This window comes from Scyliorhinus torazame, chromosome 17 (assembly GCF_047496885.1).
Source record: "Scyliorhinus torazame isolate Kashiwa2021f chromosome 17, sScyTor2.1, whole genome shotgun sequence".
Classification (NCBI taxonomy): Eukaryota; Metazoa; Chordata; class Chondrichthyes; order Carcharhiniformes; family Scyliorhinidae; genus Scyliorhinus; species Scyliorhinus torazame.
Window position 1 is genome coordinate 104,421,653 of NC_092723.1, and position 72,089 is coordinate 104,493,741.

Below are 72,089 nucleotides of genomic sequence, written 5' to 3' on the forward strand. Positions count from 1 at the left end.
GTGCGACATCCATTCGCTGTCGCAAATGGCGTCACGCCGCTACTAGCCCATTCGGGCCCGGAGAACTCGCAACGTTTCGGTGGGCCCGACGCTGGAGTGATTCGCGCTGTTTTCGGCCCCGGTTTCGGGTCATCGCGCCGGATCACGGAGAATCCCGCCCAAGCTTTTTTATCGCAGTCTTTTGTTGCCAATATTATAGCATTCCTGGGGAAACCTGGGTGAGTTCATGATGCACTGCCACCTGGGGAGGTTCACATGCCAAAACAAGTGGGTTTGACCTATCCAAGTACAAAGGGAAAATACAGATGGCAGAAACTTAAAATAAGAGCAGAAAGTGTTGAAAATGCTCAGCCAGTCTGGTAGAATCTGTTGAGACAAAAACAGAGGTAACGCCTCAAATCGATGACCTTTTGGATGGAATCTTACAGGCCGTGGCAAGGCAGCTTGTCGATGGGACCGGGAGGAATGTAGGGTGTTGGCTCAATGAATTCCTTTCGTTGACCAATCTTGCCAGGAGGCTGGGTGGAAGCATCAAGGGATCCCACGCCCAAAAGTGACTGGTAGCCAACGTGAATATGTAAATGCCCTTATGTGGGCTTATTGAGGATACCTAAATGGATTGCCTCCTGAGGCGAAAGCCTGGAGATGGCTTGCTGATGGGTAGTCAGAGGACCCGCCAGGTTTCTTTCAGTTCAACCCCCCTTATCAAAAGTGCAGGGGCGGGATTCTGTGATCCTGAGGCTAAGTGTCAACACCGTCGTAACATGCCCTCAGGAGCAGAAATTCTGACCCCTACAGGGGGCCAGCACGGCACTGGAGCGACCCACGCCGCTCCAGCTGCCGATCCCCGGCGTCAGATGTGCGCCGCAGGTCTGCGCATGCACAGTGGCACCGACGCCAACGCTCATGCGCAGTGGCTTCCTTCGGTAGCCCCGATCGCGGGCCAGGCCACAGCGCAGCTCCCCCCCCCCCCCCCCCCTCCCCCCACCCTGGGGTCGGCCACCCCTCCCCCCCCACCAGGCTGCCCCTGGATGCATCCATGCCGAGGTCCCGTCGGGTAAGAGCAGATGTGAACAGCGCCGGCGGGACGCGGCTTTTTTTGCATGGCTGCTCAGCCCATCCCGGGCCGAGAATTGCCGCGGGGGCTGCGTAGAGCGGCCCCCCACCAACGCCGCGCCGGCCATGCCGGCGCCAATGGTGTCAATTCTCCGCTCTCCGGCCCGGCCCCGGGGTGAGAGAATCCCGCCCCAGAGATCAGGAGGCCACAGCTGCATTAGGCCCTCCTGGGGTTTCCCCTTCCACAAACGTGACCTGACTGCTGTGGCCACGGAATATTTGTTAAAAATGTAATGCTCTGCAGGAGGCACATCAAGATGGAATACCCTAATATTGCCCCTCCTACAGTGTCCACCCCTGCCAATGAGGCTGCTGTCCTTCCATGGCTCCAAGCCCTCTGATTGGGCCTGAAGCCTCAGGGACACACCTTCCATCCTCAATTGGATGGCAGAGGTTTAATTCTGATAATTTTATCAACTCTCTGAGAGGTTAAGAATTTGTAATATAATACCATGTCTGTGTTCCCAAGAAGATTGGATAAGTCGGGGTTGTTTCCTTTGAAACAAAGAAGGTTGAGGGGTAACGTAATTGAGGTGTACAAAATTGAGAGGGGAAGAGACAGGGTGGAAAGGATAAAATTGTTTCCTTTGGCAGAGAATTCTAGAACGAGGGGACATAGATTTCATATAAGTGGCAGAAGGTATTGAGGGGACATGATGAAGAACTTTTTATGGGAGTCTGGAATTCGCTGTCCAAGTTGGTGGCAGAGCCAGAGACCCGAAACCTTTTTGAAAAGTACTTGGATCTGCACCTTAAGTTCTCTAAGCTACGGGGCTATGGGCCGGATACTGGTGGGATTAGAAAAGGCACCTTGGTGTCCTTGGGTTGGCATGGACAAGATGGGCTGAATAGCCTCCTTCTGTGCTGTAACTTTTCTATGGTTCTAAGACGATATGAAGGACACGATCCTCCGGCCACACTGCACCCGAAAAGCAGCTCGCCGTGGCGCAGCATGGCCGATAGAAGCTGGGAGACCCCAGGATCTACCCGGCTCGAGAGATCTATCGTGATCTCGCAGCTAGTCAGGCTCGCAGCGAGACAGCTAGTCACACTTTAATATGCAGATTCCCGAGGGATCCAAGGCATTTGGATCCACCCCGTTCACTTCAGAGATCTTGGTCGAGCGCTGTTCAGCACTGGTCCGCACAAATGGGGACCATGCGGAACAGCACTCCTGAGGGTCTAGCAGGGGATCGGAGGTCCCCAGGTGCATGCCCTTTGGGCAGGGTGGTACAATGGCACTGCTGGTGCCACCTGGGCACCTTGGCACTGCCAGCCTGGCATACCGGCAGTACCACCTGGGTGCTAGCCTGGCAGTGCCAAGGTGCCCAGGTGGCATTGTCAGCTGGCATCAGCATTGTCAGGATGCCAGGTTGGCACTGACAAGGTGCCAAGCTGGCATTTTTTGCACAGGTGCAGTCGGGCTAGGGGTGCCTGCACAGGTGTTGGTGGGTTCATGATGGCTGGGGACCCTCCCATAGTACTTTGGAGCTTGTGGGGCATCGGGGGCCACATTCTGCACCCTCTGCACTGTAAATTCTATGGAATTCTATGAAATCGTGGAGATTGGGGCACCATTTCGCGACACCGAGGAGTCCCGGCGAGCGGAGCTCCGCGGTGTAGAAAACGGGCTCTGTGCACCCACGACTATGCATTCCCCGCTAAGGCCCCTTATTTAATGCATGTGTCGTTGTATAGCCATGCGTTTCTTGGCACTGTGAACGTCAGGAAACACGCAGCTAAACGCGCTCGCTATGGGGCTTTGTTCCCATTTTGTTGAATCGCCCCCAATTTGATTGTAGAATCCAGTCAAGGTTTGACTGTCATGTTCTCAGTAATCCACAACAATGATAATTGAAGGAATGTCAACATTTAAATGTGAGCATCAAGAATCAACATTTTATTAGCTAGATTCAAAAGCAATTATTGCTGCCAAGCGACCTAAGATGCCTGTGACTACAAGATTGTTTTTAAAAGGAAGCTGCAATGGACTCCAACAAGACATTTCCATATAGGATTTCAGATCACTTTATAGCGTGGTTTTGCTGGAGTGTTGTGGAAACAAAACAAACATACCAAGTTGAATGGTCAGAAATATATCAAGCATAATCCTTCCTGTGGAGCAGCGTGGATAGATTCACTCATAAATACATTTTGTTGAAAATCGAGGAGGCTCATGAATCTATTTAATTCAGAGGGTTTCGTCATAATTGGGAACGCTTTGCAGTTGTAGTCTTCCACAGGATGGAGAACACGCTGTGCAAGTAGCGATGAACATAGAAATCTAAGTTACACCTTTCCGGTCTATAAATCTTTCTGAGTAGGTATCCCTCTGTGGAGATGCAACTTAATCAGTGATGCTTCATATTAAGTGCCTGTGATTTAGCCTGTTCCATATCCTCATTCCCCAATGCATGATACAAATGTTCGCAGTCACAGCCAGATGTACACTGATTGACTTGAAACCTTTCTGTTAATGCAGCCAATGGCATCACATATATAACCCCAGGTGGTCATCCTGTATGCCAACCATCACTCCACCAGTACAATAGAAAAGTCAGCAGTCCAGTGAATTTGGCAACTCTTTGCTATTGTTGGAGTTGGTCACTGAAAAAGGAGATAAAGTCTTAATGAAAAAGTCAATAATTTCTTTGGTAATTTTCTGTTCAGTCAGCTTTTTTTACAGTGAAACCTGAGAGATGTCAGAAACATAAAATTTGAGAGCTTTGTTGGTCACAGACAGTAAAAGCTGCTATGGAACCACAAATTGTTTTGGTAGAACATTTTCTCCTCATCATCGAAATTGAATCCAGAGGTAACTTCTCTCATTAGTTATTCCTTGATCGGCTGCCGCATGTTGGCAGAAACACTATAAATGAAAGGTATCCAATGTTACGACTGATCTTCCATTGAACCTCACAGCAACCAATCAATATCAGAAAATAAACATGAAAACCAAAGTTACAACAAATGTCTTAATGTGCGTAAATCTACAAAATCTTCACAATCGCAAATCTTCACAATCGCCAATCTTCACAATCTCCAATTGCCAGTCTTCAACTCGCCAATCTTTACTATTGCCACTCTTCACAACACTAGTCTTCACAATTGCCAATCTTCACAATCACAGTCTTTACAATCACAGTCTTTACAATGGCCAACACTTCCAGAAACAACAGCTCAATGCAGCATATGCCGGAAATCTGAAATAAAAGCAAAAAATGCTGAACGTACTCAACAGATTAGCAAGCATCTGTGAAATGAAAAATGAAATGAAAATCGCTTATTGCCACGAGTAGGCTTCAATGAAGTTACTGTGAAAAGCCCCTAGTCGCCACATTCCGGCGCCTGTTCGGGGAGGCTGGTACGGAAATTGAACCGTGCTGCTGGCCTGCCTTGGTCTGCTTTAAAAGCCAGCGATTTAGCCCAGTGAGCTAAACCAGCCACAGAGCTAATGTCCCAGATTTTCCAGCCCTGCCTATGATAGGAACCATCGCAAGTGGGACGGAAAATTTGACAAACCAACCAAAGGTTGGTTCAGGCAGGAATTTCCAGTCCTGCGACGAGCAAGTCTGGAAAGTCCTGGCCACTGTTCAATAAAAATTCATCAGGGCTTGCAGGACACATGGGTTTGCATGGGTTTCGCCCCCACAACCCAAAGATGTGCAGGCTAGGTGGATTGACCAGGCTAAATTGCCCCTTAATTGGAAAAAATTAATTGGGTACTTTAAATTTTTAAAAAATAAAATAAATCCAGTTAAAATGAGGGGACAAAGGGTGCAATCTAGTGGCTGTTCACGCCAGCGGGATATTCCAGTCCCATGACGGCACATAGGTTTTCTGGCAACAAGAGATGCAGTCACCGGGAAATCCCATTGACAATGCCGGGGTCGGTAAATCCCGCTGGCCGGCCACCACTGCCGCTGAAAAACACGCGGTAAGTTGGTCGGTAAATCCTGCCCAAAGTATTTTCCAAATCCATTGTCTGTTTAATGGTATCGATTTGCTGTTTGCACAGGATTTAAACAAAGCTGAAATGGTCCAGAAATTGTCTGTTTCCCGAAAAGTCTGAAAACTTTATTAGAATAAAATAAGAAGCATATGGAAGAGATCGCAAAGATGACCTCAGCAGGCTTTCACCGTTCTTTTCCAAAGCTTAGCTTTAAGCAGGCTCTATGGTCTGAATTATATTAATGTGATGAATTTAAACAGGAGATGAAGCATGCAGCCTTATCAGATATATTCAACATTGTAAACATGATTTAACCACTGCATTGAACCCGGCGCCTATCTAGGCCTGCCTGTTAAATAGCAGGAGAGGCCAAAATTGAGAATCAGTTCGCAATCTAACCGGCACACTCCTGGTGGCAGGTTCTGGGTCCTATCCAAATGTGACGGGAAGATCATTGACTCTATTTAGCACCAATCGCGATCTCATTAGCAAGATGGAAGTTCAATGTAATGGCCTCCCTGGAACTAATCGGCTCCCCAGCATGAGATCACGCGGGCATCATTTAGTACTCCTTTACAAAAACGTGAAGCTGGCGCAATGGCTGCTGAGGGGAGGTGAGTAGCCATTTCCATTTTCAAGCATGCAGCTCAAGGGCACTGGAGCTGTTGCCCCAGTGCTCGGGGTGGGAAGAGTCCACGGGGTTGGGCCTGGCCAGGCTGGGCTTCATAGGTCGGGAGTCGCACCTGCGCTTGGAGGGTGAGGGGCTTAGAGACTGCGGAACCTACAAGCCATCCTCCAATATTGTGTATACCCATAACAGGGGCAATTACAGCTGCTGCCTGTCTGTCCTACCAGTACTTCCAGGATGGAGCCTGTTTTTGGTTATGTGCTGACGGTCACTTTAATTCCTTTTGACTGTGAGCAGCCTTTTGCTTCACAGCTGAAGGCTATTGTGAATAAGGAATTAACAGTGTTAGTTATACTTCACAGCTCCTAAGTGCATTCTTGTCTCTCAGACAAGTGTTATTGCCTAGCATTCCAATCAAACTGTGAGGCTTGGACTCTCTGCCTGGACCCTGGAGGCATCAGCCAACAATCAGACACTCAGGAGCTGGACTTCAGCTATGGAGATATCCCCGTGACCAAGAGGTGAATATGTGCATCATAGGAGACCACCTGAACATGGTCTCCCTCATGTTTCCGGATGGGTCTGGGATCCAGGGGCTACTGTTGTGGCCAGGGGTGAGTGTGCAGTGCAAGGTTCTCCAGCACAACTGACTTGGTGGTTGGCATTCTGATGGAAGGCAGGACACATAAGGATGAGAGAGGTTTGGACGATTTGAGGATCCCAGAGTAGAAGCCCTAACTGATTGTCGGTCTCTCTCCTTCTCCAATACCTTGTAGATATAACAATATGGCCGGTGCGGTCCATCCCGCAGACGCTGCCCTCACAGTGCTGGTGGCAGCCGAGGCAGGCAGACACCGGAGAAGGTGGCAGCTGCGTCGATAGAGGCTGGAGGTGGCACCCTATGTGCAGGGGGGGGGGGGGGGGACCCTGCAGATCCTGCCGGCGATCAGGCCGAGGAGGAACTAAGAGGGGGACGCCGGCAACAGCACAAGGTGTAGAGGCATCATTGGTCTTTCGAGGAGATGACGGACAGCATGTGTCGCAGGAGACTTTGTGGAGGAGGAGGACACCCACTCCTAGTGGTCGTGAAGGTCACTGCAGCCCTGAACCTCTGTGCAACTGGTTTATTCCAGAGCTCGAGCAGGGACTTACGCGGCATTTCCTGAGCCACAGCCCACAAGTGCATCCATGAGGTCACGGGTGTCCTGTATGCATCCTGTCGTGTTATTCACCCTGGGGTAACACGGACTGCAACAGGATGCAGATGAATGGTAAAGCATACAGCAAACGCAGCCGTTGGTTCAATGCGATTTATTGAGCTGTAACAATGCACACAGCTGGCTGTGGGTTGACACTCTACCACTCTAAGTGTACTAACTCTAACTTACTAGACCAGACTAGCTCTGATCCACATGTAGAAGGTGCTGACTGATATATACACCCTGACCGTCACTACAGTTGTCACCAGTGGAAAGAGGCGGAGTGCTGATGCCTCGTGTGTTTTATAGTTGGAAGCCCCCCTCTGGTGTTCTGTCTGGTGATTGGTTGTGTTCTGTCCTGTGTGTTTATTGGCTCACCTGGGTGCCTGTCACTGCCTGTTTTTACCTCATGATGTGCATGGGTGCATATTATGACATCCCTCGTTTTTTTTTTTAAATTGTCAGTTGCTTAGAGCATATACGACACATTTACAGATATAACATCCTATAACACTCTGAGATCCCTGGGGTCTTTAAAGATCACCTGTTGAGCTGCTCGCTGAAAAATACTTTTCACTGTACCTCGGTACACATGACAATAAACAAATCCAATCCAAGACCATCCCAGGGTGACGGGTTGGCTCTTGCGGGATAAGGGGTACCCGTTGAGGTCCTGGCTGATGACACCAGTGCATAGACCGAAGACCAAGGTGGAGGCCCGATATAACTAGGCCCATGTTGCCATTTGTGCTGTCATTGAGCGGTTCATCGGACTGCTGAAAATGAGGGTCTGATGCTTGGACTACTCAGCTGGTGCACTGCAGAACACCTCCCAGACCCCTTTCCACAACCTGGTACAGCAGCGGGCAGATATGCAGGAAAAATAGGATGGACATGCGGCCTCGCCTGAGGAGGAGGGGGGGGACGATCAGGAAGGAATGGAGGATGAGCCCAGGGAGGGACACAGGAGGAGCTGGGTGATGGAGGACAGGTGGCTACAAGGGTTCAGCAGGCCTGGAGGACAAGGGAGGCCTTCATCTTCACCCGATTCTCACAGGACGAGTCTTTGTCCGTCAGCTCAGCCCCTCCCCCTCACAAATCCCTCATCCCTGCAATTCCCCCCTCCCCTGCATTCCTTTTCTTCCCACCCAATTCCCCACACTCCTTCCTTCCCCCAATCACTCCTTCCCTGATTCTGCTCCTTCCCACCAAATCCCGCTCGCCCCATCCCTCGTTCCCACCAAATCCATCCATCTCTCTACTCCCTCCATCCTCCCTTCCCCCAATCTCTCCCTCCCACCCAATCCACCCCAACCCCCATTCCCCTTCTGCCCACTCATTTCCCTCCTTGCTCCCCCCTAATTCCCATCCCACACCACCTCCCTCCCCGAATACTCTGTTTCTCCCTCCAATGCTCTGCGCAACATCACCCCGGGGTGATGGGCCTGTGTCGGCACAGTCAGTGGGTCAATATACAAGGCAGGAGAGTGATGACCACTTGCTGTGAGGTAAGCTCTGGTACTCCTCAATTCATGTCAAAGCCTGACTCCTGTCGTTCTGCTGGCAGCGCGTTCACACCCATCTTCTGAACGGGATCTGCCTCGGGGGTGTTTCACCTTGGACCACTCTGTCCTCGGGGGTGGGGGTAGCAGGAGGCAGCAGGGGGTAGGGATGTGGACAGGCCCGCTTTGAAGATTAACGTGAAAGAAATTTCACATGTATCAGGTGTAACATTCCCTCTAGATCACTCTAAATCACTCCCTATCATAATTCAGAATACATTATTTCTCCTGAAGAAATCTCTGTTTACAATTCTTTTTACTTATTAGCAGGAACCATTTTCTGTTAAGGTCCAATGATATGCCTATAATAAGCAAGTCTTGACTGCTTCAACTCCAATTTTATTGTGTTCCACAATCTCTTCCACTCTAACTCAACAGTGACACCATAGATATATAGGGGAAACTTCCTCCACCCCACAAGCGCCAGGGCAACCCACCTGTGAATAAGGGGAATATCCCATGAACACAGATCAAGGGAACCTCCCCCAATTGAGCTCCCCAGAGGGCACGCCCCCTGGCAATGTCAGGGTGCATCATAGCCAGGTTGGGAGTGTCAGGGTGCAGGGCCAGGACATTGCATGAGCATGTCCCACTCCCGCCCAGGGACCATACATTCCTTTGCTCCACCAGCAGGTCCCCCTCGACTGCTTCACGTTTTCAAAAGGAATTGTAAACCTCACCGATGTAACATCCCGCCGTTGAGGGGGCGAATTCCTCATGTGGGAGGAGCAAATGGCGGGAAAGCCTTTTAAGAATATTTAAATTTGTTGAAGGGCAAGAACCTCATTGCATCACGGACGAGGGGCAGGGAAAATCAGAGAACGAGGTCTCGCCGCCGGGATTCCCATTTCAGCGGTCACGGAGGGGAAAATGGCAACACCAGCAGGAAATTCCAGCTGTTTACTCTGTTTCTCTCGCCATTTATGCGGACAGATCTTCCAGCATTTTCAGTTTTTATCCTCCTCATTACTAGCATATACAATATTTTGGTTTTAGATTAATTTATTTTGTTTCGCCAACCATTTTTTCCCTTCCCCAAAATAGAGGATTCAAGCCTTTTCTGTTGTATTATCCCACAGTGCCTCACCCAAGTAGCCATCAATCCTCTCTGTGAGCAGAACCTTGATCCTGTCTTCATGTGCCATCGATGCTCACACACTTATACAGGGGTCACTTGTTAGTAATCAAGAGTGGAAACCCCGGCCCTCTTTCCCTTTTTCCCAACCCAGGAATGTTGAAACCAGCAGTAGGAATCATGGCTGAGAGCTTCTTGGCCTGTATAAGCTCATAATTCTTGGCTTCATCAGCGAAGTGGTGTGTTACAGCTCACACAGGAAGTTTGAGTTGCCACGGCAACATACACTTTTACCTAAATATTGTAGTCTGGAGTATGGATGGTGATGGTGGGGACTCCAACATTCCTTCCATCATATGACTGAACAGGGGCAGATTCTCTGGCCTCCATGTTTCTTGGCAGCAGGAGGAGACCCAAGGGGTTTCCCACTGAATCCAGCCCACGCTGGCAGGAAACACATGGCACTGGTGTGCAGTTGGCGGGACCGGAAGATCCCGTCGGCGTGAACATCCAGAAGATCTCACCTCAGGCATCTCTCCCACACTTACCGCCTGCCATTGCCTTGTTGGAATAATTTTGCAGGTTGATACTCAACCTGTTTGACTGTGTTATGAATGCACCTGCCTTGGCCTTCAAGTCAGTACAGCCATACTTTAAGACCCTGAGGGGTGTTGACAGGGTGGATGTGGAGAGGATGTTTCCTCTTATCGGAGAATCTAGAACGAACTGTTATGGACCAGGGCTTAGAAACTCCAAAGTGTATTAAGAAGTTCACCTTCCCTATAACTTTTATTTATTTATTTTTTAAAAATATTTTTTTATTAAAGTTTTGCAAAGTTTTTCAAAATAAATAGTAATAATCCTAACACAGCAAAATAGAGTGAACATTAACATAGTGCAAAAAGAGAATATACAATAGCAATTGACTAGACGTGACCCCACGCGCCTCAGTCTTCCCACACCCTCCCAACGGAGCACTCACCCCCACTCCCCTACGGGTCGCTGGTGCTGCCGACGTTTTCATTTTCCCTGCGAGGCCATCGGACGGTATTATGCCCCCGCTCAACAGCAGCAGCTCTGTACACTTGGCAAAATTATTTACACACATAAGTAGACATCTGTTCCTAGTGCTGTCGTTCCTTGCTTCTCCCAGACTGAGTTCGCTGCCGTTGTCGTCTCGTTCCGCTTCTGCGGCCCTCCCGTCTTCCCCGTTTTCTCTGTTAAGTTTGCTAACGTTTCCCTGCCTCCCCCCTCCCTTGGCTAGGATGGACACAAGAGCCTTCCCTTCAGGTGTGATTCATCAAACTTTCTAGGTGCTTTTATCAAAACAAGGTTTATTCTAAGAATGTAGTTAACATATATAAAACACAGCAAGAATTTGTCATCAATTACAAACATCAAGAAGACACAACAGCTACAGTAATCTATGTATATATCTCTGAATGAATCCCCTTAGTAATAGCTGTTCCAATTCAATTCAATGCAAAGTCCAATAAACCAAAACCCCTTTCAAGGGCATGGCCCAGCACACTATAATCTCACTTGAATGGGACTGGTCCTTTCACTGAGATTCTGAACCACTTCCAACTAGCAGGTGCAAAACTCCTTCCGGAAAGCAACTCTGGACGAAATTCTCCCCCCCCCCCCCCCACCCCCCACGCCGGGTGGGAGAATCGCCAGGGCGCCGCGCGAGTCCCGCCACGCCGCCCCAGCACCCGCACGCGATTCTCCCACCCCCCCCAAACCGGCGCGGCGAGAATCACGGCTGGCCGCTCGGAGAATCGCCGCTCGCTGTTTGTAACGGGCGAACGGCGATTCTCCGGCCCGAATGGGCCGAACGGCCTGTCCAACACGACAGGTTCCCACCGCCGCCGTCCACATCTGGTCGCTGCCGGCGGGAACAGCGCGGGAATGCTGGGGGCGGCAGCCTGTGGGGGGGAGGGGGTTCCTGCATCGGAGGGGGGGGGCTCAAAAGGGGTCTGGCCTGCGATCGGTGCCGATTGGCGGGCGGGCCTCTCTGAAGGAGGACCTCCTTTCCTCCGCTGCCCCGCAAGATCCATCCGACATCTTCTTGCGGGGCGGCCGCGGGGAGGACTGCAACCGTGCATGCGCGGGTAGGCGCCGGTCAACCTGCGCATGCGCGGATGACGTCATTTACGCAGCACTGGCCATGTCATTTACACGGGGCCGGCCGTGTAATTTACGCGATGCCGCTTTTATGCGGCGCCAAGGTCCGGCGCGCGTAAATGACGCGGCGCTGCTCCTAGCCCCCCGGACGCGGAAGAATAGGGGGCTGGGAACGGCTCCGACGCCGGAGTGAAACACTCCGGTATTCACTCCGGCGTCGGCACTTAGTCTCCCGATGGGAGAGTTGCGCCCCCTATCTTTAAAGTTACCAAGGTAGTTTGCCACACCCAATGTGCTTTCAGTTCTGTAGAAGGGACTTTAGTTGGCAGCTTAGTTGCCTTAATACCCTGTATTCATTTTAACCAGCTGTTTCCTATATTTCATGGAAATAGGCACTTGGGAAAGCATGATGGATATTTAGCCTTATTTCAGCCAAGAGTTCTGTATGAAATAGTCAGAATGTCATACAATGTAAACAAGCATACAGCTGTACATTGTTTTGCTGACAGCTTACAATTATTATTTTTCTTAGGCAAGGAACCCAAGGCCTGTTATTAAAATCTAACTCCGGCCTGCTCAGTTTTCTGTCTCTTGCTAATCTAAAGAATGCGTTCTGTCCTAGATATTACTTACTGTATCATATAAATTGCCTGCCTTTACCTCTGTAAAGCGGGGACAATTGGAATGACTGTGGTCTCTCCAAACCCCACCACAAACTTTGTGTTTAATTAAAGGACCTTTGGCGAAAACTCGAAGTGCTGACTTACAATTTCTTCGACAAGTTCACTGGAACTGCTTTAAAATGAAGACAGGGAAACACTGATTTTTTTTCTTCTGCAGTCCAAAGCACCAAACCGAAACTGAAACCCAAACATTAAACCCCCTCTCACCTGACAGCCACAGCACAGCCCCACCCACAAATTACAGGTCACGTGGTAAGACTAAACCTTTCTTAAAGGGACACTCACATGACACTAGGGCTCACTATTTAAAAATTAAGAGATAGCGATAAAGAGAAATATTTTCATTCAGGAGGCGTGAGAATCTGCAACTCTCTTTGCTAAAGATGCAGTGGAAGCAGAGGTGGAATTATCCCGGCGTTCACTGGTGGCCGGATACTCTGGTACCGCTGGCAGCGCATCCTCGCTTGTCGGTTTCCCAGTGGCGTGGGATGGCTTCAATGGGAAATCCCATTGACAAGCGGAGTGAGTAGAGAATCCCGCCATCAGTGAAAGGTGTGTTGCTAACTTTTGGTTGGTTCAATTGGCTCTGTTTTATGACCTTTGCTCTCGAGTCGCCAGGTATCTTTATGATACCGCCACGAGGTTCATGTTCAAGTAATGATCAAAAACTCAATACACCAATGAGTAAGATTCAAATCAAAGCACATTTATTATGCACAGTAATCGCTACTCATGCATAAATTTGACTTCTAAGCTACTTCTACAACTAACAGGCCTATACTTAGCTTTGGACTGGCCCACCAGGTCAGGGGAACAAATGGCCTTTTGTTCGGGTTCTGAGTCTGCGGGATTCAAAAGCTGGTATGGACTGGTAGCTAGGAGTGCCTATCTCATAGCGAGCGTTGACTTAAGACTTACTTCGTTGGAGCGGGAGCTGAACCGGTCACTGTCAAGGGTTGGTTCGTGTTGCTGAGTGACCCGGTCAAGAAGGACGATTTGAACTTGGGGGCTTAACTTTACAGTCCCCAGGGGCTTCCCGCCTTTCGTGGCGGACCCTGGGCGGGATTCTCCACTCCCGCGCCGAAATGCCCACGCCGTCGTGAACGCCGTCGAGGTTCACGACGGCGCGGAACGGCCCTAATCCCGACCGATTCAGGCCCCGACAATGGGCTAGGATCGGGGCCGCGTCACCTACACGCGCCAGGCCTTGTCGCCGCGTAAAGGCGGCGCTGCACAGATGACGTGGCTGGCGCCGCATAACTGGCATCACCGCGCATGCGCGGGTTGGCCAGCGCCAACCCGCGCATGCGTGGTTGCCGTCCTCTCTGAGTCCACCCCGCAAGAAGATGGCGGTCGGATCTTGCGGAGCCGTGGAAGGAACGAGGTCCTCCTTCAGAGAGGACGGCCCGACGATCGGTGGGCACAGATCGCGGGCCATGCCACATTAGAGGTACAGGATCCTCCCTCCCCCCCCCACCCCCCCCGGCAGGCCGCCCCCCAGCGTTCCCGCGCTGTTCCCGACGGCAGCGACCAGGTGTGGATGGCGCCGGGGGGAACACGCTGTTTTGGCCTGGCCACTCGGCCCATCCGGGCCTGAGAATAGCGGGGGTGCCGGAGAATCGCCATTTTGGGTGCCTCCGGCGATTCTCCAGCCTGCGGCCCGCAGAATTCGGTGGGGCCGTTCCCGCCGCTTGGGAGAATCGCGGGAGGGTGTCGGACCGGCGTCCCGGGAAATTTTGGCGGCCCAGGCGATTCTCCCAACCGGCGCGGGAGTGGAGAATCTCGCCCCCTGTACCTGGTTCCAAGTGATTGGACTTCGTTCCAATTGCTTGGTTCGATTTCTCCAATACTGGAGCGGTTCCCTGATCGATGGGCGGTCTTGAGGTGTCCGTTAACCTCCTGTTGGCTCCTGCTGGCGCCGAGGAATCTGGCTTTGCCTTGTTTATCCCAAATGTTTCGATTGTTCCCGGGGATCGCTCATTAGTCTGTAGATGGCTGCTACATTATTATGTAGATGGCTGCTTGTATCGATGCTGTCTGGGCTTTTGCAGAGTTTAATACACAGTAAACTTGCACCTGCTAGTTTCTGCCTCTGTTGGCTGAATTTCCCTTCAGCCTTTGCTGTTCTCCATTTTACGTTGGGAGTTGGCCAACCCAGGTGGCTACAGGTGCCAAATCCTCTGTCCTCGCTAGCAGTGGTAGCGAGGCAGAATCGCAACGGAGAATCCCTGGCAGAGTCTTTGAAGATTTTTAAGGCAGAGTAAATGGATTCTTGATTAACAAGGGGTTGAAAGATTATGGGAGTCAGATCAGCCATGATCTTATTGAATGATGGAGTAGGCTCGAAGGGCTGATGGCCTATTCCTGCTCCTAATTCATCAGTTTGTATGAATTGTCAGCTACTTGACCATCAAATCTCAATTTTAAGTATTGAATTATATGGAAGATCCCTGTCTGAAAACCCGGCTATGCATCTGGAGAGATTCACGCCAGGTTTCAGTCAGAGCCTGACACTGACTAATTATGGGAAAATTCCAGCCACAGGCTACACAACATGAGTAAAATTTCAATCAGTCACTTATGATCTATGAAGTGTTTGGAGTATATGGGATTAAAATCTTTTAACAAAATGTCATTCAAAAGAATTTTGCAGCCTCCCCCCGCCACACCCCCCCCCCCCCCCCCACCCCTCACCCCACTGATGGAAACCAGTGGTGGGACTTGCGAGCCACTGAAATCTCCATTCACATCAACGGGACCGGAAGATCCCACCGGCATGGGGGCTGGAGAATCCAACAGAAATACTCTGTTCATTGGAAATAAAAGACTGATGAATTCTTTTAAAATTAATTGCATTCTGGCAGCATTTGCCAAAAAACCTCATTGGAAATTAAATCCAGGCTCGAGCCCTTGTTGTAGGACAGCCTTCGATGTAAGTGAAAACATTCAAGTGAACCCAACAATGTTCAGAAACACCACGGGAATTTTTGATTTCTAACTAAGAAACCGGAAAAAAACATCCATTAAATCAACAGGTGGCAAATTCAAATTGTTAAATTTATCTTTTCTAGTATTTATTTTTAACCAACCACAAGGCTTTTCTCCTCATGTTATAATTATTCCTTGAACAGAATTTCCCCCTGTTTAGGCCAATGGGAAAGATTGAAGGTCTGGAGAAGGTAGAATTTCCTGGGCGGGATTCTCTGTCGGCCGACGCCGGAATCGTGAAACGCAATTGGGCTGATAATTGGTTCTGATGCCGAAATCGCAGCGGGCGCTGATTTCATGCCAAATTTCAAATCGCCATCGCCTTGACAGCAGCGTCAATGCATTCCAGAATGCACCTACAGTAAACACCGTTTGCTTATCATTAGCAGGCCCAACCCGTTATTTTCTGGGGCCTCCGCGATTCTCCACTGGGGCCGCAATCCCGAAGGCGAGTTTCACTTGTGCTTTTAAAAATCATGAAACCGGCGTCATGGCTGCTGAGGGAGAGAGAGGGGGTACGGAAAGGTTCTAACATCGCCATAGTTTGCTGGCAGTTGTCCCAATGGCTGGGGGACTTCTGCCAGGGCCGGGGGGGAGTAACTGGGTGTGGCCAGGAAGTGGGTTATGGGTCGGGGTGGACAGGCACAGAGACCATTGCCATGGCCTGCTAGGCAGCCATGCAGCTGCACACGCCACTGACTGCCCACTGTGAAGCTAGGGCTACAGATCGTATAGTGGTCCCCCCCCCAGGGTACTCCGCTAGGTACTCACTTGGCCCCAACTCACCCATCAGCAGGATGGGCACGCTCCAGCGCAACCAGTGCCACCTTGTTGGCTGGGATGAGTGTGTGTGGGGATTGTAATGAGGCGCAGCGAGGCCGGTGAAAGCTGGAGATCTGCTCCGGGGATCTACCCGGCTCGCCACGCCACGCGAGATTCAATGCAATCTCACGAGACGTTGCAAGAGGAATCCTGCCCACAATGGGCGGGATCAGTTTTTGGCAAATCTGCATATTAGAGTGAGGCAGTAAGCCTTACTCTAATATGAAGAATTCCCAAGGTACCTGAGGCTTTGGGATTCAATCCCTTCGCCTTGGGGTCCTCAGGCGAGTGCCATTTGGTGCTGGTCCCCACAAACGGAGTGGCACTCATGGAGCTCTCCAACGGGATTGGAGGCCCTCAGCTGCATGCTCTTTGGGAAGGGTGGTACCCTGCCACTGCTGGTGCCATCTGGGTACACTGGCACTACCAGCCTGGCATCCTGCCACTGCCACCTAGGTGCCAGCATTGCACTGCTTGGGTGGCACTGGCAGGGGCGCAACCACAGTGCCAGATTGGCACTGCCAAAGTGCCAAGCTGGCATTTTTTGTGGGCGTGTAAACGGGCCGGGGCAACTCAGTGTGGGTGTTGGGGGTCTGGGGACCCTCCCATGTTGCGTTTGGACTGGGATTTTTTTTTTGTGGGCCTCAGAGATCGGGACACTATTTAAAAATGACCTCCTGATCTCTTGCTACAATGGGGAGTTCCAGCGAGCGGAGCTACCCGTTGTACAAAACGGGGCAATGTGCGGCCTTGGTGCGTTCCCCATTTAGGCCCCTTATTCAAAGCGAGTCGCGTTGAGTAGCCATGTAATTCTCCGCACTGTGAATAACGGATACACAAGGCTAAATGCGCTCGCCTGGGAATTTTGGTCACTTTTGAGAAGATCGCGCCCTTAGTCTCAGGAATAGAGAATCCAGCCCCCTAGCTCTTCTCATTTGCATATCTATTGAAGCTGTGATTTGTGACAGACCCGTGTAAAATGGGAATGATATGCTGGCATGCATGAAAATTGGCATGCATGCTTTTAAAAGACGGTTCTGGTTGAAACTTGCTGCAGCAGCCTGTGGAACTGTAGGTCAGGAGAATTCAGAGCATCACGCACTGTCTCCAGTCTCAGCTAACTTGATTACATGGCTGTGGCATCTTTTTCTGTCACTGTTCAATCAATATTAACTACAGCAGGGGCCCAAGCAGCCAAACAAGACACAATGGAATGGTGGAACGGAAGAGACAAAAAGGCTAGAATGTAATGGAGTCTGACCTGAAACCCTTCCCCCACCGCCCCAATCACATTCTAACTTAGAGGGCAGGCCGCTGGGTGTCTGTGGTAGAAAATCTGCCAGAGATACAGCTCAGGCCACATGAAGGGACACAGTCCTGGCCTTAAGTGCCAACTCTCCATCCTCAAGAAGGTAGATCAGTACAGCAAGAGGATCAATGATTTCAATGAAAGGAATATGGGGCGGAGTGTAAAACCGTCCTGCTCCAGCTAGGACCGGGGCTGGTTTAGCTCAGCTGGCTGGACAGCTGGTTCATGATGCAGAGCATGGTCAACAGCGTGGGTTCAATTCCCGTAGTGAGGTTAGTAATGAAGGCTCCACCTTCTCAACTTTGCCCCTCGCCTGAGGTGTGGTGATCTTCAGGTTAAATCAGCACTATTCTGCTCTCCCCCGCAAAGGGGAAAGCAGCCTATGGTCATCTGGGACTATGGCACTTTCATTTTACTTACCTTGGGGATGTCGAGGAATTGGAAATCAATCTATTGGACAGTGTGGTGATCAACCCAGAAGAGGTTCAATTATGAGGTTTATTTAAAAGTGTTGAACACATTCACTTTTAGTTTGAAAAGAGAAGGACGTTTGACTGGCTGGGCCAGGTGGGGGCAATGGCTAGTCAGGGATACGTTCAGTGAGAGCAGGTTAACCGAGTCGCTGCCAAGCCAAGTGGCAAAGAAATGTTTCCAAAAGGTGATCCCCAGAAATTGTTTGTGAAATTCTTCACTTGCTTCAGCTTAACAGATCTCTCCGCTTTGGACCTTTCAGCGAACTGACATTGGCGACAATGCAAAAATAAACGTTGTGGTTTTAAAGGGACAGGCCGCACTTTAGCCAGCAGGATAACGCATTGCATGTTCATTCCTGTGATTAAAAAACAGTGTCTCATCTGAACTAGCATGAGTAGTATTGCAGGCATCTGTCATGCTGGAAGGAATACATTTTGAAGATTACAGATTGCTATCACAGCTGCTGAATATCATCAATTTTTCGCTGCCGTATTTAACGATCAGAATTTCAAACAGTCCTTTGATTCTTTAACATCAGTGCCCATTTCAGAGCATTGCAAATCAATGGCATAGTTAATCTGTCAGATGGGAATTATTCTTTGTTCGGGCAAAGTAGGACTCCATTCATGGATGAAGTTAGTGACAGCGATTGCACAATTCTCTAGATTAATGTTGAAAATGGGAAGATTGTCTAATGGAGCCCTTGGAATCTTGTTAAATGTCATTTATTAGAACTTTAAAATATGTCATCGTTCGGATGCAATTCCACTGCAGCAAAAAAGATGCCACAAAATCTGAATCGCTAATCTTGTCTTTCATTCCTATTGCTGGAAACACAGTTCATGGCATTCTAGAAATATCACAAGAAATCCATTAAAAGACTGGCCGCCCGCCTGAAAAACAATGTGAGTAGCTGAAAGCATCCATCTATTCCTCGGTTTGTCAGAGTATGGGTCATTGCTCACGGGTGGGTCACAGGTGGGTATTGGGAGAGTCGCGGAGCGATGAGTCACGGCATTCCCGTGGTGGTCTCAATCACGGGAAAAGCGGCCAATGGCCACTACTAGCATTTAAATTGAGAATTGCGGCTGCTACCATCTTTTAAAGGAAAACGAAATGAGGCTGTGTGCAATCGTCCGACCATAAGCAGCAGCAGTGAGCAGGTCTGCATGCCTTGCACATACACTTGACGTCAAGCACCATGTATGTGCGTGCTTTTGCCGCCAAATCATGGAGGAGAGCTTCTTCCATTTTCTAGCTGTTAGGGAGCAAGACAGGAGGACTGTGAAGATGAATTGTTTTGTTTCAAGAAAGAGACGGCCAGAGGCAAAAATAGACAGAGTATCTACTGGCCAGGATCTCACATTGGAATCTACTGGAGAGAGTTGCTCAGAAGAGTCAAGGGCAGGTCAGAGCAGTGCTAGTGTTAGCTCTGTACAGAGCTCCAGGGCCTCTGGTTCATAGCCCACAAAGAAAAAACTTAACCCAGGATTTCTTGAGGTATGGTTTTGTCAATTGTGCCAAGGCAAATAAGGATATAAAGCCCAAGTGTGTTACATGCAGGGAAGTACCGGCAAATGAGAGAAGTTTCAGATTTTGAAAGAGAAATGGTGGGTGAAAAATTCATTTTGAGGTTGAGACCTCAGAGTCAACAGACCCCAACTTACAGCTGACTCCAAATGAAAAGACTAAGCTACTGTACCTGACCTGTAATAACACATTAAAAACACACTAAAAGTCCAAGAGGTTGTCAGCATTCCAGAGTGGGATCCTCCAGGAGTATCCACTACTGAGTAAAACAAGCAACAAGCATTTTGTTGCTATTGCCCTTCATGATGACCTACAGGTGCGAGGTTGGATTTTCCATTCTCACAAAGATAAAGTCGGCACAAAGGAACTGGCTGAAGTCTGCACCTGATATGCCAATTGCCCTCTCCGCCTTTGAATCTGATTTGAGTGATGATATGAGGCCAAAGCAGGCTCTCCTTTGGCATTGAAGGTAATTGAACGTGGCAAGGGTCGCAAAGATTGGTCGATGTGGGTCCTGAAAGTCGGCTTTTTGGCAAAAGTGGGTCCCGGGAAAAAGGAAGTTTGAAAAACACTGGCCTATTCCCCTGAGGATTTACTCCATCGCACCACTGGAGTTAAAGCAAGAGACCAGGTGAACTCCTGCCAAAATATGGATACATCAGATGCAATGGAGAAGTCATCACTCTTGTTTTTGACTGGACAACATCAATTGAGATCATTCTTGTGATAATTCATGTTGCATTATGTAATCTGGTAAGTTTTCCAATATTTTTCAAATTTTTCCTTCCAGCTAAATGCTACTTTTGGTGTTAGAGCAGTCCTTTGAGAGAAGCAGTCACAGGTCCTGAAACAGGTAGGAATCTAGACCCTGAATCACCAGTTGGAAGAAGGCATGAGTATTGATGCAGGATCCTGCAGTGGCTGTAGGAAGATGAGGGACCACTGATAGCCATCATGGGAAATCTTTGGTGTTAAGAATGCGGGCACCCCGCACTGGTGTGTTTTCCAGTGGTGGAGGTGGTTTGGCATTGGCCGCCGGCTGATATCTGCAGTGTTTTGTCTGGCTCTCCGGGTGGGGGGGTGGGCGGTGGGAGGCCCCCAGCGGGTGTCGGAGGTGGGCATGGGTCACCGCCCACAGGGCAGCCACCGCACTCCACCCACTCCCCCCCCCCCCCCCCCGCAACATTGCGGAGTCCGTCCGTACCTTCAACACTCCAACGGTTCAATGGGACCATGGGCTGGAATGGCCAGCTCGCATGCAAGGATCACCCGGGTGGATGGTGGAATGTGCTACCAGGGGCAGGAGTTAGACTCCGTCCAATGATGGGGAGCATCGCAGAGCGGGTCATCATTATCCTCCATCCCATGTACCAGACCCACTGATACTGCCAACCCAGGGCCAGTACCATGTAGTGAGGCAGCTATGGTACATAGGTGTGGGGATGTGGTGGGTGCAGGGAGGGTGGACACTTGGGGTAGTGATGGGGGAGGGGTGCAGGGAGGGTGGACAGGGGAAGGGGTGTTTGGAGGGGGGGGGGGACTGGACAGTAGGGCTGCCGGCGGCCAGGACCCCTAGTCGGTGATTAGATATATAGGCGATTAGATTGTCCCTTGCGTGGCGGCCCAGGCGGACACTTTGTACAGCCTTCAGTGGCTGCACGGACCCCATGCCCTGCCCATCTTCTGCATGGGGTATTAGGCGCAGACATGCATGATGTGCATCTCGTGGTCACACACCAACTGCATGTTCATTGAGTGGAACCTCTTCAGTTCGCAAAGACCATCCCCTCAAGCGTTGGTGCTCTTGGGGGACATGCGTCCAGTCAATCACCCCCTGGACCTGGGCCATACTGGCGATGGCAGTTAATCCCATTTACCAGGCAATCTTATGGGCTCAGTCTATGCTAAAAGTAATGTATTGTGCCAACCAGGCATATAGCGCCTCCATTACGGCACAGATGCACCTCTACACCAAAGTCAGCGAGATTCCACACAGGTCCCCACTCGGCGCCTGGAACGACCCCGTGGCATAAACATTCAGGGCAACCATCACCTTGGCGGCTACTGGGAACGGGTGTTCTCCCCCATACCCCCGCGGTACCAGATACACCATGATCTAGCAGAGCTGTTGCACAGTCCCCCTACTCAGCCGGAATCTTCGGCGACATGTTCAGTCCGGCAGGTTCTCAAATAACATGCGCTGCCGATATAGACGAGGCCTAATGTGGCGCCTCTTTCCCACCTCCTCCTCGGCCTGTTGGGCAGCTGGCTCTCCAGCCTCACCGGTTGTCCCCTGTTTTTCTGGGGTAGGTTCCAGTTCTGCAGGATCCTACCCAAGCAGCTTCTGCTCGTATAGCCTCAGTGTGTCTGCCAGGGCTGCGGCGGCCAGGATGATGGCAACTATGTCTGGTTGGATACCAAAATCCATTGTCTGCAGGGGGTAAAGTGCTGACATGTTAGCAAGGTGCGTATCCCCGTGCCCGATTAGGCCCAACAGGTAGATAGTGACGCTGGCCTGCATTGCAGTCCCTGCCCCCGCATGTCCTCCTCCCTCCCTCCACTCCCGTCCCATCCCCACACCCACCCCGGCCATCCCCCTGGCACTCTGCCCTCTGCACCGCACTCCTGCCCCTGCTGGTACCAAAGAGCCCAGCAGCAAGAGCTGTGTTTAAACACTCCACTTACCACACACTCACTGCAGCTACCAAGGTGGCTCAGAGAAGACTTCTCCCCAAGGTCGAGGTCCAAGGTGAACCTACTGCTCCATGCCAGTGAGGAGTAGAGGAACACCCTCTTCTTCCCCAGGATGGGCCGCAGATTCTGCCCTCCTGAACACTGCCTGAGAGGCAGTGGCAGAGGCAGTCAGCGCTGCCAGTCTCACCAAGAGGAGACAGCTGGTGATCTGGAGGAATGGGGACTATTGGTGAGTTCACTGCCCTGAGAGGGGCAGAGAACTAGGGAGGGTTTCAAAGGCTCCAGTGCAGGTGTCCTCCGAATGGAACCTGCTCTGCTGATCCCCTGCTTCCTCTGCAGTGGGGCAGCGCTTCCGAGGAGTGCCAACACCTGGTAGACTCCTGATTGAGCTTGACCACGCCCATCCCCTTGATGATACAGCTGAGGTATTAAAGGTCCAGACGGGCAGCCTGGATGGGCTCCCAGATGACCAGGGGTCTTCTGGGAATTTAAAGGTCACGGGCAGCACTCAGCAGTGTGAGCAGCCAGGAGCCTGTTAGTAGCACCAAAGGGGTGTGTTTAAACGACAGACTGCAGCAATGGTGGTCTGAGCCAGGCCACCTCGATCCCAAGGAGGCCACCCCAAATCCATGGACTTGGCACCAAGTTACTATCCGCTACTGCCCCTGGCCCGGGCACCATCCCCAGCAAGCCCGTCAGTTTTCAAAGGTTTTTCAGGGTTATGTTTAGCCTCCCTCTCCCCCTCCGCAGCCATGGCACCCAATCCACATTTCCCATTCAGACCGCCATTGTCAATACCTGCAGTAATTCACAAGTGCGAGACATCCTCTTGAGAGGAGCGGAGCATCACAAAAGGGCGGAGCAAGAAGTTCCAACCGCTAATCACATTTAAATATATGCAAATGCTGGATTTGCATGCCACCACCAGCCCGGTCGCAAACCTGGTTATTGCCACCAGCGAGGGACCAGAGCATGGTACCCGAATCGACACCGGGCATGGCCCTCTATTTTGGCCAGGCGCCTGATTCTACGCCCGATCGCAGTTCGCGACCGCAGCATCGCGAGGCGGAGAATTTCGCCAATGAATTCTGTCACTTTAATTCAGTCTGCTGAGGATTCCAGAAGCATTTTATCTGACATATCACAAAATATTCTTTGACTAAGTAATTTCTCTGAACATGTGGAAGGCTGCCAGGATGCACAAGATCTGAGGCAGCCTACAGACTCCCCCTTGTTTTCTGGTAGCGCTGTGGAATATTGAATTGTAGATGAGAAGTACTAAGAAAACAGACTGGTTTGTTTATTCAGCTATCAATCATGTCATCACACTATATATACTTGCTCAAATCTGTAAACTAACACCACACACTGCCCGCCCTTCAACGTCCAGTATCCCTAACAGTATTTGGACTAGGCCTGGGACACAGCAGATGTGAAAGATAAAAGGCTACATGTTCCTCGGTTAAATGTTTTTGTTCCTATTCGATAATCTTGTATAATTTCAGAGAACAATTTAAAATGGTAGTCATGATTATTATTTGCCAATCCACTGAGGTTAGCTGAAGGAGTTGGACAAAGAGGGTTTAATAGGCAGCAATGCTAATTTCATATTAGTTAAGTCTATAAATTGCCATTTCAGCAATCTTTGCGAAAAGCAGAACAATTAGCAAAAGTGACACTAAATGGGTCATTTAGATGAACAGAAGCATGATTGGTGTGGTTAATTTATTAATATGTATTACATTGTTGGTGATTGGGAAACAATTTCGATGCAGGGACTGTGAACTGTGCAATTAGGTTATACTGATGTTCTATAAAATGGGGAACGCAAGGTCACATACCCAGTTTGCTGTGCCATATTGAGGAAAGGGAGCAAGGCCACATTTTGATTTGATTTGGATTTGGGTTTATTGTCACGTGTACCGAGGTACAGTGAAAAGTATTGTTCTGCATACAGTCCAGACAGATCGTTCCATATATGAAAAACATCGGACATACGATAGATACACAATGTAAATACATAGACAGAGACATCGGGTGAAGTTTACGCAGTGTAGTACCACTCAGTAGAGAAAATGCGTAGAAAGATCAGTTCAGCCCAATGGAGGGTCATTCAGGAGTCTGGTAACAGCTGGGAAGAAGCTGCTTTTGAATCTGTTAGTGCGTGTTCTCAGGCTTTTGTATCTCCTGCCCAATGGAAGAAGTTGGAAGAGAGAATAATCCTTGGGGAGGGTCTTTGATGGGTGGACCAGGACAGACTGTTGGTGATATGCACACCTAGGAATTTGAAGCTGTCAACCATCTCCATATTGACACCATTGATGCAGACAGGGGTGTGTACGATACTTCGCTTCCTGAAGTCAATAACCAGCTCCTTAGTTATGCTGATATTGAGGGAGAGATTATGTCGTTACACCACTCCACTAGGTTGTCTATCTCCCTCATGTACTCCGACTCATCATTATTCGAGATCCGACCCACCACGGTCATGTCATCAGCAAACTTGTAGGTGGAGTTGCAACTAAATTTTGCCACACTGTCGTGTGTGTGTATAGGGAGTATAGTAGGGGACTAAGTACGCAGCCTTGCGAGGTCCCGGTACTGAGGACTATCGTGGAGGAGGTGTTGTTGTTTATCCTTACTGATTGTGGTCTGTGGATCAGAAAGTCGAGGATCCAGCTGCAGAGTGGGGAGCCATGTCCTAGGTTTTGGAGTTTTGATATGAGCTTGGCTGGGATTATGATGTTGAAGGCGGAGCTGTAGTCAATAAATAGGAGTCTGACGTAGGAGTCCTTGTTGTCGAGATGTTCCAGGAATGAGTGTAGGCCACGGAGATAGCGTCTGCTGTGGACCGGTTGTGGTGGTGTACGAATTACAGTGGATCAAGGTATTCTGGGAGTATGGAGTTGATGTGTCTCATGACCAACCTCTTGAAGCACTTCATAATGATCGATGTTAAGACCACCGTACTGTAGTCATTGAAGTACTTTGCCTTGTTCTTCTTTTGCACTGGTATGATGGTAGTCCTCTTGAAGCAGGTGGGGACCTCGGAGCGGAGTAGGGAGAGGTTGAAGATGTCAGTGAACACACGCCAGTTGGTCTGCACAGGATCTGAGTGCACGACTAGGGACCCCGTCCCGACCCGTTGCCTTCCAAGGGTTCACTTTCAAGAAGGCCGATCTGACTTCGGAAACTGCGGTGGTAGGTTATGGGTGTGTCCGAGGCTACTGGTTGACAGCAGTTTGTTGGTTTCCTGATCGAAATGAACATAGAATGCATTGAGTTCATCGGGAAGGGGTGCTCGGTTGCCGGAGTTTCTACTTGGCTTTGCTTTGTAGCCCATTATGTTATTTAGCCGACAAGAGTCTGTGTCGTTAGTCTGTGACTCTAGCTTAGTCAGCAAGCTTGAAACTTTGTTTAAATGGGGAAGAGATTAATTGTCCGGCTGTTCGCTGATGGGAGGATTCTCTGGTCCTGCCGTCAGCGCACCCCCGCCCATGGGTTTCCCGGAGACATGTGGTAGCCTCAGTGAGAATTCCCATGACAGCGATGGGAGAAGAGAATCCTGCCGCCAGTGCACCGTCTCCTGCTGCCGAGAAACACACGTCTGGGAGGCTGGAGAATCCAGCCCATTGAAATCAGGTCACAGTCCTAATTTCGCAGCTTCAGCAAAGGCCCTGTCCAAGATCTGGACCTCACTGATCTAAAATGGTAGCACAAGAGCCTGAAGGCCTGACCTACTCAGTCTTCTGAAATTTCTGGCACAGAACTTCCTTTTTATTTTGCAATTTTATCTGGAAGAAGCAAAGTTCAGTAAAACACATCAGGGCAAATGATTAGTCTGACATTTTTACATTTTGGTGTAATAATCCTGCCAATAGTTTCCATCATCATTCTCAGTTACTGGTGGGTTTTCAATTGCACACTCTGTATTTGGTAGATCTATCTTTTGGCTCTGGAATTTTCCAGACCCGCCCACTGAGGGACCAGAAATTCCCACCTGAAATCAACGGATCTTTGACTGGTCCGTCAAAGTTTCTGTCCTACCCAATGATTCCCGCCTTTGGTGGGACTGGAAGATCCCGGCCTTTGCTTTTAAATACAGTTATCATCCATACAGATCTGTCCATGGCTTTGAAGGTCACAACAAAACTGAACCATTTACTACAGGGTCAGGAATCTGTGCAAATATCAACCTCAGGTCGTGCCAGGGAGCTGAGGTACTTTCCAGAGCGTCAGGGCACGTATCCAATTTGACATCACAGCAACGGAATAGTGATATAGGGCCATCCAGTTTTTAAAGGTTATGGCAGGATGTTGGATACAATAAATGGTACCCAACATTTATTTTGCAATAAGACCATAAGATGTAGAAGCAGAAATAAACCATTCAGTCCACTGAATGTTCTCTACCATTCAATGAGATCATGACCGATCTGATGTGTTAATCTTCAACTCCACTTGCCCGCCTTATTCCCAGAACCCTTGATTCCCTTACTGATTAAAAATCAATCTCAGCCTTGAACATACTTAACGGCCCAGCCTCTACAGCTCTCTGCGGTAAAGAATTCCACAGATTCACTACAATCTGAGAGAAGAAATTCCTCCTCATCTCTTCCATAAATGGGTGAACCTTTACTTTGGCCCTCTGGTCCTAGACTCTCCCACAAGAGGAAATGACATCTCAGCATCTACCCATGTCAAGCCGGCTGAGAATCCTATATGTCTCAATAAGGTCACGTCTCATTTTTTAAAACTCCAATGAGTACAGGCCCACCCTATTCACTCTCTCCTTATAAGAAAATCCCTCCATACCCAAGATCAACCTAGTGCACCTTTTCTAGACTGCCTCCAATGTCAGTACATCTTTCCTTAGATAAGGTTACTAAAACTGTTCACAGCATTCCAGTTGTGGTGTAACTTGTGTCTTGTATAGTTTTAGCAAAACTTCCCTATTTTTATACTCAATTCCCTTTGTATTGAAGGCCACCATTCCATTTGCCTTCCCTATTACCTGCTGAACTTGCATGCTAGCTTTTTGTGCTTTATGCACAAGGCCCCCCAAATCTCTCTGTGCAGCAGCTTTCTGCAGTCTTTCTCCATTTAAATAATATTCAGCTCCTTTATTCCTACCAAAGTGCGTAACTTCACATTTTCTTGCAATATATTCCATTTGCCAAGTTTTTGCCCACTGACTTAACCTCTCTATATCACCCTCGCCACTTGCCTTCTCATTTTTGTGTCATCTGTAAACTTGGCAATAGCATATTCACGTGCCTCGTCCAAGTCATTCAAATATATTGTAAATAATTGTGGCCTCAGCACGGATCCCTGTGGCATCCCACTAATTACAGGTTGCCATCCTGAAAATTTCCCTCTTAGCCCAACTCTCTGTCTTTTATCAGTTAGCCAATCCTCTGTCCATGCTAATATACCACCCCAACACCATGGGCTCTTATCTTATTAAGTGGCCTTATGTGTGGTACCTTCTCGAATGCTTTTTGGAAATCCAAGTATATTATATCTACTGGTTCCTCACAGTTAAGCCCCTCTAGTTACCTAAAAGAAAGGCCCACCCCTCACTAAATGTACAAGTTATAAATAACAACAGAGTAACCTACAATTGAGATTTTCTGGAATTTATCATGACTTCCTGACATTTTTTTAAGGAAGAGAATAATGGGAACAGATGGTTTGTGTGGGACAAGGCTCTCGTAAATGACCACTTTTAGAGTTATTGTCCATTAGAATGTATTTCTACCAGAGTAGAAGCCAGAGTGTTCTGAAAAGGATGCTTTCGCTGCCTTGATTGTTCAGAAGAAAGTCTACATTTTGCTCCAAATTGTGTGACCTGCATAACTGTAGCCAGCTGTGCCATTTTAAAATTAGCAAGGGATGCACCCTAACTGCTTTAGAGGCAGAACTACATGGAGCAGATCAGATTGTTCCTAAGAAGATTCTTTAGTGGCTGCAGGGGGAGATGATCAATGAAGAGTCATCATCAGTTTAACTATGTTTGTTACCACTGCAAGATCTCCTCCCTCCCCAAATTAATGAGAAATCCTGCAATCCAGTATTCATCCTCGATCATCAGACCATATTGTGGACAATTGCTTTGTTCTGACAGGATCATGAATGTCTAGGGTTGCCAACCCTCCACGATTGGCCTGGTGACTCCAGGAATTGAAGATCCAAGAGTGTGCCCTGGAAAAACCTGGAGAAAAATCATCAGAACATTAAAAAGCCCAGAGAAGATAGGGAGGAGTAGCCATTGTGTTACCTTCCCTGTCCTCATCAAGTCATTGAACCTCTTATCATAGAATTTACAATGCAGAAGGAGGCCATTCGGCCCATCGAGTCTGCACGGCTCTTGGAAAGAGCACCCTACCCAAGCCCACACCACCCTATCCCCATAACCCAGTAACCCCACTCAACCAACACTTAGGGCAATTTTGGACACGAAGGGCAATTTAGCATGGCCAATCCACCTAACCTGCACATCTTTGGACTGTGGGAGGAAACCGGAGCACCCGGAGGAAACCCACGCACACACGGGGAGAACGTGCAGACTCCGCACAGACAGTGACCCAGCCGGGAATCGAACCTGGGGCCTTGGAGCTGTGAAGCAATTGTGCTAACCACTATGCTACCGTTCTGCCCCAATTCTGCCTCTTCTCACATGGCTTGCAGTTCTCGGGATGAAAGAGGTGTCACCATATGTGGAACATACTTTTCTGTACACCTCCCATGGAAGCCTAGCAAGCTCTTGTTTCTTTGCTGAATCCAACAGTTTGTGAGTTATAGTCTCTCACTCAAATGTTGTGTTCGGCATATAACCTCTGTGCCTTGCTTTGGTTGTCTCTGCCAGATCCTCCAATGGAAGGCATCCTTTAAAGGTAGCACAAAATTACACATAGGTCGGCTACCTGACGAGTGACTCACTGAGCCAAGTCCTTCATTATTCCATTATATATTACTCCCCCAGTCTACTACTGTAAACTCAAGTTGGCTTCTTAAGAACATAAGAACTAGGAGCAGGAATAGGCAATTCAGCTCCTCAAGCTCGCTCCATCATTCAATACAGCCATTACAGAGATAAGGGATTTGTCTTATGGAGAGAGGTTGAGCAGTTTGGACCTATAATCTCTTAAGTTTAAAAGAATGAGAGGAGACCTAGGCTGGAAGTCTCCATCTGGGAGACTCTACTTCCCCACTGGAGTGATTTATGCTCATGCTGGGAGCACAGATCAGAGGTGACTCACTATTCCTTGCCATGCATTTTCACAGGTCAGAGATTGTGAGGGTTTCTATCAGGCCATCATTTTGCTTTCTGCAGAAAAGAAAGAGGAATTGAGAGCACTTAACTGCCTTTGATGTGGTCCAAGAGCTGTCAATCATAATTAGATGTTTATAAACATTCCGATGCTCCAGTCCCCCGCTTATGTGGGGCATTGAGGTTTGTGCCCCGCACAAGCTGGAGACTACAGCATCAGAACTGGTGCGGATCACGTTTTTTGGCAGATGCTGGATTTTCCGCCGCATCGGGAACTCAGTTACCATCAGTGAGCAGCGTACGGCAGAGAATCCAGCCCCTAATTGAGATGTAAAAGATGATAAAAGGGATTGACAAAGTAGATGTAGAGTAGATGTTGCCTCTTGTGGAGAAATCTAGAATGAGAGGTCACAGTTTTAGGGTAAGGGTAAGGGGTGGCAGACTTAAAACAGAGATGAAGCAAAATTATTTCTCTCAAAGGGTTGTGAATCTGTGGATTTCACTTACCTGAGTGCGGTGGATTTCAGGTCACTGTGTAAATTCAAGGAGGAGATTGACAGATTTTTAATTAGTAATGGGTTGAAGGGTTATGGAGAACAGACAGGAAAGTGGAGTTGAGGTCAAGAGATCAGCAATGATCATATTGAATGGCGGAGCGGGCATCAGGTGCTGAATTGCCTACTCCTGCTCCTAGTTCTTATGTCCCTATGGCTGATATCATCTCAGTGTCAACTTCACTTTCCTGCCCGTTTTCTATAGCCCTTCAACCCATTACTAATTAAAAATCTGTCAATAAGAACATAAGAACTAAGACCAGGTAAAATAAATATGTAAAGTCACCATAGTCCCAGATGACCATAGGCTCCCATTGATTGGGACAGCTGACTGGTGGTGATTTAACCTGACAATCACCACACCTCATGTGAGGTTGAGAAGGTGGAGCCTTCGTGAATACGCTAGTACAGGAATTGAACCCATGCTGTTGGCCTTATTCTGCATCACGAACCAGCTACCCAGCCAACTGAGCTAAACCAGCCTCTTGGCTGGCCACCAGAAGCAGGAGGAGGCAATTAAAGGCTGCACTGCAATTTTGCACACCACTCTACAGGTACGGTGGTCCCATTTTAACATGGGATTTGCACTTGAGAATCACCAGTGGCCATTTAAATGAGATGACTCCGCCAATAATGGTAGTCCCTGGTACAGTGATGCAAAACCAAGTGTCATTGGCCCGATGGAAATTTGAGGATGTTGGAGCTTTTCTTGCACTGGAAATGCATTGATTTGACGTGATTTAAACAGAGGTTATGGAGTTTGGTTTAGATTAGTCTCACTGTATCATTGTGAATCAAAAATTTAGACAGGAAAGATTTTACATTGGAATGGTACCAAAGTACTGCAGTCATTTTGGTCAGAAGAACATAAGATACACCACTGAGAATTAGAATGTTTTCAAATTTCTTTGCTGCAACTTTCCAGGTTCCACAGATGGGCAGCACGATAGCACAAGTGGATAGCACTGTGGCTTCACAGCGTCAGGGTCCCGGGTTTGATTCCCCACTGGGTCACTGTCTGCACGTTCTCCCCGTGTCTGCGTGGGTTTCCGCCGGGTGCTCCGGTTTCCTCCCACAGTCCAAAGATGTGCAGATTAGGTGGATTGGCCATGATAAATTGCCCTTAGTGACCAAAAAGGTTAGGAGGGGTTATTGGGTTATGGGGATAGGGTGGAAGTGAGGGCTTAAATGGATCGGTGCAGACTCGATGGGCCGAATGGCCTCCTTCTGCACTGTATGTTCTAAGTCTAAGATGTCATATAAATTATTCTCGCTTTTGTAAATTTCAAAAGGAATGTTACTTTGTGGCAAAAATTTGCATTTTTCTCCAAACTTGTAATTATGGTCGAAATGGGTTTTAATTGGATTATATTCCAAAGGAAGGCTAGATATTTGAGCTCCTTCTCTGCTTTCAAATCAACATTTTATCCTGAGGAATAACAAACCCTAACATCTGAATTGATTGTTTGGTAGCGTAGTACTTGAGAATTGCTCCACAGTAACGCCGTGACAAATCAGAGTTCACTGGCCATTCAATCAAGCACTCTCTTCTCGTCCAGTATAAATTGTTGTCACTTTCCGACCATTCTGATGAGTGCAAGAAGAAAAGCTTCAACGTCATGGGTGGGATTTTCCAGTCCCGCCAGCGGCTGGCATCATCATGGACGGGAGACTTTGGAGGGTGGATAAAAGTCAATTGACCAACCAATCCCGGCCTCTGTCTCTTTTCTCGGAAATGCCTGAGTCTTCACATGTTCTCCAAGCTTTGATTTGCTGCGGCTTTTATCTTGAAGATCATTCTCACCTGCAATTTCCTCCAAAGTTCTTTTTTCCAAATGCCCTTTGACAATAATCAACATTAATGAAGCTAGGCAGAGGAAGAGTGGAACTGATTGGATTGCTCTCTCAAAGAGTCAGCATTGGCACAAAGGGCCGAATAGCCTCCTTGCTTGTTGTAAGATTCCAAGATTCTTTAACAGGGAAGAGAGGACATCACAGCCAAGGCCAATCCCATCTATTCTAGTTATCCACACACCACATGCTTTTGCAGCAGGAGCCACTGCATCAAGATCAGGAGGTTTAACATTTGCTGAATGCCCCTGGAGTGAGTTGGGTACCCAAAGGTTCGCTGTGGCCCCCGTATCTAGCTCTCACTTCCAGCAAGTTGGAGATAATCATGACAGATATTCCCTTTTGCAGAGTCAGGGGACATTAAGGCTGATTGCAATGTTGCACAGTCAACCTGGCTGAAATAAACTTGGCACAGGCTGATGCATTGAACTTGACGTCTTGATACGCAGGGGTGATGGTGGCGTAGTGGTATTGTCGCTGAACTAGTAAACCAGAGACCCACATGTAATAAGTCCACGGAGGCAGATGTCCCGTCACTAGAATTCCTTTTATTTACAAACCCAACAGCTGAACAACCATGACCATTCAGTCTGCTGTCTACACCGTGAGAGCAGAGGATCTGACACTCCCTGTTATATACACAGAAAGGGGTTTCCTGATTGGGCCACTAATCAGGGAACTTGTATTCTAATTGGCCAATCTCAAAGGCCTGGCCTAAGTCATTACACTACAGTAATGCTCTGGGGTCGCAGGTTCAAATCTCACCACTGCAGATGGTGAAATTTGAATTCAATGAGTCCGGAATTAAAAGTCTAATGATGTCCTAAAAACCTATCTGGTTCACCAGTGGCCTTTAGGAAAGGAGCCAGCTGTGCTGCATGCATCCATCTGTATAATAGTACTAATTTTTTGCCTCATCACCCCCCCCCCCCCTCCAGATGGCACCGGCAACGCACACCCGCCGAGAGATGGAGTAAACAGGAGGTGGGCTGCCGGACCTGCGGCCCCTCACCGCAGCAGAGCAGCGGGCACTGGAACTGATCGGTGGATCGAGGGAGAGTGTGGGCACTGACATCGGGCACACAATTGAGACCCTGCTGCCCGGCCACAACCACCCACTGATGTGTTGGGTGCTCTGGATCCGTGGAACACATACAGGCCACCAACACTTAAAATAGTGCAACACTATTTTATTAAGTTAGAAACTGTTGAACATACTTTCACTGTGGGTTCACACGATGTTAGATTAAACTAAAGACCTATGCCTAACCAGTCTATGCACTCAGCACATGGTGAAGATCTGTGCTGTAAGCTGTAAGCTCTGTCCTTCTGAGAAGCTGCATCCCAAATGAGCGGGAACTCTGATGCCCTCTGTCTATATAGTGAGTGTGCTCTAACCGGTGATTGGCGGCGGTGTTGTGTGTGTTGATTGGTCTTGCTGTGTGTCCATCAGTGTGTGTGGCTGCACCATGATTTACTGGTGTATATTATGACATCCCCCCTTTTATAAAAAAATGTATGTGTGTAGCAATAAATAATGTGTGGTGAGAATGTTCCTAACTACGTGTGGGGTGCAAAGACATGTTTACAGGACTCCGTACATGAGAACTAAGCTATTTACATGGGAAGGTGCCTGGTGCAGAGAAGCAGTATGCAACAAGAGTAACGAGGTCAACACTATATACAAACCAGGGAAACGATCAAATAAAGCAACGAAACAATTCAGAGAGTCCATAAATTCAAAAAGTTCATAAATTTAGTCTCTGAGGTTGGCGACAAATTCTGGTTGATCGCCTCAAGGGTGGATCGAGAGCCGCCGGTTCAGGAGCGGGCTGGACTGCGTCAAAGTTAGGGGGAGGCTGAGTGACAGGGAGCTCTGCATAGTCTGTGACAGGGTCAGCAGGAGGGCGAGGCGACACTGGAGGTGAGCGTGGAACGAGACGAAGGGCGCGTCGATTGCGGCGCAAAATAGAGCCATCCGGTAGACGAACCAGGAACGAGTGGGGGGCCACCTGCCGAAGGACAACAGCGGTTGCAGACCAGCCACCATCCGTAAGATGGATGCAGACGTTGTCATCTGGAGAGCAGGGAGAACAGCTGCACAGGAGTCATGAGCCGCCTTGTGCTGTGCACGAGACAGTTGCATCCGGCGAAGGACCGGAACGTGGTCGAGGTCTGGGACATGGATGGACGGCACCGTTGTCCTCAGGGTGCGACTCATGAGTAACTGGGCTGTCGACAGGCCAGTGGACAGTGGGGCGGAGCGATAGGCCAGCAAGGCGGGATGCCGTGTCGAGCACGAATGACTGCAGACGAGGTGAGGTCGTGCAACCGTATCACCTCCGGTTAATTCGAAAAGTAGTCCACGATCAGGACATAGTCTCTACCCAGCGCGTGGAACAGGTCGATGCCCACCTTGGTCCAAGGTGACGTGACCAACTCATGGGGCTGCAGGGTCTCACGTGGTTGGGTCGGCTGGAAGCGCTGACAAGTGGGGCAGTTGAGCACTGTGTTGGCTATGTCCTCATTAATGCCGGGCCAGTACACTGCCTCTCGGGCCCGTCGGCGGCACTTTTCCACGCCAAGGTGGCCCTTGTGTAGTTGTTCCAGGACAAGCTGGTGCATGCTACGCGGGATGACAATGCGGTCCAGTTTTAGATGAACCCCGTCTACTACCGCCAGATCATCTCTGACAGTATAGAATTGAGGGCATTGACCCTTGAGGGGTCAGCCGCCATCTCGCGGCAAATTTGGACGAGGTGTTCATCCGAGGCAGGTAGATTGGAGGCCGCGAATGCCACATGGGCATCAACCTGGCAGACAAATCCCGCTGGGTCACATGGAGTGTTGACTGCCCTGGAGAGAGTGTCAGCAATGATGAGGTCTTTGCCCGGGGTGTATACCAGCTGGAAGTCGTATCGCCGGAGCTTGAGAAGAATACGTTGGAGGCGAGACGTCATGTCGTTCAAGTCTTTCTGTATTATATTGACCAGAGGGCGATGGTCGGTCTAATAGCTGGCAGGCTGATGGCAGGATGGCTGGTTTGACATGAAGGCTTTGGAGGTCAGACAATGAGATTAGCGGAGGCACCAGTGTCCAGGCGGAATTGTATTTGGGACCGGTTGACCGTAAGGGTGGCACACCACTCATCGTCCGGATCGATGCTGTATACCGATAGAGGCTGGATTCTTTGCTTCGGGGACACCCTGTTTTTTGTAATTATACCGATTCGAAAAGGCGCCTTCGGGTCCTCGGTGTCAATATCGGGTAGCAGGTCCAAATCGGGCTCGGTGACCATGGGTTGAATGGCCAAGGCATTCCTGCGAGGCTGGCTGGAGCTACGAGAGTTGGCAGGCTGAGCTGATCTGCATAAAGCAGCATAGTGGCCAAGTTTGCCACATCGCAGGCATCGTCGGGATTTGGCAGGACATTGCCGCTTTAAGTGGGCGGAGCCACAGTTGCCGCACTTTGTAGCGTCAGTACGTTCGCTGCACCACCGCGCATGCACGGTGCAGTCGTACGTGGTGGGCGCCTGCGCAGTACGTTCGGCGACATCGCCGTCCCCTCGTTTGGTGCGCACAAGCGCGGGAGTCCGCGAAAAGAGCTCAAAATGGCTGCCCTCATCCAGGCTGAGGCCCTGGAATTGCTCGATTGCTTGGACCCGTTCTGCCTCATGGGGACCTTGCCCGCCGTTTCAGCCGCTTGGATGTGGGAATACCGATTAGTGGCGTGTTCATGTAGCACTCGGGTGAGCTGCTTTACCTTGAGGAGCTGCTGGCATAGGGGGTCCGACTGAATATCGAAAACGATCTGGTCGCGTATCATGGAGTCGGAGGTGGGCCCGTAATTACAGGACTGCGCAAGGATGCGGTGGTGGGTGAGAAAGGACTGGAAAGGTTCATCCTTACCCTGCAAAAGCTGTTGGAATATATAGCGCTCGAAACTTTCATTCACCTCGATGTCGCAGTGACTGTCAAACTTGAGGAGGACCGTCTTGAATTTTGATTTATCTTCACCATCAGCAAAGGTGAGAGAATTGAAAATGTGGATGGCATGTTCCCCGGCCGTGGATAGGAACAGAGCGATCTTCCTGTTGTCTGAGGCAGATTCCCGGTCTGTGGCTTCACGGTAGAGCCGGAAGCGTTGTTTGAATATCTTCCAGTTGGCCCCCAGGTTACCGGTGATGCGGAGCGGCGGCGGCAGGCGGACGCTGTCCATTTTGCAGGATGGCTGTATGTTGGTGGAAGGCAGATCACTTGCAATTAGGTCTAAGAAGTTCTAACATCCCTCAACTACTGGTACCATGATGTGGTACACCATGATATACTGGTGTATATTATGATACCCACTACCCCCACACTCCTCTTCCCCACCACCCCATTCCGTGGTCCAATCAAGCGTCTTGTCTTGCATGATCACCTGGCGATGTGGCGGGCCCAACCCCAGGAGGAGAGCAGTGAGGAGGAAGACACAGACATGGACAGGAGCCCTCGACTTGCAGCCCAAAACACCACGGAACACCAGTCCGGGATGACATTGACTTCCCATCACAGCTGTCTCCAACAACCTCCACAGAAACACTCACCTCGGTTAGGCACTTTAGTGAAGATGCTCCTGGGGCACTATCTGCTACACACCATACATATGCTGCAGTACAGCAGGTGGAGGTAGGAACCCCTGAGAGGGTGGACAGTCGGAGGGTGGCCTGATCCCAGGGACCAGCTGCCATCCAGGTGGGTTTCTGGCTTCTGGACAGGGTGGTCCCATCGATAGTGGCAGAGGCAGGGCGCTGGCTGACATGGCACAGAGGGAGATGGCGCAGTCACTGGCTGATATGACACAGATCCAGAAGGTGGTGGCACAGTCACACATGATGTGTTACAGTCCCAGAGAAAGGTGGTCCACCCACTGTGCTCCACACCACAAGACCCTGGTCGGGGTGGGTTTGGCCTCCAGCACTGGCAGCACCAGGTGGCGGGAGAGCCTTAGGGGAAGCTCCGCTCGCACCCCCATCCCATGAGTGGACCAGGGGTCATCGGGCACCCCGAGGTAGGTGGAGGTGATGGGGCCCGTGGTGGTGAACCTGCAGGGGAGGTGCCCACACAGCACAGCGCCTTGGACTCTACCCCTCCTGTCCCTGGCTTTTCTGGTGGGCAGCAGGCACAATGAGGGGGCACCACACCACATGGGACACCCGAGCAGCAGCTGGGCCCATCCAGGCCCGGTGTCCCCCAAGGACGGCCAGCAAAAGGGCGGGAATCGCAGGCCGCAGAGAATACCAGGTTGGGCCCGCTAATCATATGCAAACGGTGTTTACTTAATGTTCAGAGTAGAATGCATTGATGCCGCTGTCGAGGGGATGGAGAATGGCAATCTGGCATGCGCCAAGCGCCCGCCATGATTTTGGCTTCACAACTGATTGGCTTCACAATTCCGCCCAATTGACTTTCCTGATTTCGTCGTCGGCCCATGGAGACTCCCACCCACAATGTTCGGCCTCAACTATTTTCTGTGGTAGCAAATTCCACAAGTCGACCACTGTCTGGGTGAAGGCATTTCTTCTCATCTCAGTCCTAAATGATCTACCCCTATCCTTAGACAGTGACCCCTGGGGCGGGATTCTCCGTAATCGGCGCGATGTCCGCCGACCGGCGCCAAAAACGGCACGAATCAGTCCGGCATCGCGCCGCCCCAAAGGTGCGGAATCCTCCGCATCTTGAGGGGCCGAGCCCTAACCTTGAGGGGCTAGGCCCACGCCGGACTGATTTCCTCCCCGCCAGCTGGCGGGAAAGGCCTTTGGTGCCCCGCCAGCTGGCACGAAACTGACTTTGCCATGCGGCGTATGTGCGGGGGCGTCAGCAGCCGCTCACGGCATCCCCGCACATGCACAGTGGAGGGGGTCTCTTCCGCCTCCGCCATAGTGGAGACCATGGCGAAGATGGAAGGAAAAGAGTGCCCCCACGGCACAGGCCCGCCCACGGATCGGTGGGCCCCGATCGCGGGCCAGGCCACCATGGGGGCACCCCCCGGGGCCAAATCGCCCCACGCCCCCCCCAGGACCCCGGAGCCCGCCCGCGCCGCCTTGTCCCGCCGGTAAGAGACGTGGTTTGATTCTCGCCGGCGGGACAGGCATTCCAGCAGCGGGACTTCGGCCCATCGCGGGCCGGAGAATCGCGGGGGGGGGGGCCCGCCAACCGGCGCGGCGCTATTCCCACCCCCACCGAATATCGGGTGCCGGAGAATTCGGCAACTGGCGGGGCGGGATTCACGCCAGCCCCCAGCGATTCTCCGACCCGGCGGGGGGTCGGAGAATCCCGCCCCTGGTTCTCGACTCCCCCGCCATCGGGAACTCCTTTACTGCATCTACGTTGTCCCGAGTCCTGTTAGAATTTTATAGGTTTCTGTGGGATTTCCCCCACTCTTCTAAACTCCAATGAATATAATTCTAACCGACTTAGTCTCTCCTCATATGACAATCCAACTGTCCCAGGAATCAGTCTTGTAGACCTTCACTGCGCTCCCTCCATAGCAAGAACATCCTTCCTCAGATAAGGACACCAAAACTGCACACAATACTCCAGGTGTGGCCTCACCAATGCCCTATACAATTGCAGTAAAACATCCCAATTCCTATACTCAAATCTTCTCACTATGAAGGCCAACATACCATTTGCCTTCTTTATGCCTGCTGTACCTGCACATTTACTTTCAGCGACTGATGCATGGAGACACCAAGGTCTCGCTAAGTATCCACCTCTCTCAATTAGCACCCATTCAAATAATAATCTGCCTTCCTATTTTTGCTACCAAAGCGGATAACCTCACATTTATCCACATTGTACTGCATCTGCCATGCATGCGCTCACTCACTCAGCTTGTTTCTTTCTATTTAGTGAACTCAAAAGTAGAATCACATGGGATGTAAAACAGGCTCAGACCTGCTACCTATATTTTTCTGCCCAATTGTGAAAGTTTAAATCTAGCTTTCATCTCAATGCGTTGAGTTTTCCTTCTTGTGCGCCATATATGGCAAAATTACATTTCTATTTATGAACAACAGATAGATGGTGATGAAAGTTTCCCCCTTATGTTTTACATGTCGGATTTTGGTGGAACATCCACACATACAGCTGCAGGCTTATGAAAATGATAACTTTCCCGGAATGTTATGAAAACAAGCAAGATATATCACAGCTACTTCTTAATCAACAGCAGATGAACTTTATAATGTTTGAATAAAAGAGCTTCCATTTCATTCAGTTCTCCACTTCTCTTTATTTTAAAATAGCAGACTTTTCCTCATGACCATATACCTTTTTCTATATTCTCGTTGCAAATGTTTGGATTTTTCTGTGATGTTGTAAACAGCTCCCCCTCCTCAGGTACTTTACACCATTCCATTTCAACACCCTCACCATCACCCTCCTTAAAGTTCCCATTCTTGTCTCCTCTATCCTTATAAATTATTACCAAATGTGCAACCTCCCTTACCTCACCAAAGAACTTAAGTGTCACTCCCGAAACCCATGCCCATCTTTCCACCACTCCACATTTCTCTAATCAAGATGTTGCCCTTTCACAGCACTGAAACAGCTCCTAAAGGTCACACATAACATTGAATGTAACTTTGAATACAGTGCACTACCCCTCCTCACCTATCTGCAGTCTTTGGCATGCTTGCCTGCAACACCGTCCTCTGCCAGCTCTCCTCTGGTATCCAACTAAGTGGGATACGGACAGGAGAATAGTCAATGTCTAATCAAAATCGTCTCTGAATGAGAGGAGATTTCTTCTCGTGAAAAAATATCCAAAACGTCACTCTGCACATTCAAACAAGCAGCCCCTGCAGGCAATTTAGTTTGAACTAACAAAGCTGAGACTCTGGTCTCAGCTAAAGTTTTAAAACCCACACAACAAACTTGCTCATGAAAAAACGGAATCTCCACCTGACGTAAATCTCACCCTGAAGGTTTATTATTGACTTTTGACCACATTATGGCAGTGAAATGGGCAGTTAATTAGCCAAATTGCCTTTTAAACAGATATTTAAATAACATGGGCGGGTTCCTGACCTTTTGACCCACCCATGTACCCCATGATCACAAACCAGCTTGATGGCATCAAATAAAGCTTCTTCTCCGCTGTTACCAGACTGCTAAATGACCCTCTTATGGACTGACCTCATTAACACTACACCCTGTATGCTTCATCCGATGCCGGTGCTTATGTAGTTACATTGTATACCTTGTGTTGCCCTATTATGTATTTTCTTTTATTCCCTTTTCTTCCCATGCATTTAATGATCTGTTGAGCTGCTCACAGAAAAATACTTTTCACTGTACCTCGGTACACGTGACAATAAACAAATCCAATCCAATCCAATATGCCCAGAGTCCTAAACGGCACCCAATGTCATCACACTCCTTAACACACTCCACAAAGTGGGAAATGCCCTGGATCACAGAGCTTATGATTCAGTCTGAAAACACACTGGCCGGAATTCTCCGGTCGTTGGGATTTTCTTTTCCTGCCAGCAGCACACCCCCGCCCGCGGGTTTCCTGGTGGCGTGGGTCGGCTTTAATGAGAAATCCCATTGACAAGCAGCGGGAGTAGAGAATCCCATCGCCAGCGAACGGTGTGCCGCTGAGAAACATAAGACTGGGGAACCGGAGAATCCCGCCCATTGTCAGCTTCCACGTGTCGACTGAATATCCTCAACCCAAGGTCACCAACACTACTCTTGACCCATTGGCCGCTCCACGTTGTTTGATGTCCGATCTTGGAAGAATCAAAATTTCTTTCAATTAAATGTTGCAAGCACCAATGCCATTGCCCTCACTTCTCGCCACCAAATCGATTACCTCTTCACAAATTCCAGCTCCCTCCCTTGCCACTGTTAGAGGCTGAACTGGATTATCTGACCATAAAATGGCTTTCTGACTCCAAATCCTCTTCATCAGCAAGAATGTCCACTTCCGCCTCAGTGTTATCATTCCTCCCTGATCCGAGCACAGCCCTTTGCCTCCAGAATCCTGATACAATCATAGAATGGTTAAAGGATCTTATTCAACCCATCACCTCCATACCAGTTCTCCTAGTTCCACTAGCCCACCCTTTCCCTGCAATTGTTTTCTCTTCAGATGCTTATCCAATTTTATTTAAATTTATTTGATTGGGACATAGGGCACCAACACAGGACAGCATCAACTAAAGTGATGGGATTTGTGTCAATTATGATACAAGGTGCAGAATTATGGGCAAGCTGATATTTATAAAGGGGAAAGAATGAGAGGGCTATTCAGAGAGCTTTGAAATAATCTATTCTGGAGTAGCAAAGGTGAGATTGATGGTTACGGGGGCAAATTGATTGAGGTAGAGAGGCAATGATGTTGCAGAATATGTTCTTGAGAGAGAGAAACTAAAGCGAGATTGGCACAGGATCGAGGGTTGGAATGCGGGAGGTTTGGTTTATGGCCAGAGTGAATGGGGAAATCAGCAGGATAGACGGTCTCTAGCTTGAAAACAAAGAAATCAATGAAACCCCTGCACTTGTTGCTAAAGATGAATGTGGAGCAGGGGAGGATAGGGGTGTTAGAAGAGAGCTGGTGGTAGGGAAAAGAAGTTGGGATTATCTTCACTCGTCAGGAATAGTGGACAGAACCTGGGACAATTCAAGGTGGTCCAACCAGATTGAGGGCTAAGGCAGTTATGTGCCAGCTACACTCAACGTTATGCCTCTTTGGATTTGAGGGAGAACATATGGAGGCCACACCAGGAGGGAGGACAAACATGGGGAACAATAAAGATTTGCTGTTAACAAATGAATCAACGGTCAAGGCAATGGATTGGTTGAGCAAATCTAAGTGCCATGGTGACTGAAGGCCAAAGGCTAGACAGTATAATGTTTGAGAGTGAACCACTAAAATCTTGGTGAAGATATGGGATAGGATTCTCCGCTTGCCGACGCCAATTTCGTAATGGCCGATCGGGCGGAGAATCACTTTTTCCGACCGAATCGGGGGCGCTGCCTGTTTTCAGATGCTCCGCCCCCTCCAAAACAGTGTCATCAAGGAGTAAGCTGCATGCCATTGGGACAGCCTCAGAATGCTACCTGAAGGCCCTCCCCTGATGCTCCGCCCCCGATGGGCCGAGTTCCCAACCGAACGGTTGACTCATGGTCTCAGCGGTCGGGAACCTGGTGTGGCGGCTGGGAACTGTGTCCAGTGCCGCCACAGTCGTCGCCGTACGCATGCACAGCCAAGGACCCGACAATTCTCCAGCCGTTTATTTTGTGAAGACCGTGTGTTTTACGCGGCACGGCTGCTAGTCCCTCACTGGTCAGAGCTTCGGTGCTGGGGCTTTGCCGAATTTTTCATCGTAAAAATTTCTCTCTGACATAGCCTCAAAATCGGACAATCCAGCCTGTTTTTTTCAAGAGGTGGGTAGTGGGGAGGTTGAAGAAAGTCTTATCATTGATTCAGGCCACAGAAGTGGAGTGGTAACAGGAGAAGATGATGGCTGTATATCTGGATGGGAGAGTTTACATGCAAAGAGAGGTGCAGAGAGAATAGGAGCGTTGTAAATTTGAAAGAGAGAAGGAAAATGTCTAAGCTGTGTATATAATTATTTTTATGTATGAACATCTGAATAAAAGGGAGGAAGACAGATTTGCACTTTTCAGGCCGCCAGGCATCGCAAATCACTTTACAACCAGTGGAGGACTTTTGAGGTGTAGTGAATGTTGTAATGTAGAAAAGGAAAGACACTGGCATTTATAAAGCACACTTCTCAGAAACAAAACAATAACATTTGGAAATGAGAGGTACTAGTAAAACCTGTCCAAACTGGTCTTATATATTTTAAAATGGAACACCAATATTACTGATTTTTTTCAGGGATTTGACAGCTTTGAACTGCCTTTTCCTTCTGGGTAATATTTCACAAAAGTAATTACATTGTGCAGTTTCTATTATTATATGAGTCGAATCTCGGTACATAATTCGGTGAAACATTAAAAAAATTAGTTCATGGGATTTAGCTCATGGGACGTGGGCGTCGCAGGCTGTACCATTTATTGCCTATCCCTAATTGCCCTTGAGGGTGCAGTTAAGAGTCAGCCACATTGCTGTGGGTCTGGAGTCACATGTTCCTGTACTCGAGACCTCTTGCTATCTATGTAACTATAGACCAGTAAACCATTTTCAATACTTGTGTTTTGGCAAGTGTGTTTTGGGGGAGGCGGAGGCCGAGTATTGTCACTGGATTAGTAAACCAGAGACCCAGAGTAAAGCTCTGGGGACCCAGGTTCAAATCCCACCACTGCAGATAGTGAAATTTGAATTCAATAAAAAAAATCCGGAATTAAAAGTCCGATGGGACAGCAAGGTAACACAGTTGCTTCACAGTTCCCGAGTCCCAGGTTCAATTCCCGGCAAGAACGGGAGATAAGGGGCGGGATTCTCCACCCCCACGCCGTCGTGAACGCAGTCGAGGTTCACGACGGCGCGGAACGGCCCCGGTCCCGACCGATTCTGGCCCTGACAATGGGCCAGTATTGTGGCCGTGTCATCTACCCGCGCCAGGCCTTGTCGCCCGCATAAAAGTGGCGCCGCATAGATGACGCGGCCGGCGCCGCATAACGGACTTCACCCGCGCATGCGTGGTTGCTGTCCTGTCCAAATCCGCCCCGCAAGAAGATGGGGGACGGATCTTGCGGGGCCGCGGAAGGAAGGAGGTCCTCCTTCAGAGAGGACAGCCCGACGATCGGTGGGCACGATCGCGGGCCACCCCACATTCAAGGTGAAGCCTGGTGCAGGATCCCCCCTCGCCCCCCCACAGGCCGCCCCCCCAGCGATCACGCACCGCCCACGACTGTAGCGACCAGGTGTGGACGGCGCTGGGGGGGGAACCCGCCGTTTTGGCCTGGCCGCTCGGCCCATCCGGGCCTCAGAATAGCGGGGGTGCCGGAGAATCGCAATTTTGGGTATCTCCGGCGATTCTCCGGCCTGCGAAACTCGACTGGCCCGTTCCCGCCGTTTGGGAGAATCGAGGGAGGGCGTCGGACGGGCGTCCCCGGAATATTTCAGTGGCCCAGGCGATTCTCCCAACCGGCGTGGGAGTGGAGAATCGTGCCCTTTGTTCCCTAAAGAACATTAGTGAACCAGATGGGTTTTTATAACAATTGACAAGGTTTCAAGATCATCATAGAATTTACAATGCAGTAGGAGGCCATTTGGCCCATCGAGTCTGCACCGGCCCTTACAAAGAGCACCCTACTCAAGCCCACTTCTCTACCTTATCCCCGTAACCCAGTAGCCCCACTTAACCTTTTTGGACACTGAGGGCAAATTAGCATGGCCAATCCACCTAACCAGCACACCTTTGGGCTGTGGGAGGAAACCGGAGCACCCGGAGAAAACCCACGCAGACATGGGGAGAACGTGCAGACTCCGCATAGACAGTGACCCAAGCCAGGAATCAAACCTGGGACCCTGGAGCTGTGAAGCAACTGTGCTAACGACCATCTGGATTTTTAATTCCAGATTTTTTTATTGAATTCAAATTTCACTATCTGCAGTGGCGGGATTTGAACCTGGGTCCCCAGAGCATTACTCTGGATCTCTGGTTTACTAGTCCAGTGATAATACTAGGCCTCCCCCTCCCCCAAAACACACATGCCAAAACACAAGTGTTGAGAATGGTTTACTGGTCTATAGTTACATAGATAGTGAGAGGACTCGAGTACAGGAACAGGATGTCTTGCATTTATACAGTGTCTTGGTGAGACCACATGTAGTATAGTGTGCAGTTTTAGTTTCCTTATCTGAGGAAGGATGTTCTTGCTCTAGAGGGAGTGGAGCACAGGTTTACCAGACAATTCCTGGGGTGGCAGGATGGAAACATGAGGAGAGATTGGACCAGACAGTGCAGATACAGGAAGGATGCTCCTAATGATGGGTGAGTCCAGATCCAGGGGTCACAGTCTAAGGATATGCGCTAACCATTTAGCATTGAGATGAGGAGAATTTTCTTCATTCAGAGACTGGTCAGCCTGTGGAATTCGCTGCATGTATGTTTTCTAGGAGTTAAATATAGCTCTGGGTGGCTAAAGGGATTAAAGGACATGGAGAGGATGTTTCCACTTGTAGGAAAAACTAGAACCAGAGGACACCATCTCAGACTAAAGGCATGATCCTTTAAAACTGAGATGAGGAGGAACTTCTTCAACCTGAGGGTGGTGAATCTGTGGAACTCTTTACCGCAGAAGGCTGTGGAGGCCAAATCATTGAGTGTCTTTAAGACAAAGTTAGATAGGTTCTTGATTAATGAGGGGATTAGGGGTTATGGGAGAAGGCAGGAGAATGGGGATGAAAAAATATCAGCCATGATTGAATGGCGGAGCAGACTCGATGGGCCGAGTGGCCTAATTCTGCTCCTATGTCTTATGGTCTTATGGATATGGGGGGAAAGCAGGAACAAGTTATTGAGTTGGATGATCAGCTATGACCTTAGTGAATGACGGAGCAGGTTCAAAGGGCTGAATTACCTACTCCTGCTCCTATTTTCTATGTTTCTATGACTACTGTAAGATTTGTCCAGAAATATAATTTTGTCTCCACAGAATTTTCCTCCTAATTGCTAGAAGATGTGTAATACTTTATTTTTGTGGTAGCTTTGTTTATTATAACCCAAGCATTTTGTTGATTTTGCTCATCTTTCTTCCCACCAGATCCTGCTGTTTCATATCCTCAATCCATCGCCAATTTTATTAAAATGTTTCAGGTCACTATTTGTGACCAGCCTTGCTAAGAATTGTTCAGTGTTATTCCTATTTGCAGAATGATATTTTCTGTTTCAGAGAAATTCTTTAAATAAGTGAGTATTTTATTTCTTTATTTTTAAAATTGATGGAACAATTTTTAAAGAGCAATTTGCTAAGTTAAGTATATCAGCATGAAGGTTTGTTGGTAGCAGTGTATGTCAGATATCGAGGTATAATACCACGTATAATACCAGTGTTGATCATGCACCCTATATTCACTCTAGTGGCTTCACAAAATTAAACATAAAGAAAAAAACATGCTTTTATAGAGCACCTTCCACAATCTCTGGGTATTTACCTCACAACCAATTAATTACTATTGAAAATATTGTGAAAATATTTGAATCTCAGAAACCAGGGGCAAAATTCTCATCCAACGGCGGGATGTCCGCCGACTGGCGCCAAAGCCGGCGCCAATCAGACGGGCATCGCGCCGGCCCAAAAGTGCGGAAGGCTCCTTTGGGGATTTCCGCCCCGCCAGCCGGCGGAAATGGCGTGTTTCCCCGCCAGCTGGCGCGGAAATGCGGCGCATGCGCGGGAGCGTCAGCGGCCGCTGTCAGTTTCCCAGCGCATGCGCGGGAGCGTCAGCGGCCGCTGTCAGTTTCCCGCGCATGCGCAGTGGGGAGAGTCTCTTCCGCCTCCGCCATGGTGGAGGCCGTAGTGGAGGCGGAAGGGAAAGAGTGCCCCCACGGCACAGGCCCGCCCGCGGATCGGTGGGCCCCGATCGCGGGCCAGGCCACCGTGGGGGCACCCCCCGGGGTCAGATCGCCCCGCGGCCCCCCCCCAGGACCCCGGAGCCCGCCCACGCCGCCTGGTCCCGCCGGTAAATACCAGGTTTGATTTACGCCGGCGGGACAGGCAATTCCTGGGCGGGACTTCGGCCCATCCGGGCCGGAGAATCAAGCGGGGGGTCCCGCCAACCAGCGCGGCCCAATTCCCGCCCCCGCCCAATCTCCGGGAGCGGAGACTTCGGCGGGGGCGGGATTCACGGCAGCCAACGGCCATTCTCCGACCCGGCGGGGGGATCGGAGAATGACGCCCCAGATTGTGCATAGTAGGATCCAACAAATAAAAGTGGAATAAATGACTGGGTTATCTAAATTTAGACTTTTATTGATGGATAAATGTTGACTGGGAGAACTCCCTTGCTCTTCTTCACACCATGCCTTGGATTCTTTGGCATGTGCCTGAGAGATCACTTTAATGTTTCATTCGAATGACACAACCTTTTGACTCAGAGGCGAGCTATGACAGAACCGGCATTCTTTAATTACCCCTTTTGAGTAATCCAGTGCATTAATTGTGTTTGTGAGTGTTTTTTTTAATTATTTGTTTTCAGGAGATGGGCAACAATGAAAAGGTTGCAGTTATCTCCAGTTCTGCTGATGACGTTAATCACAGAGCGTGGGACATGAGTTACATGCATACCAGACTGGGATGGGTGGGAGTGTTCCTTCCCTAAATGACACAACGTAGAATTACACAGAATCTGCTTTACAGAAACAGGCCATTCAGCCCAACTGGTTTCTGCCTCCTCCCACTTTAATTATCTCTTCCCACTCTGTTCTCAGAACCCTCTATGTTTGCATCAAGCTACTCCCTAGATCAGTGTTTTCCAAACTTTTTTTATGGGGACCAACTTTTACCAACCGGCCAACCTTCAGGACCTAACCCGGCTGGTCTTCACGACCCATGCCTGCCGACCTTCACAACCCACGCCGGCCGACCTGCGTGACCCACCATTTTCTCTTACCTTGTTTGTTGCTGACAAAAATGGAGGAAATGGTTTTGGTTCTCTTTGGCCCCTGAACTTGAAATAAAAAGGCTGCGACTATATATACCCGATGATCGGGCACAAATTTCTTTTATCTGTTCCTGGCCATTTTGAAGACCGCTCGCAGCCGGCATTATTAAAGGCTGGCTGCTGCACACGGATTTGCGCAATCAGGAGCGCCGCGACGGATGGGTCCGCGACCCTCCCGACACCCACCCACAGCCCACCCGTGGGTCGCGCCCCTGAGTTTGACATAGCCTGCCCTAGATGATCGACTCTCGTGTTTTCATCCCCTCCTTTCGGCAATGAATTTCGTATTCCCACCTCACTCTGTGTGAAACTTGTCCCTCTGTTTGATTTGTCAGTACTATCTTATATTTTAGTCCCATCACTGACTCTATCTTTCCTAATAGTTACACTGAGTGGGATTTTGAGGCGGTGGAGGCAGCCTGCCATTGGCCGGCAGTGGGATCTTCCAGTCCCGCCACAGTCAATGGGGTTTCCATTGCTCACATCATCCTCCGCTGCTCACACCATCCTCCGCTGGCGTACCTGCGGCAGCGGGTCGTCTTCAGCGGGATCGGTGGAACCCACCAGCCGGAAACTCTCGCCCACCCTCTTAAATCTAGTAACATCCTTCTAAATCGTTCTTGCTCTTTCTTCAGTGTCCAAATCTCCTTTTTGTAGTATGGAGATCGTGAATTGCGCACGATGCCCAAAGAATGGTCTAGTGAAAGTTCTCTGTGATTTTAGCATTACACCCACCAGCCTCCCCCCCCCAGCTTTTGTATTCTGTTCCTCCACAAATAACTGTCTGTGTTTTACTTTCTGGCCTTATCATCTTTCGTTGTTACTTTAATGACTTAAGTATTTGTTTTCCCAGGCACATTGCTCCTCCAACCAATTTGCCGTTTATTTGATCAACAACATCTTCCATTTATATAGCGCCCCCGTCAAGTGTCTCAAGGCACATCCCAGGAGTGTTGGTCAACCAAATCTGACATGGATTCACAGGGGGAAAATTAGAACTGATGATCAAAAGCCTGGTCCAAGCAGTAGGTTATAAGAAGCATCTTAAATATAGAAAGCTAGAGAAGCAAAGATGTTTAGGGCGGGAATGCCAGAGCTTGGGACCTACACAGATGAAGGTACAGCCGCTAAATCGTGAAGCAATTGAAGTCTGGGTTACGCAAGAGGCCATCATTTGAGGTATGCAGGGAAATCGAAGGGTTGTGAGGCTGTAGGGGTTACAGATATGGGGAGGAGGCAAGGCTATAGAAGGATTTGAAAACAAGGACGGGAATTTTGGTACAGTGTCATTGCCAAGCTGAGGGGCCATTGAGGTCAATGAGAAAAAGTATGATGAACGAACAGGACTTGGTGTGAGTTAGGGTTTAAGCAGCAGAATTTTGGATGAGCTCAAGATTTTGGAAGGTGCAAAATTGGACACTGGGCCATGAAAGCATTGGAATAGTCAAGTCTGGAGGTAGCATATATGGGTCAGGGCTTCAGCAACCAATGAGCTGAGGCAGGGGTGAAGTCATGTGATATTATGAGGAAGTAGGTGATATGTGTGGTCAGATGTTCATCCCAGGATTAACTAGGATGTCAACATTGTGAATGCTCTGGTTTAGCCTTGGACACTGAACAAGTTGGGCTTTCACAATAACACGGACCGTAGTAGTCATTTTCTGGTGTTAGGTCACAATTTACTAGGTTTCTTGGATTGAAATGTATGGCGATTGTTCCTATTCCACAATAACATATCATTTGAGAAGCAAGAAGGCTTAGATCAGGCTTCTCCAACCTTTTCACCACATTTGCAGGTTTTTAATCACTCAAGGAGTCGATCAGTAATTTTCAGAAACGTAAGGTTTGGCACAAAAATAAACTGAATTCAAAAAAAACAAGTTGAGGTTTTAAGGAAAGAAACAATTGCTCAGCAAAAGTATAGCAATGTCATATAATAAATTGTTAAGTTGAAAAAAAGTCATAAGAGTAAATTGTTAGGTTAAAAAAGAGTAAGTAATAAAAATGACCAGAGTATGAGCGGGTCAGTGTGAGAAACTCTTTCTTCTCAAGTGTACATCAAGATTTTAAGTGCATGGATTCAAAATAATGGGCAAAAGGAATAGAAGTGATGTGAGGAAAAATTCTTGCAGAGGGTGGTTGGATTCTGGAACGAACTTCCCAAGAGAGAGCTGGAGGCAAGTTTGATTGAGGTATTGAGATGAGAACTGGATTGCTATCTGAAAAGATATGGGGATAAAGCAGGGGAGAGGGATTAGGTAGAATGTTCTTTCAGAGAACCAGTGCAGACTCGATGCGCCAAATGTCTCCTTCTGCACTGGAAAGATTCTGTGGGTCCATGCGTGTGTATGTGTTGGTTCATGGTGGTGAGTAACCGGAGACTGGCCGGAAGACCAACTCTCACTCACACCCACAAACCCACTCAGTCTCTTGCACTCACCTCCCACACAAACACTCAGTTTCTCACACTGCCCTCCACACATAAACTCAGTCTTTATCCTCACTGGCAGGATTTTCCGCGCAACCCACCATGTATTTTGCAGCGGCAGAGGCGGCACACCATTGACCGACAGCAGGATCTTTTGGTCCCGCTGTTTTCAACGAGATTTACCATTAAATGCGCCCTTTCCAGCCCTGCAAAAACTTCCTCCGGCGCTGCCGAAACCGCCCTTGGTCCCGCCAAAACTGCACGCTCCCATATCCGACACAGAAGACTCCCTGGGCTCCAGCCCACCTTCTCTCGGCCCAGCAGCCCTCAGCATACTCGCCAATGCTCGCTGATCCTCCAATCAGAAACTGTTTCTCTCCATCTCTTGCTCACTAGTCAGCCTATCAGCAACAAAAACAGGAAATAAATGGCCTGTGATTGGAGGAGCAGCTCCATGCCGAATCTTCCACTAAAGCTCACCTGTTTGACAGAAACTTTGAAAACTGGTTCCGGGGCCACTTAGAGGGGCTATGTGGACCATATGTTGGACAAACCTGGATTAGATAGCTCTACGCACCTATGACATTCTTTAAATGTCTCTCTAACAGAATGGGAGCATCAGGAATTCCTAAGGCACAAGACAGATGCATCAGTAGAACAGTTAAAATATGACTGTGAATCGAGAGTCAATGGTGGGAGGGGCCACAGCGACTTTTGAGAAATTGAAAGTAATGGAAAAAATCAATAACATGGGGTGGGGATAATAAAAGAAGTTGAGGAGGGAGGAGCAAGTAATTAATGAGTCCACATTGTATCCACATACATAGAGATCATAGAATTTACAGTGCAGAAGGAGGCCATTCGGCCCATCGAGTCTGCACCAGCTCTTGGAAAGAGCACCCTACCCAAGGATTTTGGAAAATTAAGACCAATGAGTCTATTATGCCTATCTTCATTTTTCCAGTAAATTTGCCTATATTTCCAAGTGTCCTGTCAGAATATAGTGTAGGAGCAGCAGGATAATACATAGTTCATCACAAGAGTACGATATTCAGACGCAGGTAATGCCCTATTTGTTCCCATAATGCATCCCTACAAAGCCACAAATGAAGAATTTTGTCTATTTTCGGTTAGTGTTTTCCTCGTCAGAAACAGAACCTTACTTTTTTCCTGGAGGCGGAGCGTATAACAGTGGTGGTGGAATTGGGTGCAAGAAGCCCAGGCGTGACACACTATTGTCTCACAGCACCAGGGTCCCGGCTCTGATTCTGGCCTTGGGTGAGTATCTGTGTGGAGTTTGCATATTTTCCCCGTGTCTGCGTGTGTTTCCTCCGGGTGCTCCGGTTTCCTCCCACAGTCCAAAGATGTGCAGGTTAGGTGGATTGGCCATGCTAAATTGCCCCTTTGTGTCCAAAGGTGGGGTTACAGGAATAGGGCAGAGGATTGGGCCTATTTAGGGTGCTTTTTCAGAGGTCCTGGAGACTCGATGCCCTGAATGGCCTCCTTCTGCACTGTCGGGATTCTATGGAGCTCTCCCTCTCTATCTCTTCAATGGGGTAACAAGGCCCGTAACAGGCTGAAAATCTGCTCTGCTCAATTGGCACTCAGATTGTAAAGTTAACAAATGCCTTACTGGGTCTCAGCCCAGAAGAGCATCTGCAACCATTTTCCAATAGGAATTGGAAAGATACCATCTGCCCCAAATATGACAAGGAGATGGGATAGTGCATTCGTTGCATCCAACTGTCTGTATACTAGGGAAAAAATGGCAACTGGATCATTCCTCGCGCAGGGACCATACAGCCTGGAAAACTGTAAAATTAAAGTTAACATTTATTTTTTAACATTGGAGCCTTTACAAACCAAGGTTATTTCATGACTCCAGGAAACATTGGGTGAGACCTGCCAATAGTAACCCATATAATGGTCTGACATCGCTCTTTTAACTTTCTCTTTTTCCAACCATTTCCCATCTTGGTACCAGTATCAACCAAAAACATTGAAGTCAACACTATTTTATCCTGGTATCCCAGATACTTTTTTGAAATCCTGATATGGCGGCGGAAAATCAGCAAGGACTTCTGGATCCCTCTGTCTGGAATACCCCTTGTATTTGCACCCAGACATGCGCGATCAGGATACAACTCAGGTAGGGGGTCGAAAAGATGGCAGCACTTAAGGCATGGAAGAATTACCACACAGCCAAATTACAATTGTCTATAGATATGGCTGTCAGGGTGTGAATCTGTTCATAATATTAGCCCAAGTTACAGGACTTTATCCAGCAGAAGCACTAACTCAGACGCTCTCTTCAAGTTGCGACCACAATATTTCTGATGCAGCAGGAACTGTTATGTTCAAAGCAAAGAATCTGAAAATATCAAGGAAGTTTGAAACTCCTGAAAACAGAGAAAAATCAACTTTAATTCAAGCACAAAAGAAAATGTAACAATATATTCACTGTGGAGAAGGGGGATTTTCCACGCCCCCCGCCACAGTGTATTTCTTGGCGGCGGAAGGTGGCATGCCATTTGCCGGCAGCGGGATCTTCTGGTCCTGCCACTGTCATAGAGTCATATATTCCCTACATAGCCTCAAAATAAGGGAAAGTAGATTCAGGACTGAGCTTAGCAGGAACTTATGGAATCTATGGAATTCCTGCCCAGTGAAGCAGTTGAGGCTCCTTAATTAAATGTTTTCAAGATAAAGATAGATAGTGTTTTGAAGAATATGGTGATCGGGCGGGAAAGTGGAGCTGAGACCACAAAAGATGAGCCATGATCTCATTGAAAGGCAGTGCAGGCTCGAAGGGCCAGATGGCCTCATCCTGCTCCTAGTTCTTATGTTCTTATGTTTTATGTACATGCGGAAGGAGGTCATTCAGCCCATCGAGTCTGCACCGACCCTTTGAAAGAGCACCTTACCCAAGCCCACTCACCCTCCCTAACCCCATGACCCCATCCAACCTGCACATCTTTGGACACTAAGGGGCAATTTAACATTGTCAATCCACCAAATCTACACATCTTTGGACGGTGGGCGGAAACCAGAGCACCCATAGGAACCCCACGCAGATACATGGAGAACGTGCAAATTCCACACAGACAGTCACCCAAGGCTAGAATTGAACCCGGGGGTCCCTGACACTGCGAGGCAGCGGTACTAACCATTGTGCCACCGTGCCGTCCTGTCAATGTCAATGGGCTTTTCCATTGAATCCACTCCTCGCTGCTGGAAAACCCACAGCGGCGGTTCACTGTCAGCTGGACTGGAAGATCCCACTGTCGAGAACTGACGGAAAATATTTACAAGTTATTTCCAAAAGATTAACTTAGATCTTGCATGCAATTTTATTCAATCGCAGAGTTTCGTAAATATCTAAATACATATTACTGGTATTCATTTGCTTCTCCATCTTTTAGAAATAAATTTGAAGACATTTTAAAATGAAAATGTTATGTAACATGATGTGCTACTTACCTTGAAGATTGGAGTGAATGGAGACTGCAAGGCATCCATTGGCTAAAGCCATTCCCAGACAATGGCACATTCCCAAAGCCTACCTAGATTCCAAGGCAAGGATAGGAAGTTTGAAAGAATCCCACAATGAGTGAGGCAAGATGTGAAATAATTCCTTCTCAGCCCAGTAGGCAATGCGTCAGTCTCACCTGAAGGTCCTGATTTCAACCATCTGAAAAGGTGGGGAGATGGTCACAATTGGTAATGTCACTGGACTAGTCGTACAGAGGCCCACATTCATTGCTCTGAGGAGATGGGTTCATATCCCACCATGGCAGCTGGTGGAATTTAATGAAAATTCAATTGATAAAATCTGGAATTGAAAGCTAGTCTCGGTAATGGTGACCATGAAACTATTGTTGATTATTGCAGAAGCACATCTAGTTCACTACCATAGAACCATAGAATTCATACAGTGCAGAAGGAGGCCATTCGGCCCATCGAGTCTGCATCAACCTTCCAAAAGAGCACTCTACCTAGGCCCACACCCCGCAACCCTATAACCCCAGCTAACCTGTACATCTTTGGACACTAATGGGCAATTTGGCATGGCCTCCACCCAACCTTCACATCTTAGAACTGTGGGAGGGAACTGGAGCATTCGAAGAAAACACACGCAGACATGGTGAGAACAGGCAAATTCCACACAGACAGTCACCCAAAACCAGAATCGAACCCAGGTCCCTAGCGCTGTGAGTAGGCAGTGCTAATCCCCACGGTGCCACCATGCCGGACTAATGTCCTTTAGGGAAGGAAATCTGCCATCAGTACCCGGTCTGGCCTACATGTGAACTCCAGACTGACAGCAATGCGGCTGACTCTTAACCACCCTCAGTTCAAGAATAATCAGGAATGGGCAACAGAAGCTGGCCTTGCGCTGAGTATTGATTGTCAAGACTCACGGGGTAAAGTAGCGGGAAGTATTTCTAGTTCATCACTTTCTGTCACTGGTGAACGTCTTTGTGGTAACGTGAAGTAGCTCAGGAATGATTATTTATTTTAGAATTCCATTGCAGGTCATGATTCCCAATACAGCTTTGACAGATCTCTATGCTCCGTGCAGACTCAATCCTGGTCGATTAAATAGAATTACAGGGATAGCATTTCTTGATTTTGATCCAATATAATCCTGCCTGTGATTAATCACTATCAGCACAGCAGCTGAATTTCATTACGAGACAGAAACAGATATCCTGAACATGATGGAAGGTTGAATACCGTCCAGTATCGACTGACAGCAACCTTTTCAAAAAGATGCAGAGGATAAGGAACATTTTATGAACAGATTGGTTTGAATAGATTAATATTTCAGTCATTCTAATACTGGTAGATGATGTGAAATTAAATATTACTTATCTGGAATTCACTGAAATACACACTGAGTCAATTTTCCATTACATGGCATTACCTCCATGAACACTTTACAGTTTGATACCAGCGATTTTTCCTTTATTCCATGGATTCTTTGCAAATCATAAGCTGCTGTGTGGCTCTAGGCAGCCTTCTCAATTAACAATAGAATTTCAAAGAAAAATGTTAATATTTTCCACATGAGAAACTATTTTTATATGCATTTACGTATAATGGCATATGGGCATTTGTCACACATTTTGTGGTAAAATTGTGCATGAAATTGTTTTGCAGTTCCCTATCTCATTTCCCTTTCTCAATTAGTGTTTAGTATTCCAGCTTTGTAATTACAATTTGGACCTAAACTTTTGCAGCAATAAATTATGCAGCCTTTACTTTGGGCTTTAACAGCATGTTTGAAAGAATGGAGAACATGCCAATTGAAAATCATAACTGTTCTGCTGCACAGATTGGATCTAAAGGCATATTTAAGTTTCACACAGTGGGGATAAATTTGAGTTTGTGAGATTATCTAAAGGGATAGGGATTTGGCAGTCTGTTAAACATCTTTCTCCATTTTTATTTCCGTCATAAGAAGATTTGGAAAAGGAGCAACAAAGGATCCATAGACAAGGAGGCAATTTATGACCACATTTTTTTTCTTCACATTGATCTTAATGTTGGTTGAGACACAATTGTTGGCCAGGATATCGGGATTAGTCTCTTACTCTCTGAATACTGCCGTGAGACCTATCATGTCCATGTGAAGAGGACAGACAGGAAATCAATTTTACATCTCATCCAAAAGGCACACCCACAGTACTCCACTGATACTCATCTGTATTATGTGCTCAAGTCTCTGGAGTGAGGTCTGAATCCACACCCTTCCAACTCAAGAGACATGGTCGCTATCACTGAGCTGCCAAGGCTGCCATGGAGCATTGTCAGAAATTCCATGTTCATAGTTTCTCCAGGGCTTGCGACACCAATTCTTCCCAAAGTTACAGCTGGGGATTGGGAGAACCCCTGTGGAAAATCGAGGCAATGTGGTTCGCCTTTTGTCTAGCAACTAGCCACAGCCAATTCTGGTTTAATAACATTCCTACCTAAATAATTATCATGAAGGTTAAGAGGGTCATTCAAAGTGCACATACATTACTATTGATCATAGAATTTACATTGCAGAAGGAGGCCATTCGGCCTCCGGACCTTGGAAAGGTCCTACCCAAGCCCACAACTCCACCTTATCCCCGTAACCCCACCTAACCATTTTGGACACTAAGGGCAATTTAGCATGGCCGATCCACCTCACCTGCACATCTTTGGACTGTGGGAGGAAACCGGAGCAACCAGATTGCATTCCATTAACAAAATGGTCAGAGGCTCGGAATCCTGTGGTGGGTAGCTCACCTCCTGACTCTCCACAGCCTGTCCACCACCTACAAAGTACAAGTCAGGAGTTTGATGGAACTTGCCTGGATGAGTGTAGCTCCAAAAACACTGAAGAAGCTCAACACCATCCAGGACAAGCAGCCCACTTGATTGGCAACCCATCCATAAACATTCACTCTCTCCACCACTGGCGAACAGTGGCAGCAATGTGTACCATCTACCAGTTGCACTGCAGGAACTCAGTAAGTTCCTTAGACAACACCTTCCAAATCCATGACCATCAACATCTAGAAGGACAAGGACAGCAGATACCTGGGAACCCCACCACCTGGAGGTTTCCCTCCAAGCCACTCGCCATCCTGACCTGGAAATATATTGGCTGTTCCCTCATTGCCGCTGGTCGAAAATCCCTAACAGCATTGTGGGTGTACCTGCACCTCAGGGACAACAACAGTTAAAGAAGTCAGCTCACCACCACCTTCACAGGGGCAATTAGGGATGGGCAATACATGCTGACCCAGCCAGTGACACCCATATCCCGTAAATGAAAAAAAAAAAGCGGGAGAGGAGACGGAGATTTAAAATCACGGGAGAGGAGCCGGAGATTTAAAAGCGTGGGAGAGGAGCTGGAGATTTAAAAGCGGGAGAGGAGCCGGAGATTTAAAAGCGGGAGAGGAGCGGGAGATTTAAAAGCGGGAGAGGAACGGGAGATTTAAAAGCGGGAGAGGAGCCAGAGATTTAAAAGTGCGGGAGAGGAGCCGGAGATTTAAAAGCGGGAGAGGTGTCGGAGATTTATAAGCGCGGGAGAGGAGCCAGAGATTTAAACAGGGGAGAGACACTACACAGGTAGTGTCTCCCATCCATCCTCCTCCTCTAACCAAAAAAAAAGACTGTATGGTGAGTTGGTGAGGTAAGCTTTGATGTGTTAGGCAGGTCGGTTTGGTGTGGACTGCACTTGATGCAGCGATGCGAGAAACAGACCTCTAACACTGTAGAAGATCCAACACGACTTTATTGAACAATAGAACTAACGTCCATATTTAACAGTGGGTCGACACTATACTGAACTGACGGGAGACCTTGTACTAGCCTGACCAGACTTACGAGGTAACCCATGGTGTTTGCACTGTGCTAGCTCGTGGACTCTGACTGTCTCAGTGGCTGGGTCCAGAGAGAGCGGGAAACCTAGTGCCCACTGGCTTTATAGTGCTGGTGTCCTGTCTGGTGATTGGCTGCACTGTGCTGTGTGCTTACTGGTCACCCTGTGTGTCAATCTCTGCCTGTCTGCACTTCATTATATACAGGCGTGGATATTATGACATCGCCCCCCTTTTTAAAAAATAAAATAAATACTAAGGTGTGGATGCTTATAAATATATATATATATATATATGTGCCTGAATATATACAGAAAGATGTCTAAACGAACGTATATACATAGGAAGGTTGCGATAGTGCAGATACGTGGCAAACAAAACGATATTTACAGAGGTCCAATTGGTGAATTAAAAAAAATGTACAAAAGCTCAGTCTATAGATTTAGTATTTGTGGTGTGTGGTAGTATGTATTGGGGGTCATGTGGGACTGGAAGCCCTAATGTCATTGGCTGACAGATCCCGGGTCCTGGTTGGCCGTTGACCTCATACTCCGCCCTGAAGGCGAAGTATAAGAAGCCGGTGCCTTCCCCCGCAGGCCAGTTTACTATCGGGCTGCTGGGGAACAGACACGCTTAATAAAGCCTCATCGACTTCACTCTTTTCGTCTCATGGAGTCTTTGTGCGCTACAATTTATTAAGCGTGTCTGTTCCCCAGCAGCCCGATAGTAAACTGGCCTGCGGGGGAAGGCACCGGCTTCTTATACTTCGCCTTCAGGGCGGAGTATGAGGTCAACGGCCAACCAGGACCCGGGATCTGTCAGCCAATGACATTAGGGCTTCCAGTCCCACATGACCCCCAATACGACACCCGCCACGGGGAGGCCCCAGAATCTCGCCCCGTGTTCGTCCAAATTACATCCTGCCCAGTTTTAATTTTCACTTGAGTTAATGGTGAAGAAACTCAGGCATAAAAGCCTAATGGGGAGGCGGTGGTGTAGTGGTATTGTCACTGGAAGTGTAAACCAGAGACTCAGAGGGTCCTCTGGGTACCCAGGTTCAAATCCCACCACTGCAGATGGCTCTCTCTCTCTCTCTCTGTCTCTCTCTCTCTGTCTCTGTCTCTCTCTCTCCGTCTTTTTTTCTCGCCACAGAGGCGGATTAGGAGCTGCCTGCACTTGGAGAGGCGGGATCACTGGCATCGCGGTGGGTGCGTGGACCAGCAGTATTGCTGGTAGATCGGTGGCCTCATGGTCGGGTACGTCCGGAGGAGGCATCGTAGGTGGCGGGCACGCCGGTCAGGTAGCGGGCGTGGAACCCTTCACAGTGCCCGTCTGTTGCTCCGTCGCAGGGAGCCATCAGCCATGCGGACAAGGAATGATCTTGGGGCCACTTGTTTGAGCACAACAGCTGTGGCTGACCAGCCGCCCTCAGGCAACTGTACGCGAACATGATCAGTTGGGGCCAGCTCGGGCAGATCCGTGGCATGGGCATCGTACGTGGCTTTCTGTTGGGCCCGTGACTGCTGCATTTTCTGTAGGACCATGAGGTGGTCAAGGTCGGGAATGTGGATGGCTAGAACTGTGGTCCTCAGAGTGCGATTCATGAGCATCTGGGCTGGAGACAATCCAGTGGACAGTGGGGTTGCCCTGTATGCCAGCATCGCCATGCTAAAATCGGAGCCTGAATCTGCATCTTTTCACAGCAGCCGCTTTACAATGTGGATCCCTTTCTCGGCCTTCCTGTTTGACAGCGGGTAGTGGGGACTGGAGGTAATGTGACGGAAGTTGTAGGACTGTGCGAAGTCAGACCATTCCTGGCTGTAAAAGCAAGGACCATTGCCGCTCATTACCGTGAGCGGTATCCCATGCCTGGCGAACATTTCTTTGCAGGCTTTGATTACCACCTTCGACGTGAGGTCGGACAATTTCACTACTTCTGGGTAACTGGAGAAGTAGTCGACCAGGAATACGTAGTCACGTCCCTTGGCGTGGAAAAGGTCTACACCGACTTTGGACCACGGAGAGGTCACAATCGCGTGCTGTTGCAACGTTTCTTTGGGTTGAGCTGGCTGAAACTTCTGACAGGTGGGGCAATTGAGGACTGTGTCGGCAATGTCCTGGCTGATGCCCGGCCAATAGACCGCCTCCCGAGCTCTGCGTTGGCATTTCCCGACCCCAAGGTGACCCTCATGGAGTTGACCCAGCACCATAGCACGCATACTCTGAGGAATTACGATCCTGTCGAGTTTCAGAAGGATTCCCTCCACTACCGTCAGGTCGCCTTTTATGTTATAGAACTGGGGACATTGTCCCTTCTGCCAGCCATTGCTGAGGTGCTGCATCACACGCTGCAGCAGAGGATCCTTGGCTGTCTCCTCACGAATTTGGACCACCCGTTCGTCGGAGGACGGAAGGTTCGAGGCACCCAACTGCACTTGGGCTTCTATGTGGCAGATGAAGTCACTTTGTTCATGCGGTGTGGTAATGGACCTGGACAGGGCATCTGCAACGATCAGCTCTTTACCTGGCGTGTAGACCAGTTTGAAGTCATAGCGGTGTAGCTTTAGAAGAATACGCTGTAACAGAGGTGTCATGTCATTTAAATCCTTCTGGATTATGTGGACTAGAAACCTGTGGTCCGTCTCTACCGTGAATTTCGGCAGGCCATCAACATAGTCGTGGAACTTGACTATCCCTGTTAGGAGGCCCAGACACTTCTTCTCAATCTGACTGTACCGTTGCGCAGTGGGCATCATGGCCCTGGAGGCATACGCCACTGGAGCCCAGGACGTGGAGTCATCTCGCTGAAGGAGCACCACCATGTCATGATATTCAGGTGAACATCACAGCACATACATACATAATGATGGACAGATCAACGGACCAATCAACACACACAACACGACAGCCAATCACAGACAAGAGCATACACAGTACAAAACAGGGATCACAACACTTCCTGGGTACTCGAGCAGGAGACGGCTCAGGGCACAGACCTCATTGCCAGCCACTCAGACATTCACCATGTGCTGAGTACCAGACTTTACTATGTTAATTGTTGATTGAAATAAAACTGTGTTGTACCATTTGCAACCGTGTTGGTTCGTCTGTGTATCAGAGCACCCAACACTTCATGATACCAGGAGTGATTTGATACCTACCCACAAATCTGCCATCCTGCGTCATGGACACCGTCAACACACCGCAGCCGTTGCAAGTCGCTGGGAACCTCGGCGTCAGTTGGAAGCTGTTCAAACAGCGCTTCCAGCTCTTTCTGGAAGCCAACGAAAAAGAGAGCGCCTCAGACACCAGGAAGATTGCCATCCTCCTCACCACCGCAGGTCAGCACGCCATCCATGTCTACAACTCCCTGGTGTTCGCGGAAGGCGAGGACAAATCCAAATACAAGACGGTCCTTCTCAAGCTCGACCAACACTTCAACATCGAGGTCAACGAGAGCTTTGAGAGGTATCTCTTCCAGCAGCGCCTGCAAGGTAAGGATGAGCTCTTTCAGTCATTCCTTACGCATCTCCGCATCCTCGCGCAGTGCTGCGGTTACGACACCACCTCAGATTCCATGATTCGGGACCAGATCGTTTTTGGGGTCGCCTCGGGCAACGAACGCCATGACATCACGACGTGCGGCAACTGTGGAGCTGCACATTTAAAGCGGCAATGTCCCGCACGAACCCGACAATGCCTACGTTGTGGCAAGGTGGGCCACTATGCTGCTTACTCTCGAGCAGCTCAACCTGTCAATCTTCCACAACTCCGACAACCTCGCAGGGACGTGCGGACCATTCAGCCTCCCCATTACGAATCGTGCCCAGACGACATCCAGATCGGTGACACAGATGACCGAGATGCCTTCCGTGTTGCGGTCATTGATGGGAACCGAGTTAACACGATCAATCCGGGTGATGAATGGTGTGCCACCCTGACGGTCAACCGATCGCTGATAACTTTCCGCCTGGACACCGGCGCCTCCGCCAACCTCATAGCATGGTCAGCCTTCTACGCCATGAAGTTCAGAGCACCAATTCGGCCGTCCCGGTGCAGGATAGTCGACTACAGCGAGAACGTTATCCCGGCTATGGGATCCTGCCAGCTCCAGGTGACCCACAACACACACACGGCCACACTCTCATTCGAGATAGTCGGCTCATCAAAGGACTCCCTGCTAGGCGCACAGGCATGCAAGGCTCTCCACCTCGTGCAACGAGTCCACTCTCTCGCTCCAGACGGAACGTCTGACTTCCCGGATGCAGAGCTTAACGCACAGCTCCAATCGCTCCTCGCCCACAACCAGGAGGCATTCGAGGGCATGGGAACACTGTCATACACCTACAGAACACGGCTCAAACCAGACGCCACCCCGGTCATTCACGCACCTCGCAGAGTCCCTGCGCCACTCAAAGACCGCCTCAAGCAGCAGCTGCAGGATCTCCAGGACCAAGGGGTCCTATCCAGGGTCACGGGGCCCACGCCGTGGGTCAGCTCCATGGTGTGTGTCAAGAAGCCCTCCGGCGAGCTCCGGATCTGCATTGATCCAAAAGACCTCAATAACAATGTTATGAGGGAACATTACCCCATACCCAAACAGGAAGAGATCACGAGCGAAATGGCCCAGGCGAAACTACTTACTAAACTGGATGCCTCTAAGGGTTTTGGGCAGATCCACCTCGATCTGTCCAGCCGAAAGCTGTGCACCTTCAACACCTCTTTCGGCACATTCTGCTACAACCGAATGCCATTTGGCATCATCTCGGCATCCGAGGTCTTTCATAGGATCATAGAGCAGATGATGGAAGGCATCGAGGGGTGCGCGTCTACGTGGACGACGTCATCATCTGGTCCACCACACCACAGGAGCACATCTATTGTCTCCAACGCGTCTTTGCACTCATACGTGAAAACGGCCTGCGCCTGAACCGAGCCAAGTGTTCTTTTGGCCAAACCGAGCTGAAGTTTCTGGGGGACCACATTTCTCGGGCAGGGGTCCGTCTGGATGCAGACAAGGTGAGCGCCATCACAGCCATGCCGCAGCCGGCAGACAAGAAAGCAGTGCTACGCTGCCTAGGCATGGTCAACTTCCTGGGGAAGTTCATTCCCAACCTTGCCTCCCACACGACAGCTCTGCGCCACCTCATCAAAAAGTCCACAGAATTCCAGTGGCAACACGCACACCAGCAGGAATGGGAGGAGCTCAAACTCAAGCTCACCACAGCACCAGTATTGGTGTTTTTTGACATGTCTCGTGTCACTAAAATCTCGACTGATGCCAGCCAGTCCGGCATTGGGGCGGTGCTCCTGCAGCGGGATGACACTGCGTCATGGGCCCCGGTCGCCTATGCCTCGCGGGCCATGACCCCCACAGAGCAGCGCTACGCGCAGATTGAAAAGGAGTGCCTGGGCTTGCTAACCGGTTCAGACAAGTTCCATGACTATGTGTATGGTCTTCCCCGGTTCACTGTTGAAACTGACCACCGCCCCCTGGTCAGCATCATAAACAAGGACCTGAACAAGATGACCCCTCGCCTCCAGCGCATCCTACTTAAACTTAGGAGGTAAGACTTCCAACTGGTCTACACCCCAGGGAAGGAACTCATCGTTGCGGATGCCCTATCTAGAGCAGTGAGCAGGCCGCCAGATTCGGAGGGGTTCGTATGTCAGGTCGAAGCGCAGGTGGCCTTCACATCGGCAAATCTACCAGCTGACGACGCCAGTCTGGCCCGTATTCGCTGAGAGACTGCGGCCGACCCTCTTCTACAATGTGTGATGCGCCACATGATGGGAGGGTGGCTCAAAGGGCAGTGCCCGCAGTTCTACAATGTCCGATACGACCTGGCCGTCATTGATGGTGTCCTTCTGAAGCTGGACCGGATTGTGATTCCGCACAGCATGCACAAGCTGGTCCTCGACCAACTACACGAAGGTCACCTGGGGGTCGAGAAGTGCAGACGGAGGGCCCGAGAGGCGGTATACTGGCCGGGCATCAGTGATGATAGTGCCAATATGGTGCTCAACTGCCCCACCTGCCAAAGGTTTCAGCTGGCGCAACCTCCTGAAACGCTTCTGCCCCATGAGCTGGTCGAAGATGGTGTGGACCTCTTTCACGAGCTCGGCAGGGACTATGTCATCGTCGTTGACTACTTCTTCAACTATCCAGAGGTTATACGCCTGCACGGTTCGACATCGTCCGCTGTCATAAGGGCCTGCAAAGACATCTTCGCTCGCCACGGCATTCCGATGACTGTCATGTTGGACAATGGGCCCTGTTTCGCCAGCCAGGAATGGTCATCGTTTGCTGCCTCGTATGGCTTCACACACGTGACGTCTAGCCCTCTGCACCCCCAGTCCAATGGAAAGGCGGAGAAGGGCGTTCACATTGTCAAGCGGCTCCTCTGCAAGGTTGCCGCTGCCGGATCGGATTTCTGCCTCGTCCTGTTGGCCTATCGCTCGGCCCCACTAGCCACTGGTCTCTCACCAGCCCAGTTGTTGATGGGTCGCGCCCTCAGGACCACTGTGCCTTCCATTCTGGCACCCACAATCGACCATGCTCCGGTACTGCACAGGATGCAACTGCAGCGCGGTCGCCAGAAGAGGTCATATGACACACGGGCAACTGATCTTCCCACCCTGGCCCCTGGAAACAAAGTCCGCATCCACCTACCAGAAGGTGGCTGGTCAGCACCTGCCGAAGTTCTCCGACGCGTGGCTCCCCGCTCGTTCCTGGTTCGCATGCCTGATGGATCCGTTCGTTGGCACAATCGCCGGGCTCTTCGCCTCCTTCCATGCTCGCTACGAGACCTTACACTGACACCGTGCCCTTCTGTTGTTCCTGATATCGACTTCGTGGAGCTTCCTGCCACCATGCCCCTTCCATCGCCGCCCGTGGCCAGGCCCATTCCTCAGCCGGTGGTTCCAGACCTACCCTTGAGGCGGTCAACCCGAATTCATCGCCCACCTACTAGACTGGACTTATGAGACTGTTTATACATTGAACTCATGCAACCACTGTGTTAATATGTTTATGTTCTTATCGTTACAGGAATTTGTTTTATTGTTCAACATTTCCCCGTTCTTTGTTTATGGTACAACCTCGTTATTATGTCACACCCGACATCGCCCCTTGTCTATAGTTAAGCCCCATGTACATGCTGTAAATATTGCACACACACACATTTAGCTACACTCAGTACACATCTCTATTTATAACCACGTAGGCACATAATCTTGTCAAAAAGGGGGGGATGTCATGATATTCAGGTGAACATCACAGCACATACATACATACATAATGATGGACAGATCAACGGACCAACCAACGCACACAACATGACAGCCAATCACAGACAAGAGCATACACAGTACAAAACAGGGAACACGACACTTCCTGGGCACTCGAGCAGGAGGCGGCTCAGGGCACAGACCTCATTGCCAGCCACTCAGACATTCACCATGTGCTGAGTACCTGAGTTTACTATGTTAATAGTTGATTGAAATAAAACCGCGTTGTACCATTCGCAACCGTGTTGGTTCGTCTGTGTATCAGAGTACCCAACACTTCACACCCCAATGCTGGCCTGGCTTGCATCAGCTGATATGTTGGTTTCCTTGGTTGGGTCGAAGAACGCTAGGACCGGGGCTGTCGTGAGTTTTGCTTTCAGCTCGCGCCATTCCTCTTCATGTGTGGGCAGCCACTGAAATTCCGTCGACTTTTTGACAAGATGACGGAGGGCCGTGGTGTGGGATGCCATATTGGGAATGAATTTCCCGAGGAAGTTGACCATTCCGAGAAAGCGGAGGACCGCCTTTTTGTCCTTTGGGGTCTTCATGGCGTTAATCGGCAAGACATTCTCGGCGTCTGGCCGATCGCCCTGCTGCGAGATGTGGTAACCTAGGAATTTGATCTCCAATTGAACAAATGAGCACATGGCCCTGTGGAGCTGAAGACCATGTTCATGGATTCTTTGGAATACATTCTTGAGGCGAGCGATGTGTTCCTGGGGCATTGTGGACCAGATAATGACATCATCAACGTACACTCACACCCCCTCGATGCCCTCCATCATTTGTTCCATGATGCGATTGAATACTTCGGAGGCAGATATGAATCCAAAAGGCATCCGGTTGTAGCAGTAACGACCAAACGGGGTGTTGAACGTGCACAGCTTGCGACTGGACACGTCCAGTTGTATTTGCCAAAAACCCTTGAAGGCGTCGAGCTTAGTAAAGAATTTGGCATGAGCCATCTCTGGTCAACTCTTCTCGTTTTGGTATCGGGTAATGCTCCCTCATGATGTTTCGGTTTAGATCCTTAGGGTCAATGCAAATGCGAAACTTCCCTGATGGCTTCTTGACGCAGACCATGGAGCTGACGCAGTCTGTGTAACCTTTGATATGATGCCCTGGTCTTGGAGGTCCTGTAATTGCTTCTTCAGACGATCCTTGAGGGGCGCCGGCACCCGGCGAGGTGCATGAATTACAGGGGTGGCGTGCGGCTTGAGCAGGATTTTGTATCGGTATGGGAGCGTGCCCATTCCATCGAACACGCTGTGGTACTGCGTGATGATGTCATTTATGTCGGCTTGCAAGTTTCCATCGAGCGAGGCCGACGCCGGTGATGATGACATGGTGTGGACGCGTTGAACAAGGTTCAGGAGCTTGCAGGCACGAAGACCGAGCAGAGATGCTCTGTCAAGCCCGACGATTTCAAACCGCAGCATCGCCTTGATCGCCTTATTGGATACCCCCAGTGGACACGAGCCACTGACAGCTATTGTATTGCCATTGTAGTCAAGGAGCTGGCAGGCCGGTGGAAGAATGCTTGGTTTAGCGCGGATGGTGTCGAGGTCGGATTTCGAGATGAGGTTCGCCAATGCGCCGGTGTCCAGTTTGAACTGGATGCGGCCTTGTTCACTGTGAGGACAGCAGACCACTCGTCGTCGGGATCCACACTGAGGATCGAGAGGCGTTGCGTAGGTGTGGTGGAAGGCAGCGCATGTGTAGTTATGATGCCCACCCAGTATGGGGACTTGAGGCACTCAGCATCAGGGTCCGTTGGGCTGTTGGGATCGTACTCTGCCATGCCTTGCTGTATTGAGCGGATACTTCTGCGCCGCAGCTGGGATCACTGGCTGCTGAGCGGTGGAGCAGATCTGCAAAGGGCTGCGTAGTGGCCAAGCTTGCCACACTGTAGACACCGGCATCCTTTTGCCGGACATTGCCGCTTTAAGTGGGCGGAGCCACAATTCGGACACGTCATGACACCGACGTCAGCGCATTCCGTGCGCCATCGTGCATGCACAGTGTGGTCTGTCGACATACGCACTTGCGCAGTCGGGTTGTCGGGCTCGTCGTCGCGGCGCGCATGCGCAGGGACCCGGGAAAAGCGCGCAAAACGGCCACTCTCCTCGATGCTCAGGCCCTGCATTTGTGCAATGGCCTGCACCCGTTCCGCCTCGTGGGAGGCCAGCTTTGCAGTTTCTGCCGGCCTGATGTGGGAGCAACGATTCTTAGCATGCTCATGGACAACGCACGTCTCGATAGCGACAGAGAGGGTCAACTGTTTTACTTTCAGGAGCTGCTGCCGAAGGGAGTCGTAGTGGACCCCGAAAACTATCTGATCCCGGATCATGGAATCAGCCGTCGAGTCATAGTTACATGACTATGCAAGGATGCGGAGATGGGTGACGAAGGACTGAAAAGTCCTTACCCTGAAGACTCTGCTGGACAACGTACCGTTCAAAGCTCTCATTCACCTCAATGTCGCAGTGGCTTCAGTAGGACTGTTTTGAATTTTGTTTTGTCTTTGCCGTCAGCGAACGCGAGGGAGTTGTAGATGTGGATGGCGTGGTCCCCTGCGGTGGAAAGAAACAGCGCGATCTTCCTGGCATCTGATGCTGCTTTGAGGTCGGAAGCCTCGATGTACCAGAGGAACTTTTGCTTGAAGAGCTTCCAATTTGCGCCGAGGTTGCCGGAGTTGCGGAGCTGCGGAGGAGGCTGGGTGTTTTCCATGTCACCGGATGGCTGCTTGCCGGTCAATGCTGATTCACTCGAGGTAGGTCCGTCAATTTTCAGTATCACTCCGTGGTACCATGATGTGTTAGGCAGGTCGGTTCGGTGTAGACTGCACTTGGTGCAGCAATGTGATAAACAGACCTCTAACACTGTAGAAGATCCAACATGGTTTTATTGAACAATAGAACTAACATACATATTTTACTGTGGGTCGACACTATACTGTACTGACTGGAGACCTTAGCCTGACCAGACTTACTAGCTACCGCATGGTGTTTGCACTTGCTAGCTCGTGGACTCCGACTGTCTCAGTGGCTGGGTCCAGAGAGAGCGGGAAACCTAGTGCTCTCTGGCTTTATAGTGGTGCTGTCCTGTCTGGTGATTGGCTGCACTGTGCTGTGTGCTTACTGGTCATCCTGCGTATCAATCACTGCCTGTCTGCACTTCATTATATACATGCGTGGATATCATGACAAGCTTTTCTTTCCTTTTCCTCTCTCCACCCTTCCACCACCTCTAACCTGCGGGGAGTGTGAAAATCAGGGAAGCTTTTTTTTTTCTCTCTGTAATTGTCAAGTGGATAAATGGAAGGGATGGCAGAGAGGGCAGTGCAATGTTCCTCCAGCAGGATGTTCGAGGTGAGGGACACCGTCAGTGACCCTGCTGAATTCACCTGCGGGAAGTGCATCCATCTCCAACTCCTCAAAGACCGTGTTAGGGAACTGGAGCTGGAGCTGGATGAACTGAGGATCATTCGGGAGGCAGAGTCGGTTATAGTAAGAAGCTACAGGGATGTAGTTACTCCTAAGAATGAAGGTAGCTGGGTGATATTTAAAATGAGGGGGAAGAAGCAGTCAGTGAAGGGATCCCCTGCGGTTGTTCCCCTCAATAACAGGAATACCGTTTTGGATACTGTTGGGGGGGGGGGACCTACCAGAGGTAAGCCACGGTGACCAGGTCTCTGGCACTGAGTCTGTCCCTGTGGCTCAGAAGGGAAGGGAGGAGAGTAGGAGAGCATTAGTTATTGGAGACTCTATAGTTAGAGGTACAGATAGGCGGTTCTGTGGCAGCGATAGAGGCTCACGGCTGGTCTGTTGCCTCCCAGGTGCCAAGGTCCGTGACGTCTCTGATCGTGTTTTCAGGATCCTTAAGGGGGAGGGGGAGCAGCCACAAGTCGTGGTGCACATTGGTACCAACGACATAGGTTGGCAAAGGGACGGGGATGTAAAACAGGAATTCAGGGAGCTAGGGTGGAAGCTGAGAGCCAGGACAGACCGTGTTGTCATCTTTGGTTTGCTGCCAGTGCCACGTGCTAGCGAGGTGAGGAACATGGAGAGAGTGCAGTTAAACACGTGGCTACAGGGATGGTGTAGGAGGGAGGGTTTCAGTTACTTTGATAATTGGAGCACATTCTGGGGAAGGTGGGACCTGTACAAACAAGATGGGGTACACCTGAACCAGAGGGGCATCAATATCCTGGGAGGGAAATTTGCTACATCTCTTCGGGAGGGTTCAAACTAATTTGGCAGGGGGATGGGAAACTGATTTGTAGTCCAGGAGATAGCATTGCTGGAGTTCAGGAAGTTGAGGGTAGTTCAGTACTGAGGAAGGTACCCAGGTCACAAGATGGGACATGCAGGCATGAAGGTGGTTTGAAGTGTGTCTACTTCAATGCGAGGAGCATCAGGAATAAGGTTGGTGAGCTTGAAGCATGTTTTGGTACCTGGGACTACGGTGTTGTGGCCATTACGGAGACGTGGATAGAACAGGGACAGGAATGGTTGATGGAGGTTCCGGGGTTTAAATGTTTCAGTAAGATTAGGGAAGGTGATAAAAGAGGTGGAGGAGTAGCATTGTTAATCAAGGATAGTATAATGGCTGCAGAAAGGCAGTTTGAGGAGGATCTGTCTACTGAGGTAGTGTGGGCTGGTTAGAAATAGGAAAGGAGCGGTCACTTTGTTAGGAGTTTTCTATAGGCCCTCAAACAGGAACAGAGATGTGGAGGAAAAGATTGCAATGCAGATTTTGGATAGGTGCCGTAGTCACAGGGTAGTTGTCATGGGTGACTTTAACTTTCCAAATATTGATTGGAACCACTATAATTCGAATAGTTTGGATGGGGCTGTTTTTATTCAGTGTGTGCAGGAGAGTTTCCTCACACAATATGTGGATAGACCGACAAGAGGCAGGGCCACATTGGATTTGGTACTGGGTAATGAGCCGGGCCAAGTGTTAGATTTGTTTGTGGGAGAGAACTTTGGAGATAGTGACCACAATTCGGTGACTTTCACTAAGCAATGGAGAGGGATAGGAACATACGGCAGGGCAAGGTTTATAACTGGGGAAGAGTAATTACGATGCGATTAGGCAAGAATTGGGGAGCATAAGATGGAAACAGGAACTGTCAGGGATAGGCACAATTGAGATGTGGAGCTTGTTCAAGGAGCAAATATTGCCTGTCCTTGATATGTATGTCGTTGTCAGGTAGGGAGGAAATGGTCGAGTGAGGGAACCATGGTTTACAAAAGAGGTTGAATGTCTATGTCAAGAGGAAGAAGGGGGCTTATGTAAGGATGAGAAAACAAGGTTCAGTTAGGGCACTTGAGGGATACAAGATAGCTCGGAAGGAACTCAAGAAAGGGCTTAGGAGAACTAGGAGGGGTCATGAGAAGTCCTTGGTGGGTAGGATCAAGGAAAACCCCAAGGCTTTTTACACTTATGTGTAATGACCAAGGTGAAGTTAGGGCCAGTGAAGGACAGTAGTGGGAACGTGTGCATGGAGTCTGAAGATATAGGAGAGGCCCTAAATGAATACTTTTCTTAAGTGTTCACAAAGGAGAGGGGCCATGTTGTTGAGAAGGATAGTGCGATACAAGCTGGTAGGCTGGAGGAGGTAGATATTTGGAAGGAAGATGTGTTGGAAATTTTGAGAAGCCTGAGGATAGATAAGTCCCCTGGGCCTGATGGGATATATCCTCGGATTCTTTGGGAGGCGAGGGATGAGATTGCAGAGCCTTTAGCTTTGATCTTTATGTCCTCACTGTCTACAGGAATAGTTCCAGAAGACTGGAAAGAGGCGAATGTTGTCCCCTTGTTCAAGAAAGGGAATAGGTATAACCCTGGGAATTATAGGCCGGTTAGTCTCACTTCGGTCATAGATAAATTATTGGAAAGGGGCCTGAGGGATAGGATATATGATCACTTGGAAAGATACAGCTTAATCCAGGATAGTCAGCACGGATTTGTGAGACGTAAGTCTTGCCTCACAAGTTTGATTGTATTCTTTGAGGAGGTAACTGATGTGTTGGGTACTCTGCTACACAGACGAACCAACACAGTTGTGAATGGTACAACTCAGTTTTATTGCCAACATTTATTTACAGTGGTAAACTGGTTACTGAGGTTCGATCATAACCTTAGAATCTGTGGACCTATTCCTAATGCTATCTTGTAGTGGCACTCAGCACATGGTGGATGTCTGAGTGGCTTGCTATGAACTCTGTGCCCTGAGCTGTCTCCTGCTGGAATGCTCAGAAAATGTTGTGTTCCCTGTTTTGTACTGTGTATGCTCTTGCCTGTGATTGGCTGTGGTGTTGTGTGTGTGTTGATTGGTCCATTGATCTGTCCATCAGTATGTATGTGCTATGATGTTTACCTGAATATCATGACAGTAACTAAGTACATAGATGAAGGTAGAGCCGTTGATGTCGTATACATGGGGCGCGATTCTCTGCTCCCGCGCCGGTTGGGAGAATCGCCTAGGTCGCCAAATTTTCCCGCGACGCCGGTCCGATGTCCTCCCGCGATTCTCCCAAGCGGCGAGAATGGCCCTGTCGAGTTCCGCGCGGCGCAGGCCGGAGAATCGCCCGAGACACCCAAAATGGCGATTCTCCGGCACCCCTGCTATTCACAGGCCCGGATGGGCCGAGCGGCCAGCCCAAAACGGCGGGTTCCCCCCGGCACCGTCCACACCTGGTCGCTGCCGGCGGGAACAGCGCAGGAATGCTGGGGGGGGCGGCCTGCAGGGGGGGGGGGGAGGGGGGATCCTGCACCGGGGGGGGGGGGGGCTCAAATGGGGTCTGGCCCGCGATCGGTGCCCACCGATCGTCGGGCCGTCCTCTCTGAAGGAGGACCTCCTTTCTTCCGCAACCCCGCAAGATCCGTCTGACATCTTCTTGCGGGGCGGACTCGGAGAGGACGGCAACCACGCATGCGCGGGTGACGCCAGTTATGCGGCGCCGGCCGCGTCATGTATGCGCCGCCGCCTTTACGCGACGCCAAGGCCTGGCATGTGTAAATGACGCGGCGCCGCTCCTAGCCCATTATCGGGCCCTGAATTGGTCGGGATAGGGGCCGTTTCGCGCCGTCGTGAACCTCAACGGCGTTCACGACGGCCCAAACACTCTGCCTCCATTTCGGAGAATCCCGCCCATGGATTTTCGTAAGACGTTTGATAAGGTGCCCCATAGTCGGCTCATGCAGAAAGTAAGGAGGCATGACATAGAGGGAAATTTGGCCAATCGGATCAGCAACTGGCTATCACATAGAAGACAGAGGGTGGTGATAAATGGTAAATTTTCATCCTGGAGCCCAGTCACTATCGGTGTACCACAGGGATCAGTGCTATTTGTGATTTTTATCAATGACTTAGATGATGGAGTTGAAGGTTGGGTTAGTAAATTTGCTGATGACACTAAGATTGGTGGAGTAGTGGATAATGTGGAGGGCTGTTGTAGGCTGCAAAGAGACATTGATAGGATGCAGAGCTGGGCAGAAAAGTGGCAGATGGAGTTTAACCCTGATAAGTGTGAGGTGA

At 49.4% G+C, this 72,089-nt stretch overlaps 1 long non-coding RNA gene across 1 annotated transcript; it reads right to left on the bottom strand.

The window, feature by feature from the left end:
• Positions 1-24,042: 24,042 nt before the first annotated feature.
• On the bottom strand, positions 24,043-50,186 carry LOC140393559 (uncharacterized). Its single transcript, XR_011935662.1, has 2 exons — positions 49,994-50,186; positions 24,043-25,953 (listed from the first exon to the last, which is right to left on the bottom strand). It is a non-coding gene; the product is annotated as an uncharacterized lncRNA (long non-coding RNA).
• Between the last annotated feature and the right edge of the window lie 21,903 nt (positions 50,187-72,089).